At 47.8% G+C, this 72,089-nt stretch overlaps 1 protein-coding gene across 1 annotated transcript; it reads left to right on the forward strand.

Moving 5' to 3' along the window:
- The first annotated feature begins 5,124 nt into the window (after positions 1 to 5,124).
- On the forward strand, positions 5,125 to 51,365 carry CACNG4 (calcium voltage-gated channel auxiliary subunit gamma 4). Its single transcript, XM_040330498.1, has 4 exons — positions 5,125 to 5,605; positions 36,944 to 37,027; positions 47,246 to 47,386; positions 48,673 to 51,365. The coding sequence occupies exons 1-4, from the start codon at positions 5,383 to 5,385 to the stop codon at positions 49,206 to 49,208; spliced, it is 984 nt and encodes a 327-aa protein (XP_040186432.1). The 5' UTR covers positions 5,125 to 5,382; the 3' UTR covers positions 49,209 to 51,365.
- Positions 51,366 to 72,089: the final 20,724 nt, after the last annotated feature.

The raw sequence follows: 72,089 nt of genomic DNA on the forward strand, positions 1-72,089 counted from the left end.
CTGGTGTCAGTCCCTGTACTGGTGTCACAGACCTGTCCCTGTACTGGTGTCAGTCCCTGTACTGGTGTCACAGACCTGTCCCTGTACTGGTGTCAGTCCCTGTACTGGTGTCACGGACCCCTCCCTGTACTGGTGTCAGTCCCTGTACTGGTGTCAGTCCCTGTACTGGTGTCAGAAACCAGTCCCTGTACTGGTGTCACAGACCTGTCCCTGTACTGGTGTCAGTCCCTGTACTGGTGTCACGGACCCGTCCCTGTACTGGCGTCAGTCCCTGTACTGGTGTCAGTCCCTGTACTGGTGTCACAGACCCGTCCCTGTACTGGTGTCAGTCCCTGTACTGGTGTCAGTCCCTGTACTGGTGTCACAGACCCTGTACTGGTGTCACAGACCCGTCCCTGTACTGGTGTCAGTCCCTGTACTGGTGTCAGTAGGTGTCAGTCCCTGTACTGGTGTCAGTCCCTGTACTGGTGTCAGTAGGTGTCAGTCCCTGTACTGGTGTCAGTCCCTGTACTGGTGTCACAGACCCTGTACTGGTGTCACAGACCCGTCCCTGTACTGGTGTCAGTCCCTGTACTGGTGTCAGTAGGTGTCAGTCCCTGTACTGGTGTCAGTAGGTGTCAGTCCCTGTACTGGTGTCAGTCCCTGTACTGGTGTCAGTAGGTGTCAGTCCCTGTACTGGTGTCAGTCCCTGTACTGGTGTCAGTAGGTGTCAGTCCCTGTACTGGTGTCATTCCCTGTACTGGCGTCAGTCCCTGTACTGGTGTCGGTCCCTGTACTGGTGTCGGTCCCTGTACTGGTGTCAGTCCCTGTACTGGTGTCGGTCCCTGTACTGGTGTCAGTCCCTGTACTGGTGTCGGTCCCTGTACTGGTGTCGGTCCCTGTACTGGTGTCAGTCCCTGTACTGGTGTCAGTCCCTGTACTGGTGTCAGTCCCTGTACTGGTGTCACAGATCAGTCCCTGTACTGGTGTCAGTCCCTGTACTGGTGTCAGTCCCTGTACTGGTGTCACAGATCAGTCCCTGTACTGGTGTCAGTCCCTGTACTGGTGTCGGTCCCTGTACTGGTGTCAGTCCCTGTACTGGTGTCGGTCCCTGTACTGGTGTCAGTCCCTGTACTGGTGTCGGTCCCTGTACTGGTGTCAGTCCCTGTACTGGTGTCAGTCCCTGTACTGGTGTCGGTCCCTGTACTGGTGTCAGTCCCTGTATTGGTGTCACAGATCAGTCCCTGTACTGGTGTCAGTCCCTGTACTGGTGTCACAGATCAGTCCCTGTACTGGTGTCAGTCCCTGTACTGGTGTCGGTCCCTGTACTGGTGTCGGTCCCTGTACTGGTGTCGGTCCCTGTACTGGTGTCAGTCCCTGTACTGGTGTCACAGATCGGTTAGGAGGTGATTCCTGGTTCCATTGATGATCTCATTGGTCCTCCTCGCTCTGCCCAGACTACAGAGAACGGCAAGCAGACAGTTAACCCTTCCACAGCCGGCAATCTTCATAATAATCAGACTAATTCTCAGCTTACCTCTAAATCAGCCCCTCCCTTATGGTATCTGTAAATGCCCCTCCCCCTTATGGTATCTGTAAATGCCCCTCCCCCTCCCGGGGTCTGCCATGAGTTCTCCTCCCAGCTGAGTGATAAGGGGGGTAATAAAGGGGCGAGGATCCAGGAAGAATAGTATTGTGTACACGTGTGACATGTATCTATTGTATGTTGGCCTCACATGTGTCATGAGATGTGAAGTGATGGTGCTGGGCTTACATGTGACATGTATGTGAAGTGATGGTGCTGGGCTTACATGTGACATGTATGTGAGGTGATGGTGCTGGGCTTACATGTATGTGAAGTGATGGTGCTGGGCTTACATGTGACATGTATGTGAAGTGATGGTGCTGGACTTACATGTATGTGAAGTGATGGTGCTGGGCTTACATGTATGTGAAGTGATGGTGCTGGGCTTACATGTATGTGAAGTGATGGTGCTGGGCTTACATGTGACATGTATGTGAAGTGATGGTGCTGGACTTACATGTATGTGAAGTGATGGTGCTGGACTTACATGTATGTGAAGTGATGGTGCTGGGCTTACATGTATGTGAAGTGATGGTGCTGGGCTTACATGTGACATGTATGTGAGGTGATGGTGCTGGGCTTACATGTGACATGTATGTGAGGTGATGGTGCTGGGCTTACATGTGACATGTATGTGAGGTGATGGTGCTGGGCTTACATGTGACATGTATGTGAAGTGATGGTGCTGGGCTTACATGTATGTGAGGTGATGGTGCTGGGCTTACATGTGACATGTATGTGAAGTGATGGTGCTGGGCTTACATGTATGTGAGGTGATGGTGCTTGGCTCACATGTGACATGTATGTGAGGTGATGGTGCTGGGCTTACATGTGACATGTATGTGAAGTGATGGTGCTGGGCTTACATGTGACATGTATGTGAAGTGATGGTGCTGGGCTTACATGTATGTGAGGTGATGGTGCTGGGCTCACATGTGACATGTATGTGAAGTGATGGTGCTTGGCTCACATGTGACATGTATGTGAGGTGATGGTGCTGGGCTTACATGTGACATGTATGTGAAGTGATGGTGCTGGGCTTACATGTATGTGAGGTGATGGTGCTGGGCTTACATGTGACATGTATGTGAAGTGATGGTGCTGGGCTTACATGTATGTGAGGTGATGGTGCTGGGCTTACATGTGACATGTATGTGAGGTGATGGGCTTACATGTATGTGAAGTGATGGTGCTGGGCTCACATGTGACATGTATGTGAGGTGATGGTGCTGGGCTTACATGTATGTGAAGTGATGGTGATGGGCTTACATGTGACATGTATGTGAAGTGAAGCTGCTGGGCTTACATGCATGTGAGGTGATGGTGCTGGGCTTACATGTGATATATATGTGAAGTGATGGTGCTGGGCTTACATGTGACATGTATGTGAGGTGATGGTGCTGGGCTTACATGTCACATGTATGTGAGGTGATGGTGCTGGGCTTACATGTGACATGTATGTGAAGTGCTGGGCTTACATGTGACATGTATGTGAAGTGATGGTCCTGGGCTTACATGTGACATGTATGTGAAGTGATGGTGCTGGGCTTACATGTGACATGTATGTGAGGTGATGGTGCTGGGCTCACATGATGACATGTATGTGAAGTGATGGTGCTGGACTTACATGTGACATGTATGTGAAGTGATGGTGCTGGGCTTACATGTCACATGTATGTGAGGTGATGGTGCTGGGCTCACATGTGACATGTATGTAAAGTGATGGTGCTGGACTTACATGTGACATGTATGTGAAGTGATGGTGTTGGGCTTACATGTGACATGTATGTGAGGTGATGGTGCTTGGCTCACATGTGACATGTATGTGAAGTGATGGTGCTGGACTTACATGTGACATGTATGTGAAGTGATGGTGATGGGCTTACATGTATGTGAAGTGATGGTGCTGGACTTACATGTATGTGAAGTGATGGTGCTAGACTTACATATGACATGTATGTGAGGTGATGGTGCTTGGCTCACATGTGACATGTATGTAAAGTGATGGTGCTGGACTTACATGTGACATGTATGTGAAGTGATGGTGCTGGGCTTACATATGACATGTATGGGAGGTGATGGTGCTGGGCTCACATGATGACATGTATGTGAAGTGATGGTGCTAGACTTACATATGACATGTATGTGAAGTGATGGTGCTGGGCTTACATGTGACATGTATGTGAGGTGATGGTGCTGGGCTTACATGTGACATGTATGTGAAGTGATGGTGATGGGCTTACATGTATGTGAAGTGATGGTGCTGGACTTACATGTATGTGAAGTGATGGCGCTAGACTTACATGTGACATGTATGTGAAGTGATGGTGCTGGACTTACATGTGACATGTATGTGAAGTGATGGTGCTGGGCTTACATGTGACATGGATGTAAGGTGATGGTGCTGGGCTTACATGTGACATGTATGTGAAGTGATGGTGCTGGGCTTATATGTGACATGTATGTGAGGTGATGGTGCTGGGCTTATATGTGACATGTATGTGAAGTGATGGTGCTGGGCTTACATGTGACATGTATGTGAAGTGAAGGTGCTGGGCTTACATGTATGTGAAGTGATGGTGCTGGGCTTACATGTGACATGTATGTGAAGTGATGGTGCTGGGCTTACATGTGACATGTATGTGAAGTGATGGTGCTGGGCTCACATGTGACATGTATGTGAAGTGATGATGCTGGGCTTACATGTGACATATATGTGAAGTTAAGGTGCTGGGCTTACATGTATGTGAAGTGATGATGCTGGGCTTACATGTGACATGTATGTGAAATTATGGTACTGGGATTACATGTGACATGTATGTGAAGTGAAGGTGCTGGGCTTACATGTGACATGTATGTGAAGTGAAGGTGCTGGGCTTACATGTATGTGAAGTGATGATGCTGGGCTTACATGTGACATGTATGTGAAGTGATGGTGCTGGGCTTACATGTGACATGTATGTGAAGTGAAGGTGCTGGGCTTACATGTATGTGAAGTGATGATGCTGGGCTTACATGTGACATGTATGTGAGGTGATGGTGCTGGGCTTACATGTGACATGTATGTGAAGTGATGGTGCTGGGCTTACATGTGACATGTATGTGAAGTGATGGTGCTGGGCTTACATGTCACATGTATGTGAGGTGATGGTGCTGGGCTTACATGTGACATGTATGTGAAGTGATGGTGCTGGGCTTACATGTGACATGTATGTGAAGTGATGGTGCTGGGCTTACATGTCACATGTATGTGAAGTGCTGGGCTTACATGTGACATGTATGTGAAGTGATGGTGCTGGGCTTACATGTCACATGTATGTGAAGTGATGGACTTACATGTGACATGTATGTGACATGTAAGTCCTGTGTGCAGGCTCTCTCCTGATACTGGAAGAAAAGGGGGCCGTGTTGTTTTCTTCTATGTAGACTTCCCTGGGGGTCTCATCCAGCCAGAACCCCACATGCCTATTTGCATATCTCTCGGCTGATTGGAGCAGAGGGGAGAAGGGGAGTGTCTGAGGTGGAGGGCTTCTACCCCAATGAGTTAGGAGAGGCTCTGATTAGCAGACACTTTTTTTTTCTTCTCCCTTTGTGGTCCCCATAGAGGAAGGGTAGCTCTTTAACCCTTTCTTGGGAAGAGGAGGAGAGGAAGGGGCACCCATGCCCAGCTGCTTCCCTTTGTCTGAGGCTGCTGTGGATGGAAGCATTGTTCTGTGGCTGGGCTTCCCAGGGGGGTCTCGCAGCGCTCTCTCCGCTCTTCTCCTGTTGCTCCTGTCTCGCTCCACCTCCAAGCCTGGGCTTCTGGAATATGAGGCACCATGGGCTGGTGTGATCGTGGGGTCCAGATGCTGCTGACCACCGTGGGGGCTTTCGCAGCCTTCAGCCTGATGACCATCGCCATTGGCACCGACTACTGGCTCTACTCCCGGGCTCACATCTGCAACGGGACCAACTTCACCATGGACGACCCCCAGAGCCAACCCAAGAAGACCAAGGGGGACCTCACCCACTCAGGACTCTGGAGGATCTGTTGCATTGAGGGTGAGTGAGGGGGAGGGGGGCTCTGCATCCCTAGAAATGATATCATTGCAGCTCTCTAAAGGGCCCCCTGTTGGCTCTAAGCTGATCTTGACCAGGTGGTACCTCAGTCTCTTTTTTTTTTTATTGTGTTTTTGATGTGGTTGCTTAGTAACCAGCATCTGGAGATCCGGCAGTGATAGATAGCAAGACATTACCAGGATCTTTACACATCTTTGTGTGCCCTGCTGTGAGAATCCTCCCTTCCACCCTCTACTTAGCTATAGAAAGTAATAATACATCAGCGTGCCTTACATTGTAACAGAATAAAATAATAATAATACTATGGGGGGGGGGGGGTATCAGTCCTTCAGGTCTCTTCGTGGCTCAGAGAGATATTCTGATATATAATAGGACGTCTTATCTAATAGACAATAAGTTTTATGTGGGAAAGACTTTCACATGGTAATGGGAATGATGGAAAAAGGGGGGTTCATTTAGCTTCGATCCTGAGAACAAGGCAGCCGGTGTTACATTTATGGGATGAAATCTTAATGGGAAGCTTGTTTAGGTGAGTTTTGGATGGAGGAGCTGCCCAACGGGCTCTGGTGCTGAAAAAGCCCAGATGTTACGTGATGGAGATGCAAATTGACCGTGGTGCTGAAGCTGACGAATTGTTAGGCAATGGAGATCCCCATTGGCTGGGGTGCTGAAGCTGACCAGCTGTTAGGTGATGGAGCTGTCCATTGGCTTTGGTGTTGAAGCTGACGAGTTGTTTGGTGATGGAGATCCCCATTGGCCGTGGTGCTGAAGCTGACCAGCTGTTAGGTGATGGAGGTGTCCATTGGCTGTGGTGCTGAAGCTGACCAGCTGTTAGGCAATGGAGCTGTCCATTGACCGTGGTGCTGAAGCTGACCAGCTGTTAGGTGATGGAGCTGTCCATTGGCTGTGGTGCTGAAGCTGACGAGTTGTTTGGTGATGGAGCTGTCCATTGACTGTGGTGCTGAAGTTGACCAGCTGTTAGATAATGGAGATGTCCACTCACTGTGGTGCTGCTGCTGCTGCCTACATATAAGGTGTTAAGAGATTTGTCATTGGCTCTGGCGCTGAAGCTGACCAACTGTTAGGTGACGGAGCCATTTATTGATTGTTGTGCTGATGCTGCCCAGATATCAGGTGATAGAGATTGTCCATGGGCTCTGGCGCTGAAGGTGACCAACTGTTAGGTGATGGAGCTGTCCCATCAGGTCTGGTGCTAAAACCATCCAGCTGTTAGGCAATGGAGCTATCCACTGATTGTGGTGCTGAAGCTGACCAGCTGTTAGGTGATGGAGATGTCCATTGGCTGTGGCGCTGAAGCTGACCAACTGTTAGGTGATGGAGCTGTTCATTGATTGTTGTGCTGATGCTGCCCAGATATCAGGTGATAGAGATTGCCCATGGGCTCTGGCGCTGAAGGTGACTACCTGTTAGGTGATGGAGCCGTTCATTGATTGTTGTGCTGATGCTGCCCAGATATCAGGTGATAGAGATTGCCCATGGGCTCTGGCGCTGAAGATGACTACCTGTTAGGTGATGGAGCCGTTCATTGATTGTTGTGCTGATGCTGCCCAGATATCAGGTGATAGAGATTTCCATGGGCTCTGGCGCTGAAGGTGACCAACTGTTAGGTGATGGAGCTGTCCATCAGGTCTGGTGCTAAAACCATCCAGCTGTTAGGCAATGGAGCTATCCACTGATTGTGGTGCTGAAGCTGACCAGCTGTTAGGTGATGGAGATGTCCATTGACTGCGGTGCTGAAGCTGCCCACATATAAGGTGATAGGAGATTGTCCATCGTCTCTGGCCCTGAAGCTGACCAGTTGTTAGGTGATGGAGCTGTCCACTGACTGTGGTGCTGAGGCTGCCCAGATATTAGGTGATAGAGTTTGTCCATCGGCTCTGGCGCTGAAGCTAAATAGTAGTTTGGTGATGGAGCTGTCCATCAGGCCTGGTGCTGAAGCTGTCAATTGCCTCTGGCGCTGAAGGTGACTGAGCTATCCATCGGTTCTGGTGCTGAAGCTAAACAGCTATGAAGTGATTGAGCTGCCCATTGGGCCTGCTGCTAAAACTGTCCAGGTGTTGGGTGATGAAGATGTACATTGATTGTGGCGCTGAAGCTGACGAGTTGTTAGGTGATGGAGATGTCCATTGGCACTGGCGCTGAAGATGACCACCTGTTAGGTGACGGAGCTGTTCATTGATTGTTGTGCTGATGCTGCCCAGATATCAGGTGATAGAGATTGTCCATGGGCTCTGGCGCTGAAGCTGACCAACTGTTAGGTGATGGAGCTGTCCATCAGGTCTGGTGCTAAAACCGTCCAGCTGTTAGGTGATGGAGATGTCCACTGACTGTGGTGCTAAAACCGTCCAGCTGTTAGGCAATGGAGATGTCCACTGACTGCAGTGCTGAAGCTGACTAGCTGTTAGGTGATGGAGCTGTCCACTGACGGCGGTGCTAAAACCGCCCAGCTGTTAGGTGATAGAGATGTCCATTGGCTGTGGTGCTGAAGCTGACCAGCTGTTAGGTGATGGAGCTGTCCACTGACTGCGGTGCTGAAGCTGACCAGCTGTTAGGTGATTGAGATGTCCACTGACTGCGGTGCTGAAGCTGACCAGCTGTTAGGTGATGGAGCTGTCCACTGACTGCGGTGCTGAAGCTGACCAGCTGTTAGGTGATGGAGATGTCCACTGACGGCGGTGCTAAAACCGCCCAGCTGTTAGGTGATAGAGATGTCCATTGGCTGTGGTGCTGAAGCTGACCAGCTGTTAGGTGATGGAGCTGTCCACTGACTGCGGTGCTGAAGCTGACCAGCTGTTAGGTGATTGAGATGTCCACTGACTGCGGTGCTGAAGCTGACCAGCTGTTAGGTGATGGAGCTGTCCACTGACTGCGGTGCTGAAGCTGACCAGCTGTTAGGTGATGGAGATGTCCACTGACGGCGGTGCTAAAACCGCCCAGCTGTTAGGTGATAGAGATGTCCACTGACTGCGGTGCTGAAGCTGACCAGCTGTTAGGTGATGGAGCTGTTCACTGACTGCGGTGCTGAAGCTGACCAGCTGTTAGGTGATTGAGCTATTAAAGTGTATGTAAGCCCCCGCCTTGTAAAACAACCCCTTCAGTAATAAAAATAAAAGGCCAAACATTGGTGTATAGATATATATATAAAAAAAGTGATGACATTCCTCTGTTCTCAGCTGCATAAGAGCTGGGGGAGGAGAAACAGCAGCACACTGAGCTTCCCAGTGATAGGCTGAGAGAAAGGGGGCGGGGCATAATGTGGTCAGTTTTCCATAGGAAAGCACAAGGACTGGCAGTGATGGTGCTTGTCCATGGGGTCTGGTGGTGAAGCTGGTCGGCGGTTGTGGTGCCAATGCCGGTCTGTGATTGGGGGGGGGGGGTAATGTGGTCAGTTCTTCATAGGAAAGCACAAGGACTGGCAGTGATGGCGCTTGTCCATGGGGTCTGGTGGTGAAGCTGGTCGGCGGTTGTGGTGCCAATGCCGGTCTGTGATTGGGGGGGGGGGGCATAATGTGGTCAGTTCTTCATAGGAAAGCACAAGGACTGGCAGTGATAGTGCTTGTCCATGGGGTCTGGTGGTGAAGCTGGTCGGCGGTTGTGGTGCCAATGCCGGTCTGTGATGGGGGGGGGGGCATAATGTGGTCAGTTCTTCATAGGAAAGCACAAGGACTGGCAGTGATAGTGCTTGTCCATGGGGTCTGGTGGTGAAGCTGGTCGGCGGTTGTGGTGCCAATGCTGGTCTGTGATTGGGGGGGGGGGGGGGGGACACATCTCTTCACACAAAACCTGTTGTGCTGATTTAAGGGACACAGCGAGAAAGGAAGGTGAGGATTATTGATAGTCACCCCCCATGCTGCCCCCTCTCCCTATGAACATGCGTGGGGAGGAGACGGGGAGGAGACTTGTATGGATTTCCACCTCTCATCCATAGATTTCCCTTTACTTTCCTAATTAGCAGCCAAGCTCTGCCGGTAATGATCTCCTCCGGGGGTCCATGTTCTGAGCGGATGGATTCTACTTCTTAGATGTTGCAGCAGCTCAGGCCGGCCAGCTTGGTGGTCTTGCTGGTGGCACAGTGACTTTAATGAAAAGGTTTTATGCCCACCTGATCTGGGGGTGCAGGAAAAAGTCAGGGGGCCCGGGGGTCAACGCTGTGTGTGGTCACTGACGGTGTGGTAGAGAACCCGCATTCCCTGTTCACCCGTCGCACTTCTCTGCCATGTGCATTTCGTTTCGTTCCGAATTGATATTACCGTATATACTCGAGTATAAGCCAACTTTTTCAGCACATTTTTGATGATGAAAAAGCCCCCACTCCTGGCTTATACTCGAGTCTCCCGCTGTGTCATGCTGTCTTAACTGCCGTTGCTGGGTGTACTGCACATGGGCGAGTGCGTCCACGAGAACATCTTTCCTGGCGTGTGATAGGGGATTATTGTGCGGAAGGATTATTGTGCGGAAGGCTAGTGAACTTGGTGTATTTGATGGACTGACGACGTGCAGCAGAAAGACCTTCTCGTGGACACGCTCGCGCATGCGCAGCACACCCGGTTGGAGAATTTGACAGAATACCGCCAACTGCAGTTGGGCACTGATGAGACATGTGAGGCTGCAGATGGGCACTGATGAGACAGATGGGCACAGTGAGGCTGCAAATTGGCACAGTGAGGTGGCAGATTTGTACTGATGAGACAGGTGGGCACAGTGAGGCTGCAGATGGGCACAGTGAGGCTGCAAATGGGCACAGTGAGGCTGCAGATGGGCACAGGGAGACTGTAGATGGGCACTGATGAGACAGGTGGGCACAGTGAGGCTGAAGATGGGCACAGTGATGCTGCAGATGGGCACAGTGAGGTGGCAGATTTGCACTGATGTGACAGATGGGCACAGCGAGGCTGCAAATGGGCACAGTGAGGCTGCAAATGGGCACTGATGAGACACGTGGCCACAGTGAGGCTGCAGATGGGCACAGTGAGGCTGTAGATGGGCACTGATGAGACAGGTGGGCACAGTGAGGCTGTAGATGGGCACTGAGACAGGTGGGCACAGTGAGGCTGTAGATGGGCACAGTGAGGTGGCAGATTTGCACTGATGAGACAGATGGGCACAGTGAGGATGCAAATGGGCATAGTGAGGCTGAAAATGGGCACTGATGAGACAGGTGGCCACAGTGAGGCTGCAGATGGGCACAGAGAAGCTGTAGATGGGCACTCATGAGACAGGTGGGCACAGTGAGGCCAAAAAATGGCACAGTGAGGCTGCAGATTTGCACTGATGAGACAGGTGGGCACAGTGAGGCTGACAATGGGCACAGGGAGGCTGCAGATGGGCACAGTGAGGGTCCAGATGAGCACTGATGAGAGAGGTGAGCACAGTGAGGCTGCAGACCGGCACTGATGAGAGAGGTGAGCACAGTGAGGCTGCAGACCGGCACTGATGAGACAGATGGGCACAGTGAGGCTGCAGATGGGCATTGTTGACCCTCTTTTCCACTTACAGTAGCTGCTGCATTTCCCACCCTAGCAGAGGCGTCTCTAGGGGGGGGCCAGAGGGGGCCCTGACCCCCCCAACATTATGCTGTGCCCCACCATGTGCCCCCCCAAAAAAAAATTTTTTTTTTTTTTTTTTGCTTTTTTTTTTTTTCCGGGCCGCCGCTGGAGTAACAGTCTCTCCTGAGAGGGAGAGCGTCCCCAGTCAGCTCTGCGGGGCATTCCTCCCCCCTCCCTCTGCTCGCTGACACTGCATAATGCAAGCGTTCACACAACCACAGCAGCCCGATCTGCTCCTTCCCCTGCATCCTCATTGGCACGGAGAAGAGCGAGTTGCAGAAAGGACTCCATGAGCACTGTGGGGGAGGGGGGCCCAAGCCTTCATCTCAGTTACTGAAAAAACAGACTGATTTCTCCCGTCCTTAGGACAGGAGAACCAGCCTGTAAATTCCGAGAGTGGTGACTGCAAGCTGAGCCAAGTGTCAGTCTATGACACTCTTTTACAGCCCAGCGAGTCTAGCCACCCCCCCCCACTCTCCTCACATACGAGCAGGGAGGAATAAAGCTCCTCCTCCTTCTCCTTTCAGTCCCGCCCACACTATCTCGGTGTGCTGTATCTGAAGAGAAGGGATGTGTGTTCAGGAAATATGAAAATCAGCAGCATGTGTGTGAATGATGCCTGAGATTCTAGCCTGGACCGTGGGTATGTGTGTGCACTGCAGACTGCAGTACACTGTAATCACTGAACTGCATTATCTCCATCCCTTCTGCCCCCCCCATCTGTCTCCCTCCCCCTCTCCTGTTCTTTCAAGACATTCACAATTTACTTTCTGTAACGGTCACCACCGTTTACGATATTCCAATCCATCGCCCCACGACAGGTTATCCGACAGTCCGACAGACATCAGACACGACCCATTTCATTTCCCAGAATAAACGAGACAAAACAAGCTCTGGTACTGGCTCCAAAATGAATGAATGAATCCTTTAATGGTAACTTAGCTTTGTTATATACTGTACAGTACAAGCATGTTACAGTTAATCACAGGGACAAAGACACACTCCACCCACACATCACACAATGGGGGGCTTCATACACATTCTTTTAGATAATAACATTCCGATGAGTTAATTACTACTTATTACCCAGACGGTCTGGCTCCGCATTTAGAGGGGTTAATTACTACAGCTTGACAAGTCACATTCCACATCTTAACAGTGTCATTAGCATACACAATGAACAGGTCTTAGGAGAAGACCTAATTAGCACAATGGACACAAAACAGTATTAGCATCACACAAAGGAATGTCTAGGAGCAGACTCAATTAACACCTCAAAAGCATGTGTCCCCCCCATTGAATGAAAACACTCTATTGACCTGTCGGAGTCAGACTTTAACAACTTGTAATATTTCAAGATATCCTGCAATACATGAATTATCAGTAATGTCCCATCTCATGTAATTTATAATTATCATTTCTCAGTCACCCTATGCCCAAAAGGGCATAGTGACGCTGGCACAGGAGTAAACCCCATCCTTCAAAAGTCTCTGGGTGTCACGGGCCATTCTGTTACACTTTCACTTTCAGTTAGGCAGGTAATATACAATGCAATTTTTTTTCCTACATCCACAGATTGCAGGAAAGAAACGTGCATGATTCCCCCATCAACACAAACAGTGCTGAAGGGAATATCCCTCCTGCCCAGCAATTGTATTCTATACAGCAACCACTGGTGATAATCATAAGAGAATCTGCTCATTAATGGTTCAAATCTCAGCCAGTTCCTGCTGAACCAGCTGAGATTTAAACTGTCTATGGCTGGTCTTAGCTCTTAGGCAGCCCATACATTGATAACTTTTTTTCATTCAACTATTAGGTTGAATTAAAAAAAAAAAAAGAAATGATCCAATTCCCCCATCTACACATTATAGGTGGATGGGGGAATCGTCCCAGTGTGGACCAGTGCTGGAACAACCAGAGTTACTGTCCTGTCCCGGCTATTCACATCGCTGGTCTCTGTCTCCATGGCAGCGGCGGCAGGACATTGGAACCCAGAGCTGGTTACTTTATGGGGCTGATGTACAGGAGGGCCAGCACAATTTGTTGTTAGAGATGGGCTGGGCATGTTCAAAATTCCACATGCCAGAGCCTGCCAGGAAGCCCACACTGCACAGCGCTAATCACAGGCAGTGAGACATTTCCCGGTCCGCAGCTGCACAGATCAGGAAAGGTCTCACTGCCTGTGATTAGCACTGTGGAGTGTCGGCTTCCTGGCGGGATCGGGCATGTGGGATTTCAAACACACCCGAGCCCATCTCTATTGGTTGTAGACAGTTGAGCTCCCTGCAGGTTGCCTAGCAGCAGTGGACCCTTCTCTGACATGCTGATCAGGATGCAATCCAGGTGATGCTCTTAGTCAAATCCTAGTGTTAAATATCAGAGATTTTATTGATCAAAGCCCACACTTTACAGGCATAGAGCCCACATGGCTGCTGATCATACGGTTGATTATATTTATGTGGTTGTACTCTTGATGCTAATAAATACTGTGTTTATTAGATCTGACTGGGAGCATCACCTGGATCACATCCCGATCAGCATGTCAACAGAGAAGGTTATACAGCATTACTGCTGCTAGGTAAACAGCTAGGGGCTCAGCTCTCTATAACCAATAGTGCCAGCCTTCCCCTGCATGCACCCATAATGTCACCAGCACTAGGTCCTAATAGACTGCCGCCCCTGCCAAGGAGACAGACGGCAGACCAGCGCTGTCAATAGCAGGGACAGGACAGCTGGGGAACCCCACGGTGGCAGAACACCAGGCCCCGGTGGCAAGACAACCTTTGCAACCCTGAAAGTTCTCCCACTGCTTTGGACCCTTATATTTTCTTAGTGTGCTGGTGACATATATCTCTTGTTTTCTGCCACCCTGGGGGGCCCCAGTATAGTAGGAAGGGAGCTCACGACAGAACATGTAAAAGGGCCCGTTGTGGGATCGTAGTAAAGGGCCCCAGGAGATTTTATATATATATACTGTATATATATAAAATTGCATTTTATAGTTGGCCCCCCTACTTTTTTCCCTGTCCCCCCATGTGCCCCCCCTAAATATGAAAGCTGGAGACGCCACTGCACCCTAGGCTTATACTCGAGTCAATACGTTTTCCCTTTTTGTTTGTGGTAAAATTAGGTGCCTCGGCTTATATTCGGATCGGCTTATACTCGAGTATATACGGTATGTTTTTGGTTATTCGGAGATTCAGCTATGTCCGAATACCCGAATTACAATGTAAGCAAATTTACCGAATTGCACCGAATAACGTAACGAAATTCAGACTGAAATTCGGATTGAAATGGTGTCGCTATCAGAGTTCCCCCATATCAGTGTCCCCATCAAAGTCCGCCCCTTACATCAGGTGTCGCCATCAGAGTTCCCCCATATCAGGGTCCCCATCAAAGTCCGCCCCTTACATCAGGTGTCGCCATCAGAGTTCCCCCATATCAGGGTCCCCATCAAAGTCCGCCCCTTACATCAGGTGTCGCTATCAGAGTTCCCCCATATCAGTGTCGCCATCAAAGTCCGCCCCTTACATCAGGTGTCGCTATCAGAGTTCCCCCATATCAGTGTCCCCTATCAAAGTCCGCCCCTTACATCAGGCGTCGCCATCAGAGTTCCCTCATATCAGGGTCCCCATCAAAGTCCGCCCCTTACATCAGGTGTCGCCATCAGAGTTCCCTCATATCAGTGTCCCCATCAAAGTCCGCCCCTTACATCAGGCGTCGCTATCAGAGTTCCCCCATATCAGAGTCCCCATCAAAGTCCGCCCCTTACATCAGGTGTCGCTATCAGAGTTCCCCCATATCAGTGTCCCCTATCAAAGTCCGCCCCTTACATCAGGTGTCGCTATCAGAGTTCCCTCATATCAGTGTCCCCATCAAAGTCCGCCCCTTACATCAGGCGTCGCTATCAGAGTTCCCCCATATCAGGGTCCCCATCAAAGTCCGCCCCTTACATCAGGTGTCGCCATCAGAGTTCCCCCATATCAGGGTCCCCCATCAGAGTCCGCCCCTTACATCAGGTGTCGCCATCAGAGTTCCCCCATATCAGGGTCCCCCATCAGAGTCCGCCCCTTACATCAGGTGTCGCCATCAGAGTTCCCCCATATCAGGGTCCCCATCAAAGTCCGCCCCTTACATCAGGTGTCGCTATCAGAGTTCCCCCATATCAGTGTCCCCATCAAAGCCCGCCCCTTACATCAGGTGTCGCTATCAGAGTTCCCCCATATCAGTGTCCCCATCAAAGTCTGCCCCTTACATCAGGCGTCGCCATCAGAGTTCCCTCATATCAGGGTCCCCATCAGAGTCCGCCCCTTACATCAGGTGTCGCTATCAGAGTTCCCCCATATCAGTGTCCCCATCAAAGTCCGCCCCTTACATCAGGCGTCGCCATCAGAGTTCCCTCATATCAGGGTCCCCATCAAAGTCTGCCCCTTACATCAGGTGTCGCCATCAGAGTTCCCCCATATCAGTGTCCCCATCAAAGTCCGCCCCTTACATCAGGTGTCGCCATCAGAGTTCCCCCATATCAGTGTCCCTATCAAAGTCCGCCCCTTACATCAGGTGTCGCCATCAGAGTTCCCCCATATCAGTGTCCCCATCAAAGTCCGCCCCTTACATCAGGTGTCGCCATCAGAGTTCCCTCATATCAGTGTCCCCATCAAAGTCCGCCCCTTACATCAGGTGTCGCCATCAGAGTTCCCTCATATCAGGGTCCCCATCAAAGTCCGCCCCTTACATCAGGTGTCGCCATCAGAGTTCCCTCATATCAGGGTCCCCATCAAAGTCCGCCCCTTACATCAGGTGTCGCTATCAGAGTTCCCCCATATTAGGGTCCCCATCAAAGTCCGCCCCTTACATCAGGTGTCGCTATCAGAGTTCCCCCATATCAGTGTCCCTATCAAAGTCCGCCCCTTACATCAGGTGTCGCCATCAGAGTTCCCCCATATCAGGGTCCCCATCAAAGTCCGCCCCTTACATCAGGTGTCGCTATCAGAGTTCCCTCATATCACTGTCCCTATCAAAGTCCGCCCCTTACATCAGGCGTCGCTATCAGAGTTCCCTCATATCACTGTCCCCATCAAAGTCCGCCCCTTACATCAGGCGTCGCTATCAGAGTTCCCCCATATCAGTGTCCCCATCAAAGTCCGCCCCTTACATCAGGCGTCGCCATCAGAGTTCCCTCATATCAGGGTCCCCATCAAAGTCCGCCCCTTACATCAGGTGTCGCCATCAGAGTTCCCCCATATCAGTGTCCCCATCAAAGTCCGCCCCTTACATCAGGTGTCGCCATCAGAGTTCCCCCATATCAGGGTCCCCATCAAAGTCTGCCCCTTACATCAGGTGTCGCCATCAGAGTTCCCCCATATCAGTGTCCCCATCAAAGTCCGCCCCTTACATCAGGTGTCGCCATCAGAGTTCCCCCATATCAGTGTCCCCATCAAAGTCCGCCCCTTACATCAGGTGTCGCTATCAGAGTTCCCTCATATCAGTGTCCCCATCAAAGTCCGCCCCTTACATCAGGTGTCGCCATCAGAGTTCCCCCATATCAGTGTCCCCATCAAAGTCCGCCCCTTACATCAGGCGTCGCCATCAGAGTTCCCCCATATCAGGGTCCCCATCAAAGTCCGCCCCTTACATCAGGTGTCGCCATCAGAGTTCCCTCATATCAGTGTCCCCATCAAAGTCCGCCCCTTACATCAGGTGTCGCTATCAGAGTTCCCTCATATCAGGGTCCCTATCAAAGTCCGCCCCTTACATCAGGCGTCGCCATCAGAGTTCCCTCATATCAGGGTCCCCATCAAAGTCCGCCCCTTACATCAGGTGTCGCCATCAGAGTTCCCTCATATCAGTGTCCCCATCAAAGTCCGCCCCTTACATCAGGTGTCGCCATCAGAGTTCCCCCATATCAGTGTCCCCATCAAAGTCCGCCCCTTACATCAGGTGTCGCCATCAGAGTTCCCCCATATCAGGGTCCCCATCAAAGCCTCACCTTATGTCAGTGTCCCCATCAGAGTGCTACTTTCATCAGAGTCCCACCCCACATCAGGCCCCCCCCCCCTGCTTACATCAAAGTCCCTATGAGAGTCCCTTTTACATCAGGTGTCGGGGGGGGGGGGGGAACAACTAAAATCTGGGAGGGGCACAGCCCACCCCAGCACCCCCCTCGATCTGGGCCTGTTTTTTTATAGGGACTGTATATAGTCTGGAGTGGAGATGAAGGTTGTATTTTATCCTTCACCTGGATTTTGTAACTTAACACCCCCCCCCCCCTCATCTGGAGCTCCACAGATACAACACAGCAAACCACAATGTAAAAAAATGAATACAATGTAAGAGTCTGAAATCACAACTGTCTGTGTTCCCTACGGCAACCATCCCACTCCCTCCATCCTCCGCTACTGTAGATTGGGGAACCGAGATCTCGACATGACTGAGGCCCATCATAGCTGGAAGCAGGAAGTGTCTGGTGCAACAATGTATCATTCATGAAGGAAGGAAGACCCAGAGACACAAAGTACACTCTTCTCTTCTCTTTTTCTCTTTCTGTATCTCTCCTCTTCTCCCTTGTCTCTCCTTTTCCTTCTATTTTCTCATTCTTCCTCTCTTCTCTTTTTCTTCATCTTTTTTTACTCTCTTCTCTTTTTCTTCATCTTTTTTTCCTCTAGCTCTCTTTTTCTCATTCCCCCCCCCCCCCCCATTGTTTTCTCTCTCGCCGTCATCCTGACTCTTTTTTCTCTTCTCTCTCATATTCTCCAGTTTACTCCTCCCTTTCTCTATTACCCCCCCCCCCTTTCTTCTTGTTCCATCTCTTTTTCCTCTTCTCTCTTTCCTTTATCTCTTTTCACCTTTCACTTTATTTCTGTTCCCTCTCCCTCGCTTTTTTTCCCCCCTCTTTTACTCTGTTCTTCTCCTGCTCACTTCTCCATTTCTAGTTCTATTATCGCCCCCCCCCCCCCCCACAAAACCCCCTCACTCTCTCTACATTCCTCTCTCATTCCCCCCTCTCTTTGCCCACCATCTTTTCTTTCCCTCTCTATCCCTCTCTTTCTTACTTTGTTTCTCACTTCTCTTTCCACCTCTCCCCCCCCCCTTCTTCTTTCTCCTCTTCTCTCTCTGCTCTTCTATTTCTCTCATATTCTCCTTCTCCCCTTTTTCTTTCTATTACCCCCCCCCCCCCCACCCCTCCCAAACCCGCTCACCTTCCAGGTTCCTCCTCTCTTATTACCCCTTTTCTTTCCCCACCATCTTCTCTTCCTCTGTCTACCCCTCTCGTTCTTACTCTCTTTCTCACTTCACTTTCCCCCTCTGCCCCCCACCCTGCCTCTTTCATCTTTCTCTCTTTTCTTTTTTTTTCATTCTCCCCCACCCAAATCTCTCCATGTTCCTCTCTCATTCTCTTTTTCCCCTTCCTTTTTTTCCTCTCTACAGTATCTCTTTTTATGCCCCCCCCCTCTGCCCCCCACCCTTCTTCTTTCTCCTCTTCATCCCTGTGCTGAGTTCCCGGGTCTGTACACCCGCTGTGCCCATTATGAGGGGTTCCCACCATCCCTGTGCTGAGTTCCCGGGTCTGTACACCCGCTGTGCCCATTATGAGGGGTTCCCACCATCCCTGTGCTGAGTTCCCGGGTCTGTACACCCGCTGTGCCCATTATGAGGGGTTCCCACCATCCCTGTGCTGAGTTCCCGGGTCTGTACCCCCGCTGTGCCCATTATGAGGGGTTCCCACCATCCCTGTGCTGAGTTCCCGGGTCTGTACACCCGCTGTGCCCATTATGAGGGTTCCCACCATCCCTGTGCTGAGTTCCCGGGTCTGTACACCCGCTGTGCCCATTATGAGGGGTTCCCACCATCCCTGTGCTGAGTTCCCGGGTCTGTACACCCGCTGTGCCCATTATGAGGGGTTCCCACCATCCCTGTGCTGAGTTCCCGGGTCTGTACACCTGCTGTGCCCATTATGAGGGGTTCCCACCATCCCTGTGCTGAGTTCCCGGGTCTGTACACCCGCTGTGCCCATTATGAGGGGTTCCCACCATCCCTGTGCTGAGTTCCTGGGTCTGTACCACCGCTGTGCCCATTATGAGGGGTTCCCACCATCCCTGTGCTGAGTCCCGGGTCTGTACACCCGCTGTGCCCATTATGAGGGGTTCCCACCATCCCTGTGCTGAGTTCCCGGGTCTGTACACCCGCTGTGCCCATTATGAGGGGTTCCCACCATCCCTGTGCTGAGTTCCTGGGTCTGTACAAACGCTGTGCCCATTATGAGGGGTTCCCACCATCCCTGTGCTGAGTCCCCGGGTCTGTACACCCGCTGTGCCCCATTATGAGGGGTTCCCACCATCCCTGTGCTGAGTCCCCGGGTCTGTACACCCGCTGTGCCCCATTATGAGGAGTTCCCACCATCCCTGTGCTGAGTTCCCGGGTCTGTACACCCCCTGTGCCCATTATGAGGAGTTCCCACCATCCCTGTGCTGAGTTCCCGGGTCTGTACACCCCCTGTGCCCATTATGAGGGGTTCCCACCATCCCTGTGCTGAGTTCCCGGGTCTGTACCTCCCGCTGTGCCCCATTATGAGGGGTTCCCACCATCCCTGTGCTGAGTTCCTGGGTCTGTACACCCCCTGTGCCCATTATGAGGAGTTCCCACCATCCCTGTGCTGAGTTCCCGGGTCTGTACACCCGCTGTGCCCCATTATGGGGGGTTCCCACCATCCCTGTGCTGAGTCCCCGGGTCTGTACACCCGCTGTGCCCATTATGAGGAGTTCCCACCATCCCTGTGCTGAGTTCCCGGGTCTGTACACCCGCTGTGCCCCATTATGAGGGGTTCCCACCATCCCTGTGCTGGCCCTATAGCAAGTGCATGTGGATAAGAAGTGTCTGAAAGAGGCCTCAGGGGATCAACAGCACTGAGATAGAAAAAAAAAAAAGAAGGTGAAAATAATACTTTAAATCAGGCCAATTGTTAATAATTCTGTGCACAGAGGGCCATATTCTGATACATTTCAGGCGGCGGAACGTATGTACTTTACGTTACGCCGCCGCAAGTTTAAGTGGCAAGTGCCGGATTCCCAAACCACTTACCTGTGAACTTGCGGCGGCATCGCGTAAAGTCCACCCGTGTAAGCCATCCTAATTCAAATGATCCAGGCAGGGGGCGTGGATCATTTAAATTAGGCGCGCTCCCGCGCCGATCGTAATGCGCATGCTCCGTCGGGTAAATTACCCGACTTGCATTGCGCTAAATGACGTCTCACGGACGTCATTTGTTTTGACTGTAACGTAAATGGCGTCCAGCGCCATTCACGGACGACTTACGTAAACGACGTTCAATTTTGAAATTTCGACGCGGGATCGACGGCCATACTTAACATTGAGTACGCCACCTAGGGGGCATCTTTATCTTTACGCCGCGTATCGCTTACGGAAACGACGTTAAAACACTACGGCGGGCAAGCGTACGTTCGAGAATCGGCGTGAGTAGTCATTTGCATATTCTACGCTGACCGCCACCTAGCGGTCAGCGTAAATATTGCAGCCTAAGATACAACGGCGCAGGCTGGTGTATCTTAGGCATGTTTAAGTGTATCTCAGTTTGAGAATACACTTAAACATAGGAAAGGGACTTACGTAGGCGTATCTGTTGATACGCCTACGTAACTTGTTTAAGAATATGGCCCAGAAGAAGCTAAATGTCGCAGATTTCTCATTTACATCTACTGGCTTGTTTTAGTGTTAGGTCTGGCGGGTTTGTGAGGGGGAGGGGGAGGGGGGGGGATAGTTGTTGGGGGGGGAGGGGGGCGGTAAGAATAAGGACACGTTTTAGCTCAGGGACACTTTGGGGAGATTTCCACTTGATTTCAGCACTGAAAGCCAAATACAGCGAAAACTAACAAGCAGCAATTAATGCAGCTCTGTGTTCATTAAAAGATAATGAAATGTATTTTTTATTGTGTGAGGAGCAGAATTGTACTTTGTATCCGATTCTTGTATTCTCAGATACAGCAGCACCCTGAGAGGGGAAGGCTGCACCACCAGGGCCTGGACAAGGGGGGTTGGGGGCAGGAGGGGAATCTTTGTATTTTTATGGATTCACAGACTCTTCCCCCTCTTGCCTTCTCACCTCAGGATGGTGGAATGTTAGGTGGAACGTTGGGTGGAACGTTGGGTGGAACGTTGGGTGGAACGTTGGGAGGAACGTTGGGTGGAACGTTGGGTGGAACGTTATTTGGAACGTTGGGAGGAACGTTGGGTGGAACGTTGGGAGGACGTTGGGAGGACGTTGGGTGGAACGTTGGGAGAAACGTTGGGTGGAACGTTGGGTGGAACGTTGGGTGGAACGTTGGGTGGAACGTTGGGAGGACGTTGGGTGGAACGTTGGGTGGAACGTTGGGTGGAACGTTGGGTGGAACGTTGGGAGGACGTTGGGTGGAACGTTGGGTGGAACGTTGGGTGGAACGTTGGGTGGAACGCTGGGTGAAACGTTGGGTGGAACGTTGGGTGGAACGTTGGGTGAAACGTTGGGTGGAAGAGCCGGTATATTTTGTTTCAATGTTTTTATTAGCGTGTTCCCATCAGATATAACAAAAGCAAACCATGCAGACGTTACAGCAGAGTACCTGATGTTTGTTTATACAAGTGAGAACACTGGGTACCTCTGTCTTGGCACTCAGATAGTACTTGTCAAACTCCTTATGAAACCAAGAGGATATAAAATAGAGAGAAAATAAAAGAGGGAGGGGGGAAGGGGAGGGGAAGGCCCTGAGCTCCGATCCCCGCCTTTCAAAGGCTCCTCAACTCGTACTGGGATCTCCGGTCAAGTATCTGATCCACGGCCTCCAGACTTTTTCGAAGACTAATATTTTGTCATTCAAGACTGCCGAGAGCCTTTCATTTATCACGAGCCAGGAGAGCTTGTGCTTAGGCTGGTCTGACCTCCAATTCCTGGCTATAGTTATTCTGGCAGAGGTAAATATGAAAGTGAGAAGCCTTCTCTGTTTTTTTGAGGCCGCGTCAATTTTAAGCCCCAGCAGTGTGCGCGTTTAGGGGATTTAATGGGGTTGACTCGGGTATGGGTATAAATAAAGTTGTACACCCTTATCCAGAATCTTCGCACCGTGGGGCATTGCCACCATATGTGGTAAACCATTCAATCTTTTCGCAAACCTCTAAAGCATTTTGGAGATGCTCCTGGGACATACAGTATGTGGCCAACCTGGTCGGCACCATGTACCACCTTAGAAGGAACTTATAGTTTGCCTCTATGATAGAGGTGTTAAGAAGTGATTTGGAAGCTGCTTGGGCAATCGAATGCCATTACTCTAATTCAAGGTTTTCTTGGAGGTCTTGCTCCCACTTGACCATGTAAGCTTGTTAAACCGGAGTATGTGTTAGGATGGTGTACAATTCAGAAATAGGACCTTTGATTTTATCGTATTTATCGTATCGACATAAGTAATTCCATGGTCGTCAGATCACTCTTGCGAGATTCTTGGGTAGATTCACACACAATGGCCTAAAATTAGGACGGCCTAGCCTACTTTTTTTAGGCTACACCGCCGAAAATTATTTAGGTTATAAGTGATTCTCAAACCACTTACCTTCAAATTTTCGGCGGCGTAGCCTAAAACGAGCGGGCGTAAGCGCGCCTAATTCAAATGACTGGGGGGGGGGGGCGTGTATTATTGAAATGAGGCTTGACCTCACGTTTTTTGAAGTTTTTTTACACTGCGCATGCGCTGGGCGACTACATTTCCCAGTGCGCATTGCGGCTAAGTAGGCCGTACGGGCCGATTGATTTCAACGCGTACGTAAACGACGTAAATCCCGATTCGCGGACGACTTGCGCAAGCGACGTAAAAAAATCGAACCTCGCGGTGGGAACAGCGGCCATACTTAACATTGTTATTCCACCTCATAGGTGGAATAACTTTAGGCGACCCATCGTGTACGGAAACGACGTAACTCGACGGTGTAGGCCCGGCGTACGCTCGTAAATCGTCGGGAATCAGCGTATCCCCTCATTTACATAATCTAGGCCGGCCGCAATGGAAGCGCCATCTAGCGGCCAAAAAAAACATTGCAACCTAAGATAGAATGGCGCAAGCCAGCCTATCTTAGGTATGTTTAAGTGTATCTCTGTTTGAGAATACACTTAAACATAGGCCGGCTTAGATTCAGAGTTAGGTCGGCTTATCTGTAGATAAGCCGGCCTAACTCTTTGTGAATCTGGCTGCATTCACATCTAGGCGGACGAAATCGCGGCGTTTTGTCGCCGCAAATCGCGGTAAAAATAGCGGTGTTTTGTACCACGATTTGCGGCGACAAAACGCCGGTATTGTCCGCCTAGATGTGTCCCAAGATGACCCCCTCTATGGAGATGATTCCCATCTCCTAGCCGAACGCTCGAAGACGCCTGAAAAAAAGGTCCGGGACCTTTTTTCACGCGGCAGGCGACAGGCGTCCGGCGTTCGGCGTGGAGATGTGAACCATCTCCATAGAGGGACATCTGTTTTCAGCCCTCTGGCGGCAGCGGCGTAGCGCTACAGGCGTAAAAACGCCTAGATGTGAATGCAGCCTAAATGTGTTTAGGTAATGTTTCAATTGAACAAATGGGACAATACCGGCTATACTCAAATAGTAGAGAGAAGGTGACACTCCGTATGACAGGAACTGCCAGAATCCAGGACACTGACAATGTTCAATGAGGATCTATCAGGCATTCCATGATGGGAAAGCGAGGAAGATGATGAGGAGCACTAGAGTGGACAGAACGGTCAGTGCCGGAGCAGAATCCCAACAGCTTCAGGAAACTGAATACAATCAGCGCCATATTCAGGAAAATGATGTATGACAACCTTGCCTAGAGTCTAGAAGCTCCTCTTGGAAGAGGCAGGTTTTAGGGGAGAGACACACCACAAGGAGAGCGATGATCCTAATATCAATTGGCTCCAATGTAAAAAAGGGGATGGGAGTATATAAAAAAAAGAAAGAGTCAGTATGCTCCTAGATACACTCCAGGCAATAACGGAGAACATAAGTCCTAGGATGTGGGGAGCCCAAATAATTATGGAATATGTACAGTGGGGTACAGAAAATCCAAATGATTCCAATACTTGGAGTCCAAACAAGAAGCTACGGGTTGGAGCCTGAGGTTGGACACTGAAAGAAAGAAATTTCAAGTTCTGAGAGTCCAAAAAGCTTGAGAAAACCATAACCCTCAAAAAGTTGGGGTATACAGTACCTCTAAACTGAGAATTTATGGCTATGACATCTGCATTTCATGTAGGACACGGACTTGATGGCCAATAAGATATTACAGCTGTACTAGCTGAAGACCGGGGTAGCTGGCCCCCCGAAGAGAGAGAAATGAGAGGTTTGGGCAACTGTAATTTTTTGGGCCCCTTACACCACTTTAGGCCTGGGCCCAACCCCCCCTCGAGCCTGACAACCAACATTCCCCAGGGCTTGCGCATGGGCCATCCTACCAAATCCACACACTCAGCTCCTCCTCAATTATTGTATATATGTCAGCCCCCTTCACACACATATATATATATATATATATATATATATATATATATCAGCGCCCCGCCCCCCACACACCTGTACGTCACCCCTACATGTATATATCAGCCCCCCCACACCTGTGTATATGTCAGCCCCCCCACACCTGTATGTCACCCTCACCTGTATATATCAGCCCCTCTCACATCTGTATATATGTCAGCCCCACCCGCCACACACCTGTACGTCACCCCTACCTGTATATATCAGCCCCCCCCCACACCTGTGTATATGTCAGCCCCCCCCCATACCTGTATATATGTCAGCCCCCCACCACACACCTGTATATATGTCAGCCCCCCTCACACCTGTCTATATGTCAGCCCCCCCCACACACACCTGTATGTCACCCTCACCTGTATATATTAGCACCTCTCACACCTGTATATATGTCAGCCCCCCCCCACCACACACCTGTATATATGTCAGCCCTCCCCCCCACACACACCTGTATGTCACCCTCACCTGTATATATCAGCCCCTCTCACACCTGTATGTACATTAGCCCCCCCACACCTGTATATATGTCAGCCCCACACCACACACTTGTATATATGTCAGCCCCCCACACATCTGTAACGAGCGCCATCATTCAGAAGTTGCGGTTTCCAGGTACCTAGCGACACGTCGGCATGACTGAACGCACCGCCGTCCCTACATGCACTTTCCAGCGATTGTTTCCTTCCTCGTTCAGGATTATCAAATTCCCAGAGGAGTCATCGGCGGTAAGGCGGCTGCAGCCCATTACGGCAAATGAGAGGCGTGGCGCGGCAAAGCTATAGATTCTGATCCCCCCCCGCCGCCGCCGCCTGTAATGTAAATTGTGTGCAGATTGGCCCTGATATTCACGGACTGGAATAATGTCATAGAAATGACGGGGTTCCTCTATGCGGCCAGAGAAGCTCGGCACCCAGCGGCAAATATAATATGGAGCCGCCACTCGCCACTCTAGAAACCCGCCATCCATATATGGAAAGTGCGCTCCCCTCAATAAGAGGATCCTCTATACAGAGAGCGGGTACTTATTTCCAAATACATTTTTTAACTAATTTAGACAAATTCATTCATTCTAAATATCCGAATTTCCACATTTTTCCAAGTATCTGAATTTCTTTAAATATGCAAATTTCCGATCTTTTTCCAATATCCAAACTTTTCCAAATATCCGAATTTACAAATTTCAGAATTTTCAAATTTTTCCAAATATCCAAATTTTTTCGAAGATCTGAATTTCCAAATTTTTGAATTTTCAAATCTTTCCAAATATTAGGAAATTAGAAAATTTGAAAATTCGGAAATGTGAAATTCGAAAAATTCAAAATCCGAAAATTCAAAATTTCGGAAATTCGGAATTTAAAAAATTTAGAAATTCAAAATTAGAAAATTCGTAAATTTGGAGATTCGCAAATCCAAAAATAAGAATGAAAACCCCGAAAATTATTTTGGATAATTCGTAACAGTTAGTTATTATTTAGAATTTTTGGATGTTCATTCTTTCAAATGTTTTGATTTTCCGTTATTTTCAGATTTTTGAATTTCTGAATATTCAAATTCCAAATGATCGAATGATTCAAATTCTGAAATTTCCAATTTACAGATTCCGAATTTAAAAATTTACGAATTTTCTAATTTACGAATTTCGGGGGAAAAAACGAATGTAACGAAAACTAACACATTTTTCGGCAGTGCGCATGTCCATTATTCACATATCTGCTCAATGTGCAGCACATTATTCTACACAGCCCCCCCCCCCCCCAGTTATCAGACTGTAGAGAGCGCAGTGTACTGGGGGAAGGGAAGGGGAGTGGGAGGAACAGAGAAAAGTGTGTGCTGGGGGGCTAGGCAGTGAGAGGGAAATCTGTTTGGGGGGAAATAGGGCGTGAGGGGAGCTATGCTCTGGGTGAGGGGGGACTCTGTGTACTAGGGGGTAGGAGGAGTTATGTGTATTGGGGGCTAGGGGGTGAGGGGATCTCTGTACTGGGGGTGTAGGAGGAGGGGGAGCTCTGTGTATTGGGGGGGCTGGGTGAATTCTGGGGGACAAGGGGAGCTCTGCACTTGGTGGGGGAACTGTAAGTACCAGGGGGTGGGAGGAAAGGGAAGCTCTGTGTACTAGGGGGGCAATGGGGTGAGGGGAGTTCTGTACTGTGGTGCACTTTCCAATTTTTGCCCTGGGCACCAGTTGATTTTTATCCCACCACTGGCGGTAGTTACAGTTTTTTAATCAAGGCAACAGTATATTAGAGGGATAAGGCACCGGTATATTAGAGGGATAAGGCACCGGTGTATTAGAGGGATAAGGCACCGGTATATTAGAGGGATAGGGCACCGGTATATTAGAGGGATAGGGCACCGGTATATTAGAGGGATAAGGCACCGGTATATTAGAGGGATAGGGCATCGGTATATTAGAGGGATAAGGCACCGGTATATTAGAGGGATAAGGCACCGGTATATTAGAGGGATAAGGCACCGGTATATTAGAGGGATAGGGCGCCGGTATATTAGAGGGATAGGGCGCCGGTATATTAGAGGGATAGGGCACTGGTATATTAGAGGGATAAGGCGCCGGTGTATTAGAGGGATAAGGCACCGGTATATTAGAGGGATAAGGCACCGGTATATTAGAGGGATAAGGCACCGGTATATTAGAGGGATAGGGCACCAGTGTATTAGAGGGATAAGGCACCGGTATATTAGAGGGATAAGGCACCGGTATATTAGAGGGATAAGGCACCGGTATATTAGAGGGATAGGGCGCCGGTATATTAGAGGGATAGGGCGCCGGTATATTAGAGGGATAGGGCGCCGGTGTATTAGAGGGATAGGGCACCAGTGTATTAGAGGGATAAGGCACCGGTATATTAGAGGGATAAGGCACCGGTATATTAGAGGGATAAGGCACCGGTATATTAGAGGGATAAGGCACCGGTATATTAGAGGGATAAGGCACCGGTATATTAGAGGGATAAGGCACCGGTATATAAGAGGGATAAGGCACCGGTATATTAGAGGGATAGGGCACCAGTGTGTTAGAGGGATAAGGCACCGGTATATTAGAGGGATAAGGCACCGGTATATTAGAGGGATAAGGCACCGGTATATTAGAGGGATAAGGCACCGGTGTATTAGAGGGATAAGGCACCGGTATATTAGAGGGATAGGGCACCGGTATATTAGAGGGATAGGGCATCGGTATATTAGAGGGATAAGGCACCGGTATATTAGAGGGATAAGGCACCGGTATATTAGAGGGATAGGGCATCGGTATATTAGAGGGATAGGGTGCCGGTATATTAGAGGGATAGGGCACCGGTATATTAGAGGGATAAGGCACCGGTATATTAGAGGGATAGGGCACCAGTGTATTAGAGGGATAAGGCACCGGTATATTAGAGGGATAAGGCACCGGTATATTAGAGGGATAGGGCACCGGTATATTAGAGGGATAAGGCACCGGTATATTAGAGGGATAGGGCACCAGTGTATTAGAGGGATAAGGCACCGGTATATTAGAGGGATAGGGCACCGGTGTATTAGAGGGATAAGGCACCGGTATATTAGAGGGATAAGGCACCGGTGTATTAGAGGGATAAGGCACCGGTATATTAGAGGGATAAGGCACCAGTGTATTAGAGGGATAAGGCACCGGTGTATTAGAGGGATAAGGCACCGGTGTATTAGAGGGATAAGGCGCTGGTATATTAGAGGGATAAGGCACCGGTATATTAGAGGGATAAGGCACCGGTATATTAGAGGGATAGGGCACCGGTATATTAGAGGGATAAGGCACCGGTATATTAGAGGGATAGGGCACCGGTATATTAGAGGGATAAGGCACCGGTGTATTAGAGGGATAAGGCACCGGTATATTAGAGGGATAGGGCACCGGTGTATTAGAGGGATAGGGCACCGGTGTATTAGAGGGATAAGGCACCGGTGTATTAGAGGGATAAGGCACCGGTATATTAGAGGGATAGGGCACCGGTGTATTAGAGGGATAGGGCACCGGTGTATTAGAGGGATAAGGCACCAGTGTATTAGAGGGATAAGGCACCGGTATATTAGAGGGATAAGGCACCGGTGTATTAGAGGGATAAGGCACCGGTATATTAGAGGGATAAGGCACCGGTGTATTAGAGGGATAAGGCACCGGTATATTAGAGGGATAGGGCACCGGTGTATTAGAGGGATAGGGCACCGGTATATTAGCGGGATAGGGCACCGGTGTATTAGAGGGATAAGGCACCGGTGTATTAGAGGGATAAGGCACCGGTGTATTAGAGGGATAAGGCACCGGTATATTAGAGGGATAAGGCACCGGTGTATTAGAGGGATAAGGCACCGGTGTATTAGAGGGATAAGGCACCGGTATATTAGAGGGATAAGGCACCGGTATATTAGAGGGATAGGGCACCGGTATATTAGAGGGATAAGGCACCGGTATATTAGAGGGATAGGGCACCGGTGTATTAGAGGGATAGGGCCACATGACCATTTTCTTGTTGTGTAGAAGAGTTCTTCTTTAAGGCGGGGGAACGTGTCAGAAGAAATAAGTGTAAAAGTCGGCGTTTTGGGATTGGCGTAGTGGAGGGATGTGGTGATCGGCACGGAATGAGGGACGAGCGGGGGGGGGGGGGGGGGGGGCAGCGGTAACGGCTCCCAGCTTTGCCTCCCCTCACATCATTAGAAGCGTCTTGTTAACACGGCTGTCTCCCGGAGCTGTGCAGTGAAACGTGCGCACATCTGCGCCCCCCGTCGCTCCGCGGCGTCCGTCTCTGAAAACATCTTTCTCTTCACTAGAAAAATTATCTTTTTTTTTTTCATGGGCCCAAACCGGTCTTTAGCTTCCGTGATTCCCTGAAGTTGATGGCGCTTTGCGGCGGCGGCGTCCTACTTTTACACAAAAACGATAGCGGGTCGCACTGGGCGCAATGTTTTTTTTTTTTTTACAAGCGAAGAACCACTTTAAAATGCAGTAAGATCTCACTTCCGTGACGGTGCCGGCGGCGGCTGTCACAATCTACACAGAAGCGTCACCGCACCAGATTTCTGCTAGTAATCGGGGGAGGGGAGGGCGGCCTTCAGGGGGGGGGGAAGACTACAAGAACACAAGTCTTTATAGCTGAACATAAATGGAGGAGGGCGGTTTCAGAAGGGAGGAGCTATGTACAAATGCGCGGTGTCCCAAATTTTCGAACAAATCTTCCTGCGGATGAACTGGGAAGCCGCCGCCGCGGACTTTACTGCCGGGAAACCGGCGCTGTAAAAGGTGATTTTGGAGCACTGGCTCCCGGCACAGAATAGGGGGTCATTAGTGTTAGGACTAAGGGGGGGCTTAGTATGGGGTGTGAGGGTTAAATCAGCTTTATTTTTTGTGAGGCATAACTCCTTTCACTGACACCAATGATGGGACACTATTCCTCCCACTGACACCAATGATGGGACACTATTCCTCCCACTGACACCAATGATGGGACACTATTCCTCCCACTGACACCAATGATGGGACACTATTCCACCCACTGACACCAATGATGGGACACTATTCCTCCCACTGATACCAATGATGGGGCACTGTTCCTCCCACTGACACCATTGATGGGACACTATTCCTCCCACTGACACCAATGATGGGACACTATTCCCCCCACTGACACCAATGATGGGACACTATTCCCCCCACTGACACCATTGATGGGACACTATCCCTTCCACCAATCCCAATGATGGGGCTCTTTTCCTTCCACCAATACCAATGATGGAGCTCTATCCCTTCCACCAATGCCAATGATAGGGCACTATTCCTTCTATCAGTACCAGTGATGGGCCACTATTCCTTCCACCAATACCAATGATAGGGCTTTATTCCTTCTACCAATACCAAAGATGGGGCACTGTTCATCTGACACCAAAGATGGGGACCAGATGCCACAAAATCTGGTCCCCTTGGGTAGAATGTGAACGCTCGGCTCTATAACACCTGAAGGGTGAGGAAGCTTCTGATCTTGTTACGTTTCACCATGTATGTTATGAATGTGTACTTCAGTGGTTCTCAACTCCTGTCCTCAGGACCCACTAACAGGCCAGGTTTTATGTATTACCTTGGGGAGATGCAATCACTGAGCAGCAAATGATATCACCTGGGATGTATTTCAGTTATCTTGCAAACCTGCCCTGTTAGCAGAAACCTAATTAACCACTTCAGCCCCGGACCTTTAGGCAGCTAAAGGACCCGGCCAGTTTTTGCGATTCGGCACTGCGTCGCTTTAACTGACAATTGCGCGGTCGTGCGACGTGGCTCCCAAACAAAATTGGCGTCCTTTTTTCCCCACAAATAGAGCTTTCTTTTGGTGGTATTTGATCACCTCTGCGGTTTTTATTTTTTGCGCTATAAACAAAAATAGAGCGATGGTTTTGAAAAAAATTCAATATTTTTTACTTTTTGCTATAATAAATATCCCCCAAAAATATATAAAAACGTTTTTTTTCCCTCAGTTTAGGCCGATACGTATTCTTCTACTTATTTTTGGTAAAAAAAAATCGCAATAAACGTTTATCGATTGGTTTGCGCAAAATTTATAGCGTTTACAAAATTGGGGATAGTTTTATTGCATTTTTATAAAAAAAAATTTTTTTACTACTAATGGCGGCGATCAGCGATTTTTTTCGTGACTGCGACATTATGGCGGACACTTCGGACAATTTTGACACGTTTTTGGGACCATTGTCATTTTCACAGCAAAATGCATCGATTACTGTGAAAATGACAATTGCAGTTTGGGAGTTAACCACAAGGGGGCGCCGAAGGGGTTAAGTGTGACCTCATCTGTGTTTCTAATTGTAGGGGGGTGTGGCTGTAGGTGTGATGTCAGTGATTGTGATTCCCTATATAAGGGAACACACGATTGATGACAGCGCCACAGTGAAGAATGGGGAAGCCGTGTTTACACACAGCTCTCCCCGATCTTCAGCTCCGGGGACCGATCGCGGGACTCCAGCGGTGATCGGGTCCGCGGGTCCCACGGTCACGGTCACAGAGCTTTGGACCGGGTCGCGGGCGCGCTCCGCGACCCACGGCTGGGCACTAAAGAGGACGTACCTGTACGTGCTTGTGCCCAGCCGTGCCATTCTGCCAACGTATATGTGCAGGAGGCGGTCCTTAAGTGGTTAACAAGAGCTAATTAACTAAGCCCTTAGAGCAGCCGATGTGACTCCGTGCCCTCCTGGTCATTGTTATGATTAATCAGGATTTCACTACAGGTCAGACTTGTTGTCACCGAGCTTCACACAGTAGATTATACATTATCATAAGTATAAACACAGGACACCTTCTCACAACAGCAGGAGCTCCAGCAGGAGTCGGCCCGTCTCCTACATTGTACATAGGCCAATGTGATCGGCTCTCTCAATTAACATTTTTAGCCAGATTCACGTAGAGTTACGCCGGCGTATCAGTATATACGCAGTCGTAACTCCAAATTTGCGCCGTCCTATATTTAAGTGTATTCTCAAATTGAGATACACTTAAATCTAGCTAAGATACGACCGCCTGCGCCGGCGTATCTTAGCTGTCTATTTACGCCGGCCGCTAGGGGCGTGTACGCTGATTTACGCCTAGAATGTGTAAATCAGCGAGATAAGCCTATTCACGAACGTACACTTGCCTGTCGCAGTAAAGATACGCCATTTACGTAAGGCGTTTTCAGGCCTAAAGATATTCCACCAAAAAGAGGGCGCAGCCAATGTTAAGTATGGACGTCGGAACCGCGTCGATTTTTCTTAAATTTTTACGTCGTTTGCGTAAGTCGTCCGTGAATGGGGCTGGGCGTAATTTACGTTCACGTCGAAACCAATGAGTCTTTGCGGCGTAATTTGGAGCATGCTCACTGGGTTACGTCCACGGACGTCGCATGCGCCGTTCGTTCAAAACGTCAATCACGTCGGGTCACGAGTCATTAGCATAAAACTCATCACAACCTCATCACAATTTTAATTTGGCGCGCTTACGCCGGCACATTTACGCTACGCCGCCGTAACTTAGGACGCAAAGGCTTTGTGAATACAGCACTTGCCTCTCTAACTTACGGCGGTGTAGCCTACATGAGATACGCTACGCCTGCCTAACGTTAGGCACGTCTTTATGAATCCAGCTATTTGAGTTCAGAATCAAACAAACCAAGAATAGTCTTTACATCTATCCCGGGAGATAATGTGGAGAAATATTACTGTCCCATTTTAAGCAATCCAAGACATATTTGCCCCTAATGGACACGGGGTGACTTAGACATACGAGGTGCATCGGGGGGCTGAAACAAGGGTTTCCCATCCTTTCCAAGGGATTCTGGGTTCCACGGGCCCTCCCGTCACAGGCGCGGGCCCATGAAAAGCTTTGGCTGACTGTGGCCGGGAGTTCTTTTCACACATTGGGGTCCCACACCCATAGTGTTACTAAGGGCTCCCCTATAGGGCGACCACTCCCAGGGGACACAGACACCACGGGTCATCTGCCTTCCCAGCCCATGACCAGACAGGGTAGACCGCTCAAACCAGGAGGTAATGAACCCTTCCTCGGTGAGAACCTTCTCCCGGACCCCAATTCAGGCGCTCCGGTTTCGGCTCCCACCGATTCTAACCTTCCAGGTCCCCATCACACCAGCGGATTTGCTTAGCTACCACCCCAACCCCCGGTCAGGTCAGGATAGTAGCACAGCGCCCCCACTGGATCACTGATAGGAACAGATACTACACTTGGTCTTAGCCAGGAGGAGAACCTGTTATGTGTGGTCATCTGGCTGTTCAGCTGCCATGCACTGATTAGGAATTAATTAATGGCTCCGTCTGTAAGCCTTCTCCACCTGTCTATGAAGGCGGCGGAGATCCGACAATGGCGCTGTCAGGGGGATACTCCCAGAGGCATTATGGGAATGTAATTCAAGGAAAGACCATTGTGTTGTCATGAAGGAAGCATGTAGCAGTCAGAAGGGCCTCGGGGAGTAAAGGTGGAGGGGGGGGGAGGGGGGGGGGGCTTCTATGGAGAGAAAATCCTTTCTTACCAGTCGTTTCTGCCAGCCCTGATCCATGTGATTACCCCACCTATCTTCTCTCATATGTATGTATCTATGTATACACATATCTATCCAAGTATGCATGTATCTGTATCCATCTATGTATGCTTGTATCTATTTATGGAACTATGTATGTACAACTGTACAGCCGTGGCCAGTCGGGTGTCAGTCGGGCATCAGTCAAGCATCAGTTGGGTGTCAGTCAGGCGTCAGTCGGGTGTCAGTCTGGTCTCAGTCGGGTGTCAGTCTGGTGTCAGTCTGGTGTCAGTCTGGTGTCAGTCTGGTGTCAGTCGGGTGTCAGAAAGGCATTAGTCTGGTGTCAGTCTGGTGGGTGTCAGTCGGGTGTCAGTCTGGTGGGTGTCAGTCGGGTGGGTGTCAGTCGGGTGTCAGTCTGGTGGGTGTCAGTTGGGTGTCAGTCTGGTGTCAGTCTGGTGGGTGTCAGTCTGGTGTCAGTCTGGTGTCAGTCTGGTGGGTGTCAGTCGGGTGTCAGTCTGGTGTCAGTCTGGTGGGTGTCAGTCGGGTGTCAGTCTGGTGTCAGAAAGGCATTAGTCTGGTGTCAGTCGGGTGTCAGTCTGGTGTCAGTCTGGTGTCAGTCTGGTGTCAGTCGGGTGTCAGTCGGGTGTCAGTCGGGTGTCAGTTGGGTGTCAGTCGGGTGTCAGTTTCGTGTCAGTCTGGTGTCAGAAAGGCATTAGTCTGGTGTCAGTCTGGTGGGTGTCAGTCGGGTGTCAGTCTGGTGTCAGTCTGGTGGATGTCAGTCGGGTGTCAGTCTGGTGTCAGAAAGGCATTAGTCTGGTGTCAGTCTGGTGGGTGTCAGTCTGGTGTCAGTCGGGTGTCAGAAAGGCATTAGTCTGGTGTCAGTCTGGTGGGTGTCAGTCTGGTGTCAGTCTGGTGTCAGTCGGGTGTCAGAAAGGCATTAGTCTGGTGTCAGTCTGGTGGGTGTCAGTCGGGTGTCAGAAAGGCATTAGTCTGGTGTCAGTCTGGTGGGTGTCAGTCTGGTGTCAGTCTGGTGTCAGTCGGGTGTCAGAAAGGCATTAGTCTGGTGTCAGTCTGGTGGGTGTCAGTCTGGTGTCAGTCGGGTGTCAGAAAGGCATTAGTCTGGTGTCAGTCTGGTGGGTGTCAGTCTGGTGTCAGTCTGGTGTCAGTCGGGTGTCAGAAAGGCATTAGTCTGGTGTCAGTCTGGTGGGTGTCAGTCTGGTGTCAGTCGGTGTCAGAAAGGCATTAGTCTGGTGTCAGTCGGGTGTCAGAAAGGCATTAGTCTGGTGTCAGTCGGGTGTCAGAAAGGCATTAGTCTGGTGTCAGTCGGGTGTCAGAAAGGCATTAGTCTGGTGTCAGTCGGGTGTCAGAAAGGCATTAGTCTGGTGTCAGTCTGGTGGGTGTCAGTCTGGTGTCAGTCGGGTGTCAGAAAGGCATTAGTCTGGTGTCAGTCTGGTGGGTGTCAGTCTGGTGTCAGTCGGGTGTCAGAAAGGCATTAGTCTGGTGTCAGTGACTGAGAGTAGGGTTGCCACCTTTTCCAATCCCGAATATTCCTGTACCCATAAAATATGCTTAGAATGCTGTGCCACAGTTTGGACTCTCACAGACATGCATAAACCTCAGCACAAGAATGAATAAAACCCTTCCAATACATATGATTTGTGGACCGAATAAAAAAATTGGATTCCTCTATCCACACAAACTAAATGGAGGGGGCCTGAGGACCTGGTCCTTTTCTGATTAATGTTCTATGTGGCAAATCAACAGACCGCCCAACTCTGCTATGGAGGGGAGGGGGGCAGAGATCCCGCTGACTGGGGGGGGGGGAGTGGTAGTAGAGTGTTCCTCCTGCGGGGGGGGGGGGGGGAGTGGTAGTAGAGTGTTCCTCCTGCGGGGGGGGGGGGAGTGGTAGTAGAGTGTTCCTCCTGCGGGGGGGGGGGGGAGTGGTAGTAGAGTGTTCCTCCTGCGGGGGGGGGGGGAGTGGTAGTAGAGTGTTCCTCCTGCGGGGGGGGGGGAGTGGTAGTAGAGTGTTCCTCCTGCCCGGGACAGTTAGCCACAGTTCAGTATGAATAAATGTGTCCATGCAGTCTGAAACCCGGGCACACGATTCAAAACTCAGATAGCCAGATTCAGGTACAGTTACGACGGCGTATCAGTAGATATGCCGTCGTAACTCTGAATCCGTGCCGTCGTATATTTAAGCGTATGCTCAAACTGACAGTAGATACTCCGTCGTATCTTAGCTGCCTATTTAGGCCGGCCGCTAGGGGCGTGTACGCTGATTTACGCCTAGAATATGTAAATCAGCAAGATACGCCTATTCACAAACGTATGCTCGCCCGTCGCAGTAAAGATACGCCGTTTACGTAAGGCGTTTTCAGGCGTAAAGATAAACCACCAAAAAGATGGCGCAGCCAAGGTTAAGTATGGACGTCGGACAGTCTTCGAATTTTTCACGTTTTACGTCGTTTGCGTAACTCGTCCGTGAATGGGGCTGGGCGTAAGTTACGTTCACGTCGAAAGCATTGACTTTTTGCGACGTGATTTGGAGCATGCGCACTGGGATACGTCCACGGCCGGCGCATGCGCTGTTCGTTCGAAGCGTCATTTACGTGAGGTCATGAATAATTTCCATAAAACACGCCCACCTCTTCCACATTTGAATTAGGCGGGCTTACGCCGGCCAATTTACGCTACGCTGCCGCAACTTACGGAGCAAGTGCTTTGTTAATACTGCACTTGCCTCTCTAACTTGCGGCGTAACGTAAATAACATACGTTATGTCCGCACAAAGTTAAGCCGCCGTACGTGAATCTACCTAAGACTGTCCGGGTGAATCCTGGACAGGTGGCAACCCTAACTGAGAGGGCAGACAAGGATCTCCAGGGGAAAGGGGGCCATAGAAAGCCGGATCGGCGGCATAAAGAAGTGGAATTGCGTTATTCAAGATGGGGGTATGCAAGCGCCTGTCACGACGGGAAGTGGGTGAACTACTACTGAGCGATGGTAGTACGAAGGAGATAGGGCTGACACCACTGGAGTCTGATGCGAGTTGTAGTTCCACACTGACAGGAGAGGTCACATTGGAGGGGTATGAGCGTTCCGTGGACCACATGATGACGTCTCCGCCATGTTTTATTCTCTTTCTTCAGGTCTCTACAAAGGAAACTGCTTCCGGATTAATCACTTTCCCGAAGACAATGACTACGACCACGACAGCTCCGAGTACCTCCTACGTGAGTACGCAACTTTCTTATCATCACACAGCCAATGAGAGTGCATCGGTGGGGTATGGGCGGGATCAGGAACAGGGGATTGTGGGAAGGAGTGCAGAGGTATAGCCAGGATACTGCATGGCTGGGGATCGATCAATCTATCGATCGATCTAGAAGATTTATATAAACTGAGACAATTTAGTTACAATACAATCATCTAAAAATCTATGAAGTGGTTGAAATAAAAAAAATGAGCAAAGCATATCCTTCTGGAGGAGAGGACACCGGAGCCGCTGCCCGCAGCCTGCCACCTAGATAAGGTCCACCGTGCTGCGCCCTGAGCCCACCCAGTTGTGTAATAGCGAATTAACATTCACTATCATTTTCCTGCATCTCCTCCTGGCTGATCTGGAAGCGGTTCTCAAGACCCGATTGGCCGAGAGGAGAAGCGACCATATTGTCAGCCAAGGAGGAGACACTGGGGGGAGCCACCAAAGCTGCCCATGATAGGGTAAGTGCGGTACTGATGGGCGGACGGGCAAGCAACTGGGAGGGGTTGGGGGGTTTGACTGAGGGCCCAACTAACCGACCAAATGGGGTGGTCTGTAGGACGCCCCTGCCAAAAAAAATTAAGCACCAGCCGCCACTGTTGCCTCACGGCATGTCCCGGTGACAACCACTGCCAGCATTTTGTCATAGAGGTGTCACAGGGACAGGAAGTGTCCTAGAATCACCCGAGGTAATGGAAGCACGCCGTTTTCCCCAGGCGCAGAGCGTCGTTTCTATAACCCGTCCGCACGCCAGTGAAACATAAAACATTAAAAACCATCCCCTCCACAAGAAAGACTTTCCCCGGATTGTCTCTAAGATGTGATAAAAGCGCTTTCACCTTAAACGTTTCATCTTTAATATTTGCGCCCCCCCCCCATTTCCAGTCGTCTCACGGCGCGGATTGTCAGGGAGGTGCGTGCTTTGATGTCTGAGAAGATTACAGCCATTACCGCTGCGATTCTTAAATTACAATTCCGGCTCCTGTCAGCAAAAAGATGGCGGTGCGCCGACTGCGCTCTCTTAAAGGGGAACACACACATTTCTTCATGAAGAAAACATGTGAATGGTGACAGTGACAACCTCGGGGACAGGAAATCTCATATACCGACAGTAGAGTGATCTGTGCGTTGTCTAGGGGGGGGGGGTTGTGCGCCCTGAAAGTCGCTTGATTTTTCCGCAACTTTAAGCAATGCCTGTGTATCTTACAGACATGGTATGACCACGTCATGGTGTGGAGGAACTGGAGTGTCCTGCACAGAGCCCTGACCTCAACCCTACTGAACACGTTTGGGTTGAACTGGAACATCAATTGTGATCCAGCTTCTCATCCAATATCTGACCCAACGATGGGCGCAGATTTTCCACAGACGCCCTCCAACATCTTGTGGCCTTCCTTTCTGGATGTGTGGAGGCTGGTAAAGATGCAAAAGGGCAACTCCATATTAAAGGGTCAAGAGATGTGAGGGCAACTCAATATCCATAGCCATGGGAGGTGGGGGCAACTCAATATCCATAGCCATGGGAAGTGGGGGCAACTCAATATCCATAGCCATGGGAGGTGGGGGCAGGTCCCTATTAATGACCATGGGAGGTGGGGGCAACTCAATATCCAAAGCCATGGGAGGTGGGGGCAGCTCCCTATTAATGACCATGGGAGGTGGGGGCAACTCAATATCCATAGCCATGGGAAGTGGGGGCAGGTCCCTATTAATGACCATGGGAGGTGGGGGCAACTCAATATCCATAGCCATGGGAGGTGGGGGCAGCTCCCTATTAATGACCATGGGAGGTGGGGGCAGCTCCCTATTAATGACCATGGGAGGTGAGGGCAACTCAATATTCATGACTATGGGAGGTGGGGGCAACTCCATATTTAATGGCCATGACAGGTGGGGAAAATCCATATTAATGACCATGTGAGGTGGAGGCAGCTCTATAATAATGACCATAGGGGGTGGTGGCAACTCCATATTCATGACCATGGGAGGTGGGGGAAGTTTCATAATAATGGCCATGGGAGGTGGGGCAACTCCATATTAATGACCATGGGAGGTGAGGGCAACTCCATATTAATGACCGTGGGAGGTGGGGCAACTCCATATTAATGACCATGGGAGGTGAGGGCAACTCCATATTATTGATCATGGGAGGTGGGGGCAACTCCATATTAATGACCATGGGAGGTGGAGGCAGCTTCATAATAATGACCATGGGAGGTTCAGGAAGCTCCATAATAATGGCCATGAGAGGTGAGGGCAACTCAATATTCATGACTATGGGAGGTGGGGGCAACTCCATATTTAATGGCCATGACAGGTGAGGAAAATCCATATTATTGACCATGGGAGGTGAGGGCAACTCAATATTAATGACCATGTGAGGTGGAGGCAGCTCTATAATAATGGCCATGGGAGGTGGGGCAACTCCATGTTAATGGCCATAGGGGGTGGTGGCAACTCCATATTCATGACCATGGGAGGTGAGGGCAACTCCATATTAATGACCATGGGAGGTGGGGGCAACTCCATATTCAATGACCTTGGGAGGTGGGTCAACTCCATATTAATGACCTTGGGAGGTGGGGGCAACTCCATATTAATGACCTTGGGAGGTGGGGGCAACTCCATATTAATGACCTTGGGAGGTGGGGGCAACTCCATATTAATGACCTTGGAAGGTGCGGCAAGTCCATATTAATGACCGTGGGAGGTGGGGCAACTCCATATTAATGACCATGGGAGGTGGGGGCAACTCCATATTAATGACCGTGGGAGGTGGGGCAACTCCATATTAATGACCATGGGAGGTGGGGGCAACTCCATATTAATGACCGTGGGAGGTGGGGCAACTCCATATTAATGACCGTGGGAGGTGGGGCAACTCCATATTCATGACCATGGAAGATGGGGCAAGTTCCGTATCAATGGCCATGGTGTTGAAATGAACTATAGATGTGGTGGTCATGTTACCATAGAGTATATCTACCTGTAGACCCCGGGGTCCGTTTATATATGTATCTCAGCTGTGTATTTAGCTCTATGGTAGAGACCCCCCATTTCTCGTGTCTATGGGGGAGGGGGGGAGCGTGAAGAAAGGGTTCCGCCCCCTCTAACAGAATGTCTTTGCACATCGGAGACGCTCAATTATAAAGACAGGCGATCTTCTTCTCCCTTCACCGGCAGCCGGGAACGGCGCAATCTGGGTCTCGGAAATCAATATCGGCACCAAGCTGACGTCTCTCCGCGTTTCCGCTCGGTTTGGCGACTTCTGAAGACGAGAAGTGCGCACTTCTTATAAATAGGCCAGGCCCTGGGTGTTTTCACTGACTGGCAGAACGTCTGGGAGAGGGGGGGAGGGGGTGACCCCATCGCAATTATACACGCGGCCGATCTGTGATAAAATGTCATTTACTGCGGGCGAATGTCACATGACGCATCCCAACCGTGAAAAGGATTCGTTCCAGCAAAGTAACCCCGCCCCCCCCCTGCCGACACCAACCAAAGGTCAGTTCTATGAAACCGCCGCTTGCAACCATCGCGAGCGGGTCTGTCGCACCTCTACAGAACGTCAATATCGGGGCCCAGCAGAACCCCAGATCATTTGTACCCCTGTTCTGCAGATCCCCTGCTCATTTGTACCCTTGTTCAGCAGATCCCTAGCTTCTTAGTACCCTTGTTCAGCAGATCCCCAGCTTCTTAGTACCCTCGCTCAGCAGATCCCCAGCTTCTTAGTACCCTTGTTCAGCAGATCCCCAGCTTCTTAGTACCCTCACTCAGCAGATGCTCATCCCCTTAGTACCCTCACTCAGGCGATCTCCAGCTTCTTAGTACCCTCACTCAGCAGATGCTCATCCCCTTAGTACCCTCACTCAGGCGATCTCCAGCTTCTTAGGACCCTCGCTCAGCAGATCCATAGCTTATTAGTACTCTTGTTCTGCAGATCCCATGCTCATTAGTACGCTCACTCAGCAGATCCTCAGCTTATTAGTACCCTTGTTCCGCAGATCCCCTGCTCATTAGTACCCTCACTCAGCAGATCCACTTCTCATTAGTATGCTCACTCAGCAGATCCCTCAGCTTCTTAGTACCCTCGCTTAGCAGATCTCCAGCTCCTTAGTACCCTTGCTCAGCAGATCCCCAGCTTCTTAGTACCCTCACTCAGCAGATCCCCTTCTCATTAGTACGCTCACTCAGCAGATCCATAGCTTATTAGTACTCTTGTTCTGCAGATCCCATGCTCATTAGTACCCTCGCTCAGGCGATGTCCAGCTTCTTAGTACCCTCACTCAGCAGATCCCTAGCTTCTTAGTACCCTCACTCAGCAGATCCCTAGCTTCTTAGTACCCTCACTCAGCATATCTCCAGCTTCTTAGTACCCTCGCTCAGGCGATCTCCAGCGTCTTAGTACCCTCGGTCAGCAGATCCCCAACTTCTCAGCACCCTCACTCAGCAGATCCCCAGCTTCTTAGTACCCTCACTCAGCAGATCCCCAGCTTATTAGTACCCTTGTTCCACAGATCCCCTGCTCGTTAGTACCCTCACTCAGCAGATCCCCTTCTCATTACTACGCTCACTCAGGAGATCACCAGCTTCTTAGTACCCTCGCTCAGCAGATCCCTCAGCTTCTTAGTACCCTCGCTCAGCAGATCCCTCAGCTTCTTAGTACCCTCGCTTAGCAGATCTCCAGCTTCTTAGTACCCTTGCTCAGCAGATCCCCAGCTTCTTAGTACCCTTGTTCTGCAGATTCCCTGATCATTAGTACCCTCGCTCAGCAGATCCCCAGCTTATTAGTACCCTTGTTCTGCAGATCCCCTGCTCATTAGTACCCTCGCTCAGCAGATCCCCAGCTTATTAGTACCCTCGTTCTGCAGATCCCCAGCTTATTAGTACCCTCTTTCTGCAGATCCCCAGCTTATTAGTACCCTCGTTCCGCAGATCCCCAGCTTATTAGTACCCTCGTTCCGCAGATCCCCAGCTTATTAGTATCCTCGTTCCGCAGATCCCCAGCTTATTAGTACCCTCGTTTCGCAGATCCCCAGCTTATTAGTACCCTCGTTACGCAGATCCCCAGCTTATTAGTACCCTCGCTTAGCAGATCCCGAGCTAGACATGTGTCCTGTTCGAAAATTATCCGAATGATCCGAAATAACGAATGCCGCATCTAAACAATGGAATGGAACTAATTAGTAATAGATAAATAATTTCAGAGGGGGGGGGGGGGTGTCAGGGTGCATCTTCACCTGTGTGGACGGGAATCCCTGCACCGGCTCTGGGTGGCTGCCTGCCTGAACCCAGAAGAGGTAGCTGGGCTCCCAATGACACCAGAGAAGAAGTTGGTACTTGGGTGTGTCACAGCAGGACAAGTAACCCCCTCCCAGTAGTAACCCCCAGCTCTGCTGATCCCCCCCACTCAGTAGTAACCCCCAGCTCTGCTGATCCCACCCATTCAGTAGTAACCCCCAGCTCTGCTGATCCCCCCACTCAGTAGTAACCCCCAGCTCTGCTGATCCCCCACTCAATAGTAACCCCCAGCTCTGCTGATCCCCCACTCAATAGTAACCCCCAGCTCTGCTGATCCCCCACTCAGTAGTGACCCCCAGCTCTGCTGATCCCCCACTCAGTAGTGTTGACACCAGAGAAGAAGTTGGTGGACCCAGGCTATGGTATACGGGTGGGTCACAGCAGGACAACGCTGGATTTGCTGGAACTGCTGAAGATGTGAATGGAGGTAAAGTGGAGGGGGCGGGGCATGGTGTTGAACCTCCACTTTAGCCCCTTGAATTTAGAAACGCTTCTGCTTTTTGGTGCTACTTAGCGGCAGACGCTCAGATAACCCCGCAACGCGGCCACGTCTTTCCCACCAGCTGCTGAGCTTTTTGGACAGAAGAGGATGTTCCTTGGTGGCCCCCGATGTGACCCTGGAGTCGCAGAACACCGCGAGCTCCACCCGTCAATCACCCCCTTTTCCCAGCCCAGCTTTCATTACACATAAATGTCACCCGACCGCGACGCCAGACTCCGAGAGACAAAATGCCACGCGGCTCGGGTCTTAATGGCTCAGAACTGGTGAAGAGTAATTACCCGGAGGTCATTAAATACCAGCAGAAGCCAGTGAAGGGGGCTTGAAAATCTGCTGCGCGTGCTTCTGGGAAAAAATATCCTAATTACTTCTTACCCTCAATGAAACACCTCGGAAGAATCGCACTCTTCTTATTAATATAGAAACGCAGCTTGATGTACTCTCTGATCAATTATAACACCGCCATAAAACAGCGCCCCCTAGAGGATGTAAAGAAAATGGGGCTGCACAGAGCAGTAAGGTCTGTACAAAGGATTGGGGGGCGGGGGGGGCTTCAACCATGTAGCAAACTGTATATATCATTAATGTTATCATCCCTCAAAATAATGTCTAGGGTAATAATAGTAATAATAATAATAATAATAATAATAATAATAGTAATAATAAATAATACAATAATAATAATAATAAAATAATGTCTGCTTACCAGCAGAAGAATTAAGATATATTTCTATTATCAAAGATGTAGCAAACTGTATATATCATTGATGTTATTATCCCTCAAAAAATAACGCCTAGGATAATAAGAGTAATAATAAAATAAGAATTATAAAATAATGTCCAAAAAATAATGTCTAGGATAATAATAGTAATAATAAATAATATTTATAATAATAATAATAAAATAATGTCCAAATAAGAATGTCTAGGATAATAATATTTATAATAATAATAATAATAATAATAATAATAATAATAATAATAATAATAAATAATTATAATAAAATAATGTCCAAAAAATAATGTCTAGCATAATAATAGTAATAATAAATAATACAATAATAATAATAATACTAAAATAATGTCCAAAACATAATGTCTAGGATAATAATAATAATAATAATAATATAATGTGCAAAAAATAATGTCTGCTTACCAGCAGAAGAATAAAGATATATTTCTATTATCAACCATGTAGCAAACTGTATATATCATTAATGTTATTATGCCTCAAAAAACAATGTATAGGATAATAATAATAGTAATAATAAATTATAATAATAATAATAATAATAATAATAATAAAATAATGTCTAAAAAAATAATGTCTAGGATAATAATAGTAATAATAAATAATAAAATAATGTCCAAAAAAATGATGTCTAGGATAATAATAGTAATAATAAATAATAAAATAATAATAAAATAATGTCCAAAAAATAATGTCTAGGATAATAATAGTAATGATAATAAAAAAATGATATCCAAAAAAATAATGTCTAGGATAATAATAGTAATAATAAATAATATTTATAATAATAAAATAATGTCCAAAAAAGAATGTCTAGAATAATAATAATAATAATAATAATAATAATAATAAAATAATGTCCAAAAAATAATGTCTGCTTACCAGCAGAAGAATAAAGATATATTTCTATTATCAACCATGTAGCCTCAAAAAAAACAATGTATAGGATAATAATAGTAATAATAAATAATAATAATAATAATAATAATAATAATAATAATAATAATAATAAATAATAAAATAATGTCCAAAAAAATAATGTCTAGGATAATAATAGTAATAATAAATAATAAAATAATGTCCAAAAAAATAATGTCTAGGATAATAATAGTAATAATAAATAATAAAATAATGTCCAAAAAAATTATGTCTAGGATAATAATAGTAATAATAAATAATAAAATAATAATAAAATAATGTCCAAGAAATAATGTCTAGGATAATAATAGTAATGATAATAAAAAAATGATATCCAAAAAAAATAATGTCTAGGATAAAAATAGTAATAATAAATAATATTTATAATAATAAAAATAATAATAAAATAATGTCCAAAAAATAATGTCTAGGATAATAATATTTATAATAATAATAATAATAATAATAAAGAATTATAATAAAATAATGTCCAAAAAATAATGTCTAGGATAATAATAGTAATAATAATAATAATAATAATAATAATAATAATAATAAAAAAATAATGTCCAAAAAAATAATTTCTAGGATAATAATAGTAATATTAAATAATACAATAATAATAATACTAAAATAATGTCCAAAACATAATGTTTAAGATAATAATAATAATAATAATAAAATAATGTCCAAAAAATAATGTCTGCTTACCAGCAGAAGAATAATTATATATTTCTATTATCAACCATGTAGCAAACTGTATATATCATTAAGGTCATTATGCCTCAAAAAAACAATGTCTAGGATAATAATAGTAATAATAGTAATAATATTTCTAATAATAATAATAATAATAAAATACGGTAATGTCCAAAAAATAATGTCTAGGATAATAATAGTAATAATAAATAATAAAATAATAATAATAAATAATAAAATAATGTCCAAAACATAATGTCTGCTTACCAGCAGAAGAATAAAGATATATTTCTATTATAAACCATGTAGCAAACTGTATATATCTGTATATATCATTAATGGTATTATCCCTCAAAAAACAATGTTTAGGATAATAATAATAATAATAATAATAATAATAATAATAATAATAATAATAATAATAATAATAATAATAAAATAATGTCCAAAAAAATAATGTCTAGGATAATATTAGTAATAATAAATAATAAAATAATAATAAAATAATGTCCAAAAAATAATGTCTAGGATAATATTAGTAATAATAAATAATAAAATAATAATAAAATAATGTCCAAAAAATAATGTCTAGGATAATAATAGAAATAATAAATATTAAATAATAATAAATAATAAAATAATGTCCAAAAAATAATGTCTGCTTACCAGACATATTTTCACATAAAGCTCACCCTGGAAGGGTTTAGATATATAAAGGTCACTCTTTTATGGAAGGAAAAGTACCTTTCAGCTGCAGTTTGTCTCTGAGCGGCGGTCAGCTCTCCAGCGCGCCGTTCTTGCATCACATTCCCACCTGTGCAGGGAAAAGAAAACAAGAAGATGATGAATATACTAAAAAAAAAAAAAAAAAACACGAGAATAAATTCGAACAATGAAATGTAACGGATTTAATTAAAAATGGATTGTCACTTGTTAAAAATGATTTCTCAGATTGAGGTCTGGCGCCGCCCTTGTGTCCCCTCCAGTTCTTGTCACCCAACCTGTGAACACAGGAAAGCTGTGAAAGCTGGCTAAAGCGCCAGTCATTTTTGCGGCGTTTTTTATAAGGTCACGTGACAACCTGACTTTAACCATTTAAGGACCGAGCCTTTTTTTGAGATTTGGTGTTTACAAATCAGTTTTTTGGGGTTTTTTTTGCTAGAAAATAAATAAAATGAATTAATTAATAAAAATTCCATCACTATATCCCTATATATATATATGAAGGTAAATCTTCCGAGGTAAGGTGGTAAAAAAAAACAACTGGAAGCTGATTGGTCGGTTTCTATGCACGGCTACACCAGATTTTGCACTCTCCAGTTTTTGTAAATCACCTCCTTCGTTTGCTTTCCTTTTCTCTTTCAATATTGTTTTTCTCTCAGCTTTAACAAGTAGCCAACATGCTATAGTCCCGCCCACGCGAGGGCCAGCACTGGCTGGCATTGACAATGGTAACAAGAGTCAGCTTACAAAGGTAGACAAAAAAAACAAAAAACGAGAACTGATATACAGCGGAACCTCGGATTACGAGGATAATCCATTCCAGGATAATGCTTGTAATCCAAAGCACTCGCATATCAAAGCGCGTTTCCCCATAGAAGTCAATGGAAATGAAGATAATTTGTTCCGCATTGACTTCTACGGCATGCAATACCGCATGTTGCCAGAGGTGGGAGGGGGGCGCTGGAGAGCCTCGGCATTACTCGGGGGACAGCTCCTATTTCCGAGGGATTCCGAGTATTTCCGAACAGAAAGTTAATAACTCACCCCAATAGGGACACGGATGATAATAAAAAACCTGACAGAGGCTCTGACCCTCGCCTGGTCTATTCAAAAAGCAAAATAATTAATTGGATTTGGGCTTTTAGGATAAAAAGATTAATTATTGCAGATTTTTTATATTTCATGAACCAATCAGAATGTTGTTTTTTTGCCAGCAATGGGGAAATGTTGTATCCTTGGAAGGATCTGAGGAAATGGCCCCCCCCCCCCGTCACTAATCATTGTATTGTCGTCCCCAGGGATTGTCCGCGCCTCCAGCGTCTTCCCCATCCTCAGCACCATCCTGCTGTTACTGGGCGGCCTGTGTGTCGGCGCCGGGCGGATTTATAATCGGAGGAACAACATCATCCTCAGCGCCGGGATACTCTTCGTGGCAGCCGGTAAGCATCCAATTTTACCAAAAATAAAATGATATTTACTGACAATGAACTTCTCCCACGTCCACTGTACAAACACATGCAGGTGTATCCCAGTCCTTTGCCCTACTGACCCCTGTACACTGCCGTACTGACCCCTGTACACTGCCCTACTAACCCCCTGTACTCTGCCCTACTAACCCCCTGTACACTGCCCTACTGACCCCCTGTACTCTGCCCTACTAACCCCCTGTACTCTGCCCTACTAACCCCCTGTACTCTGCCCTACTAACCCCCTGTACACTGCCCTACTGACCCCTGTACACTGCCCTACTAACCCCTGTACTCTGCCCTACTAACCCCCTGTACTCTGCCCTACTAACCCCCTGTACTCTGCCCTACTAACCCCCTGTACTCTGCCCTACTAACCCCCTGTACTCTGCCCTACTAACCCCCTGTACTCTGCCCTACTGACCCCTGTACACTGCCCTACTAACCCCTGTACACTGCCCTACTAACCCCCTGTACTCTGCCCTGCTGACCCCCTGTACACTGCCCTGCTGACCCCCTGTACTCTGCCCTGCTGACCCCCTGTACACTGCCCTGCTGACCCCCTGTACACTGCCCTGCTGACCCCCTGTACACTGCCCTGCTGACCCCCTGTACACTGCCCTGCTGACCCCCTGTACTCTGCCCTGCTGACCCCCTGTACTCTGCCCTGCTGACCCCCTGTACTCTGCCCTGCTGACCCCCTGTACACTGCCCTGCTGACCCCCTGTACTCTGCCCTGCTGACCCCCTGTACTCTGCCCTGCTGACCCCCTGTACTCTGCCCTGCTGACCCCCTGTACACTGCCCTGCTGACCCTCTGTACACTGCCCTGCTGACCCCCTGTACACTGCCCTGCTGACCCTCTGTACACTGCCCTGCTGACCCCCTGTACTCTGCCCTGCTGACCCCCTGTACTCTGCCCTGCTGACCCCCTGTACTCTGCCCTGCTGACCCCCTGTACTCTGCCCTGCTGACCCCCTGTACACTGCCCTGCTGACCCTCTGTACACTGCCCTGCTGACCCCCTGTACACTGCTCTGTCGACCCCCCCCCCACCCAATCCTCTGCCTCCTGACATATTTTTTATAGATAAAGATGGATCCTTCTTCTCTCCTAGTAGACATTAGCACGTTTTTTCCTCTACAGCCAACCACTGTCATTCTTAGGTTTGAATTTCATAACTAGCGATAGCATCCATAAAGCAATGCCTTATATAATCTTGGAGTTGTATCAATGTAACAATGTTCTGTACCTCTTGTAGGGCTCAGCAACATCATTGGCATCATCGTCTACATCTCCAGCAATGCAGGGGACCCCAGCGACAAGAAAGACGAGGACAAAAAGAATCACTACAACTATGGCTGGTCGTTTTATTTCGGGGCCTTGTCCTTCATCGTGGCGGAGACCATAGGAGTACTGGCCGTCAACATTTACATTGAAAGGAACAAAGAGATCAGGTTTAAGTTGAGGAGGGAATTTCTTAAGACCTACTCTTCTCCGTACGCCAGGATGCCAAGCTACAGGTACCGTAGAAGAAGGTCGAGGTCCAGCTCTCGCTCCACGGAAGCGTCTCCTTCTCGGGAGGTTTCCCCCCTTGGAATTAAATATGCCACCACCATTCCGATGGGCGAGATTTCTATGTACACACTTTCTAGAGAACCTTTGAAAATCACCACAGCGGCCAGCTTTAACCCGGACCCAGACGGCAATTTCATGCAAGTCCACAACTGTTTCCAGAAAGAACTGAAGGAAGGCTTTAACATCAGTGTGGTTAATCGAAGGACAACCCCGGTTTGATCGCGGATCCTTGGTGCAGTGAGGATTTTATATACAAAAAGGAAAGCTATAAGTGGACATTCATGGATAAATAACCACAATGGTGCCACTAAACTATAAAAAACAGTATTACATGAAAGTGCCGTAAAGTACAAAAGAACGGGCAGTTCTTCCCCTACCCAGAAGACAGTTTCAGTGGATACGTGTACTCCTAACCAAATGTTTGTAGACTGTTCATTGTTAATTTCTTCTTTTACAAAGTAAAAAAAAATCTGTGCACTTTTTGGTTTCCTATGTCGTGAAGAACACAGGAGATTCCATGTAAGAAGACGTATTGGTGACCAACACTTGGTTTCTGCTGGACACTGAAACATTTGGTTAAAAGAAGCAAGGGTGGAATTGCCCTCAAACTCCTTTTGCCAGAATAAGCCATGTTGAATTTATATTGCCAACCCTGTTTTATTGTATTAGAAGCTCCAAAGCAAAACTACCACTATGGCCTCCACTTAACACTTAGTGGTTGATATAATGGAAATAACCATTGAGATTGTTTGATAGAATGGAAATAACCATCGAGAGTGTTTGATAGAATGGAAATAACCCTCAAGAATGGAAATAACCATCAAGAGTGGTTGAGAGAATGGAAATAACCATCAAAATTATTTGATAGAATGGAAATAACCATCGAGAGTGGTTGATAGAATGGAAATAACCATCAAAAGTGGTTGAGAGAATGGAAATAACCCTCAAGAATGGAAATAACCATCAAGAGTGGTTGAGAGAATGGAAATAACCATCAAAATTATTTGATAGAATGGAAATAACCATCAAGAGTGGTTGATAGAATGGAAATAACCATCAAGAGTGGTTGATAGAATGGAAATAACCATCAAAATTATTTGATAGAATGGAAATAACCATCAAGAGTGGTTGATAGAATGGAAATAACCATCAAGAGTGGTTGATAGAATGGAAATAACCCTCAAGAGTGATTGATAGAATGGAAATAACCATCGAGAGTGGTTGATAGAATGGGAGTAACCCTCAAGAATGGAAGTAACCATCAAGAGTGGTTAGGAGAATGGAAATAACCCTCAAGAATGGAAGTAACCATCAAGAGTGGTTGATAGAATGGAAATAACCCTCAAGAATGGAAATAACCATCAAGAGTGTTTGATAGAATGGAAATAACCATCAAGAGTGGTTGATAGAATGGAAATAACCATCAAGAATGGAAGTAACCATCAAGAGTGTTTGATAGAATGGAAATAACCATCGAGAGTGGTTGATAGAATGGAAATAACCCTCAAAAATGGAAATAACCATCAAGAGTGGTTGATAAAATGGAAATAACCATTGAGATTGTGTGATAGAATGGAAATAACCATCGAGAGTGGTTGTTAGAATGGAAATAACCCTCAAAAATGGAAATAACCATCAAGAGTGGTTGATAAAATGGAAATAACCATTGAGATTGTGTGATAGAATGGAAATAACCATCAGGAGTGGTTGATAGAATGGAAATAAACATCAGGAGTGGTTAGGAGAATGGAAGTAACCATCAAGAGTGGTTGATAGAATGGAAGTAACCATCAAGAGTGGTTGATAGAATGGAAGTAACCATCAAGAGTGCCTCGGAGTCGGTACGCTCTGTATGCTTCACCCATTCTTGTTGGATGACCCCGCGGTACATTTACAGCGTGATGCGCCGGGAAAAGGTTTTGCTGTCAATATATTAGCACTCTTGAGCCCCAAAATGTTCCCTCCATGGTGGAGCGTGTATATATCTGGGTTGCCCCAAGGCACACACTGTGGATTTTTTCGATTTCCTCCTTCTCTTCCCTGGTCTTGGTAGAAATGGCACAGACTGAACCGCGGGCCTTTTGTATCAATGTTTTGGATTCTGACCTGACTGTTTGGAACTTTGACTGTTACGTAAACATTGTTAAAAAAAAAAAACGAAATATGGGCCAATCTCATTCATAATCTGCAAAATCAAAAATACTAAAACAATCTAAGGCCAAAAACCCCAACAACAATGGATTCTAAATAATATTAGAAAAAAAAGTAATGCAATTAAAGTTTTGATTTTATGTATTTCTTTGTTTTACGAAAAACAAAGGAAATCCAAGTAACCCAATTGTCACAGATCATATTCTAGGTGAGATTTGCCCCTATTTGGCTCGTATTTACTGTGCAGAGGAAAGAAAGAAAAGCAGAGACAAAATAAACTAGTAAAAAAAAAAATACAAACAAACAGCTTTTTAATATAAGGAGAGTAAGGGCTCATTTACACTTGCTTCGACCCCCACTCAGCAGATCCCCAGCTTATTAGTACCCTCGTTCAGCAGATCCCCTGCTCAGTAGTACCCTCAGCTCTGCTGATGCCTCACTCAATAGCACCCCCAGCTTTGCTGATCCCCCTCTCAGAAGAAACCCCCAGCTTTGCGGATTCCCCGCTCAGTATTTAGCAGTATTTAGCCCCCGCTCTGCCGATCCCCCGCTCAGAAGAAACCCCCAGCATTGCGGATTCCCCGTTCAGTATTTAGCCCCCGCTCTGCAGAACCCCCACTCAGAAGAAACCCCCAGCTTTGCGGATTCCCCGCTCAGTATTTAGCCCCCGCTCTGCCGAACCCCCACTCAGAAGAAACCCCCAGCTTTGCGGATTCCCCGCTCAGTATTTAGCCCCCGCTCTGCCGATCCCCCACTCAGAAGAAACCCCCAGCTTTGCGGATCCCCCTCTCAGTAGTAACCCCCAGCTTTGCGGATTCCCCGCTCAGTATTTAGCCCCCGCACTGCCGATCCCCCACTCAGAAGAAATCCTCAGCTTTGCTGATCCCCCCCACACAGGAGTAACCCCCAGCTCTGCTGATCCCTTTCTCAGAGGTACCCCCTAGATTTTCTGAACCCCCTCTCAGTAAAACCCCCACTCTGCTAATCTTCTGATCCTCCTCTCTCTCTCCAGTCCCCGCTCACCTCCCGTTATATTGCTCCCATGCTTCACACCATGTGTGACATCTGCAAGTTTCTACTGCTCGGGTCCCCCAGCTCAGCTGATCCTCTGCCGCTCAGTCCTCACTCCCCAGGCCCCCTCACCTTCCGTTATAGCGTTCCCATGTTGCACACCACATGTGCTGTCTGCTAGTTGCCCCACTCCAGGCCGGACCCCACTCACCTCCCTGCTGCTCCACACTGCACTCCAGATGTTATGTCTGCACCAGACACTCCCAGACTATATACACATGAACTGGAAGTGACTGCTGATGACATCCTGATGACGTCGCCTGCTGTGGTCCCCCAGCTCTGCTGATCCTCTGCCACTCAGTCCTCTTTCCCTGGTCCCTGCTCACCTTCCACTATAGCGGTCCCATGTTGCACACGGCATGCGTCACCTGCTAGGTGCTCTGCTCCAATCCGGACCCAAATCCTGCTGCTGACGTCTGCACCAGACACTCCTAGAATATATACGCATAAACCAGAGGCGGCTCTTTAATTAGGCGGTCGCCTAAGGCCTTGCACTCACAGGGGCCTCGCGGCTGCCTAATTTGCCTGTGATTAACCACCAGGATGGCGTGCCACCACCTCCAGCGCAGCCCTGCTGTCACCTCGCTGGGTCCCAGATGTTATATTGGCTGCATATGTCTGATGGGTGAGGAGGGTGCCCTAGAAGTGGTGCTGATCACCTGTGTGCTAGATCCGTGCATCTTTTTCCCGCCATTTTTCTTGCTTGAATCTTTTTCCCATTTTGGAGATGTGAGTGGGGGGGCCACATGTCAAAATTTTGCCTAAGGCCATACAAAGCCTAGAGCTGCCTCTGGCATAAAGACATCTTTCCGGTCCGCTTGCTGGTTTCCCACCCTGGGACATTGCATTCCTGCAATACCTCCAAAACAAAGCTAAACTTGTAAAGTGCTGCACAAACTGTTGGCGCTATATAAATCCTGTATAATAATAATAATAACAACAAACGAACGCTGAAAAAAGCTCCACAAAAGCTCCACAAAAGCTCCAGGTGCTATAAACGAGCGTTGTCAGACTTCTATGGAGGCTTTGGAGTCGCTTCAAAGCACCAAGAAAGTGAAATTTTTGGAGCAAAGCAAACACAATGGGGCAGATCCACGTACATCGGCGCATTTTTGCGTCGGGCGTAGCGTATCTAAGATACACTACGCCGCCGTAACTTACTTACTTGGCGGCGTAAGGGCGCGCAATTCAAATCTCTGTGATGGGGGTGTGTTTTATGTAAATACGTTGTGACTCGACGTAAACACATTTTTTTTTTAACGGCGCATGCGCCGTCCGTGGGGGTATCCCAGTGCGCATGCTCGAAATTAAACCGGAACAAGCCAATGTTTACGACAGTGACGTCATTCTACGCAAATTCCTATTCGCAAACTACATAAAAAATTCTAAATTCGACGCGGGAACGACGGCCATACTTAACATTGAGTACGCCTCATAATAGCAGGGGTAACTATACGCCGGAAAAAGCCGAACGCAAATGACGTAAAAAAAATGCGCCGGCCGGACGTACGTTTGTGGATCGCCGTAACTAGCTAATTTGCATACTCGACGCGGAATTCGACGGAAACGCCACCTAGCGGCCGGCGGAAAAATGCACCTAAGATCCGACGGCGTACTCAGACGTACGCCTGTCGGATCGATCCCAGATGCAGTCGTATCTTGTTTTGTAGATACAAAATAAAGATACAAACGCGGGAACTTTGAAATTACGCGGCGTATCAATAGATACGCCGGCGTAATTCTTTTGTGGATCTGCCCCAATGTGTGACCAGGACTGTAAAGTAACCATTTTATTTAGTAGCAGGGGCCCAAAAAAAAAAAAAAAGCACGTCCAATGACACTTTTTGAAGCAAGTGTAAACAAGTCCTTATAACCTTAAATTAGAGGCAATAGTAAGCCTAAAAAAAATACAGTGGAACCTCGGATTGCGAGTAACGCAGTTAACGAATGTTTCGCAGTACGAGCGCTGTATTTGAAAAAATCCTAACTCAGTTTGCGAGTGTTGTCTCACAACACGAGCAGGATTCAGGCCAAAGCGGTGTGCAGTACCGCGTTTGGCCTGAGGTTGGGGGGGGGGGCGATCGGCGCCGATCAGAAATGCTCCGAAAGGCATAGAAGTACTCCGTTTCCGAGCCTTTTTTGCAGAGGTCAGCCGAGGTGTCCGTTTCTGAGGCTCTCCAGCGCCCCCCCCCCCCCCAACCCGTGGCGGAATGCAGTATTGAATGCCATTGAAGTCAACGCGGAACAAATTATTTTTGTTTCCATTGACTTCAATGGGGAAACTCGCTTTGATATGCGAGTCCCTTGGATTACGAGCATTCTCCTGGAAGGGATTATCCTCGTAATCCGAGGTTCCACTGTATAGGCAAATCTTAAAATTTAAATCTTACGTATCCAACTCCGATTCACGCAATGTTTACCAATTTTGTACTACGACTTTTTTTCAAGACTGTTCTTTTTAAATAACCTTATTACTTCAAAACTGTGCCCACGGTTCCAAGTTTTTTTATTGTAAGTTACCTATTGCAACAAAGTCCGTCCTCTACAACTATGAATCATTTGTGTCAAGTGAGAGAATATGATAAATAATACGATATTATGGTTTCCAAGAAAGCTACGGATCGCCATTCATACCAGATCTGTAGTGTGTGTCCTCTACAGGCAACTACCAAAACACACGTTCTCCAATATGTCCTTCCAATATGGTGAGACCAGGGGCGGACTGACAACTCATGGGGCCCCCGGGCAATAGAAGATTATGGGGCCCCTGGGTTTACAGATGGCCACCACGCCAGGTGGTAGTGCAGAGGCTTGGCAGCTAAAATCTCGGGATTTTCACATCAAAAGCATGTCGGTTTCGGACATATCAGGGACAGATCTAAAAAAAACACAGGCCCAGATTCTCAAAGGGCTTACGACGGCGCAGCGCCATGTACGCCGTCGTAAGTCCTAATCTGGGCGGTCGTATCTATGCGTCTGATTCTTAGAATCAGTTACGCATAGATATTCATTAGATCCGACAGGCGTAAGGCTCTTACGCCGTCGGATCTTAAATGCTATTTTTTTTTTGTCCGCTAGGTGTCGCTTACGTCGTTTTCCCCGTTGAGTATGCAAATTAGCTAGATACGCGAATTCCCAAACGTACGCGCGGTCGACGCAGTGAAGTTACAACGTTTACGTTAGGTTTGCCCAGCGTAAAGTTGCCCCTGCTATATGAGGGGCAACCAATGTTATGTATGGCCGTCGTTCCCGCGTCGAAATTTAAAAATGTACTTTGTTTGCGTAAGTCGTCCGTGAATGGGGCTGGACGCCATTTGCGTTCACGTCGAAACCAATGACGTCCTAGCGACGTCATTTGGAGCAATGCACCCTGGGATATTTTACGAACGGCGCATACGCGCTTAATTTAAATGCTCCACGCCCCCTACCCGGCTAATTTGAATTAGGCAGGCCTGTGCCGGGTGATTTACGTTACGCCGCCGCAACTTTACAGGCAAGTTCTTTGAGAATAAAGCACTTGCCTGTAAAACTTGCGGCGGCGTAACGTAAATCAAATACGTTACGCCCGCCCAGTTTTGCACAATTGTACGAGAATCTGGGCCATAGATTTTTACATACTGTCCCTGGTTTTACTGAGCCTGGCAACCCTGATGGGGCCCCCTAGTGGCATGGGGCCCTCGGGCAGTGCCCGAGTGACTCAATGGTCAGTCCGCCCCTGGGTGAGACCTCTACACCCAAGTGTCAAAAACACGAACAGTACCCGTCTCTTGGGTTTCTTGGTTAAGTGTTCAATTGTAGCGCATTAGAACATGTTTGGGACATCACTGTGCATGCAGGATTTTATGTCTACAGTCATGTCTCTGGAAGTCACCAAACTTTCCTCCATGATGGCCATTACCCACATTTACTCAGGAACGCCAACGTTCTTGTTCCATCAATCCATTAAGTCCTTTGTTTTGGTAGTTGCTTGTGTTCCACTGTGAATCTTCGACTGTTAGAACCGACAAGCCCAACCCTGGTTGTATAAAGACTGTCAACTCCAAATGCCAAGTTTTGTTTTTGGTGTTGTGAAGAAGTAATGGCCCCCGCAGTGGACACCACCCAACCATTTCCCTCAACATTCCATTAATCTGTGCAATACTTTTTAACAAGAAACCTAATAAGCTTGACCTATAGAAAACCAGCACCTGAGGCCTCGTACGCACGACCGAGTTTCTCGGCAAAAACCAGCAAGAAACTTGCTGGGTTTTTTTTTTTGCCGAGGAAACCGGTCGTGTGTACACTTTTCGACGAGGAAACAGTCGAGGATCTCGTCGAGCCAAAAAGAGAGCATGTCTTCTTTTTCCTCAACAGCAATGGAGAAATTTGGCTCGGCGAGATCCTCGACAGCCTAACAAGGAACTCGACGAGCAAAACGATGTGTCGAGTTTCTCGGTCGTGTGTACGAGGCTTGACCGGTGGTTTACGAGGCGGTTTGTTTTGCCTTATTGTAGGGCAGCATTCTAGTATTTAAGGATCTAAAGCATATCATAAATGGCTAAAATCCCAAATTTCATGACAAAAAAAAATATATACGCAAAAGTCTTTTGTAACGTTTTACAGCTATTATTCAGCCGCTATATAGAATTCTTTTTCTGAGACGCAAAATTTTGAATATTCTGCTTAGTAAGGAGCCTAGATTTTTTTCTTGATCTTAATGCTTTTGTAGGAATTTTACAGTATTTGTATACAATAATACTCTCACATGAATGCCTGATGAGATGATATGACCTGATGATTGAATGTTCTCATTCACTCGGTTTGCACCAGATTATCTGAATACTTGGACTGATTATTGGACAGATATCTGGTAATACATGTGTATCACCAAAGCTCAAAAATCTGGCTGAACATCTGAATGACATTGGATAACTGCTTACAAAATTGTTGTCCATCCCTGCTTTCCATCTATAGGTTATCCAATGGGATGAAAAGGACATTGGATGTTGAAGGGGATGAAAAGGACATTGGATGTCCAAGGGGATGAAAAGGACCTTGGATATCCAATGGGTTGGAAAGGACATTGGATATCCAATAGGTTGGAAAGGACATTGGATGTCCAATGGGTTGGAAAGGACATTGGATGTCTAATAGGTTGAAAAGGACATTGGATATCCAATGGGTTGGAAAGGAGGAGGACATTGGATATCCAATGGGTTGGAAAGGACATTGGATGTCCAATGGGTTGGAAAGGACATTGGATATCCAAGGGGATGAAAAGGACATTGGATATCCAATGGGTTGGAAAGGACATTGGATGTCCAATGGGTTGGAAAGGACATTGGATGTCCAATGGGTTGGAAAGGACATTGGATGTCCAATGGGTTGGAAAGGACATTGGATGTCCAATGGGTTGGAAAGGACATTGGATGTCCAATGGGTTGGAAAGGACATTGGATATCCAAGGGGATGAAAAGGACATTGGATATCCAATGGGTTGGAAAGGACATTGGATGTGCAATGGGTTGGAAAGGACATTGGATGTCCAATGGGTTGGAAAGGACATTGGACGTCCAATGGGTTGGAAAGGACATTGGAAAAGGACATTGGATATCCAATGGGATGAAAAGGAGATAGGCTATACAATTTGGATCCCTGCTTGCATCGGGAACTGTTTGTTCTACACCTCTGAGGTGATATTTGCCCAACTAAGGACAAAGGAGCGGAAAAGATTTAGAATTATGTGACCCACTAAAAGTGGTCCTCGACCTTTTTGTCCTACCTACCCTATCATTGGTCATCCCAGAGCTCAGGTACCCTAAGAATTTATAAGTTCATTGTCTATTAAAAAAAATGTAAAATCCCCTTTTTTTATTCAAATAAATGTAAAGAAATATCCTTTATTACAGAAATAAAATAAAGGGGTTGAAAAGGACATTGGATATCCAATGAAATAAATTAGACCTTCTAGTTAATGAAATACACGTTGCTGCTTGTTTTCTGCAATTGTTTCTGTAATCTGGTGCCAGAGATGACGGCTGTGCCAGTTAACCAATGTCACCAATGTAAAGGGACATTCTTCTCACTGATCACCAATGTAAGGAACATTCTCCCCATTGATCACCAATGTAAGGAACATTCTTCCCACTGATCACCAATGTAAGGGACATTCTTCTCACTGATCACCAATGTAAGGGACATTCTTCTCACTGATCACCAATGTAAGGGACATTCTTCTCACTGATCACCAATGTAAGGGACATTCTTCTCACTGATCACCAATGTAAGGAACATTCTTCCCACTGATCACCAATGTAAGGGACATTCTTCCCACTGATCACCAATGTAAGGGACATTCTTCTCACTGATCACCAATGTAAGGGACATTCTTCCCACTGATCACCAATGTAAGGGACATTCTTCTCACTGATCACCAATGTAAGGGACATTCTTCTCACTGATCACCAATGTAAGGAACATTCTTCTCACTGATCACCAATGTAAGGGACATTCTTCCCACTGATCACCAATGTAAGGGACATTCTTCTCACTGATCACCAATGTAAGGGACATTCTTCTCACTGATCACCAATGTAAGGAACATTCTTCTCACTGATCAACAATGTGAGGTATGTAGGGACAGAGACGTGAGCTGTGAGGTATAGTGGGGGGGGGGGGGCATAGATGTGAGCTGGTGAGTTATGGGGGGGGGGCAGAGACATGAGCTGGTGAGGTATGAGGGGGGCAGAGACGTGAGCTGGTGAGGTATGGAGGGGGGCAGAGACATGAGCTGGTGAGGTATGAGGGGGGCACAGACATGAGCTGGTCACTGCTGGTGAGGTATGGGGGGGCAACGACGTGAGCTTTGAGGGCCGGCGGTTGCTGTCAGGTCTACATCCTTGTTGTACCTTTGTTTCTATACTCATACAGAAGACTGTTGGAGAACGTTGTAGACACCATTCATGCAAATTTGGCAATATGTTTACACTCTAATATACCTGGGATTTCCTAAGGAACTGTGTTTTTTCCTTTTTTTTAAACAAAAATTGTCCAATCTCTGTGTTTGAATGGATGTTGATATTTTCTGTCAGCCAATCAAATTTGATCTCTTCTAATACAGAAAATAAAAAGTGTTCTGCTATCTGGATTTTGTTACTTTTAAAACATCATCCCTTCTGTATATCAAATCTACGCCATCTACAAGCCTCATCACAAGTGAAGTCAGCCACATACACACATTAAATACTAACTGGATTACTGATTTAGCTGCTAAAAGAGAAATATTCTGTTCAGCTAGTCTTATAATTTACACAAAATAAATTGATGAAATAGATAAGTTGGGGGATAGGAAATAGTCTAAGAAAAGACTGTAGAGTTTAGATAAGAGGGTTACTATTGGTAGCAGTAATTGACCAAGAGACTTGATTAGAAATATATCAAAAATGGAGTTTATTTAGCACAAGTTCGTGCGATTTAAAAGGTAATCAGATATAAAATCTAATTAATATTGAAAGTTCCTGGACACATATAACAAGACTGACAAGACTCACTAAGACTACAAATAACGGCGCCCGTCTACGCGCGCTGAAAGTTCACACATCAGTGACATGCATCATATGAGTATGACGATTTTAAATAGCCCGATCGTGGATCATAGGGACTATGTGTTGGGTGGTCATGTGTGGGAAACCTGAAGTCTCACCACGTTTGTAACACTGTGATGTCGAATTGATGCATTACCTGGTGGGTGAACCGGTGACTAGGGAGATGGGGAGAGGGGGGAGGTGTGGAGTGTACCGTGTGTTGTCAATACCCAAAATTGTTTAGAAGAATTTGAAAAGTAAAAAATAATATTTACAAATTTGATGGAAGTCCATGAATAATTTTAAGCCAAAATTGATGAGTTTGATACTGGATAGCTGTTGGAGATTCTGACTGTATTAGTATCATGTGAATCAAAAATAGTAATGATACTTTGTTAGTACAATTGATATAAAGTATATAAATAATGTCAATATTGATTGATCAAACAAGGAAGTCTTATAAATATTGCTCGGAGTATCCGTTAGAATCAATTTGTAGATTGATTTCTGGTAATACAATAGTATTTGTAGTATGGTTTAATGACAAACAGAAAAACAGGCACCGTAGGGAACTGCTGTCCATAACGTGTGTTAAGGTTCCAGAACAATTATGCTGCTTGCTTTTATATTTCCATTTGTTACCTTGGCATAAATACAATTGGGTCTTTGATCATCCGATCTTATATAGGTAAAATTACCGACCTGTATTTGTTGTTCGTCTAGTTGGTAACGGCATCTATGGCTATGTAGTAGCAAGTTTACCAGCAAGGTTCAGTTGGTCCGGGTGGTCATTGAAGACCTTGATGCGCTGGTTGCGGTGATTCCCCAAGATGGTTTTTTCTCTCAATAGGTTGTTAAAGAGGCTGCACGATAGGCGCTGGGTGGCGTGTGTGCTTTGGTGCAAACTTGCAGGTAGTCTGTCTGTCGCAAGGCGCCTCCTCGGCTTGTATGCTGTTGTTCAAGGAAGCCGGTCCTTCGTTCTCCCGTCAGCCGGCTTAACGCCGGTGTAGGCGTAGCGGGCGTCGGGTTGTGACGTCGACGCGTTTCGCCGTGCTTAGTGGCGTAGCTTCTTCCTGGACGTGCTGCACAATTAGTCAGTGGGTGTTTTATGTTAATGTCTTGATTGGTGTCAAGCAAAAATAGCGATCGTTCTTGAATTTGTATCAGTAATTAGCGCAATGCGATACACCAGTGTGAAGGAACTTGTGATTTTGGATAGAACAGACTATAGTATCGTTTTGTACTACTTGATCGGAGTTGTGAATGCCCTATGTATGGCCATCAGGGCCGGCTGGGTTATCAGCCTGGGATATCAACCTTGGGTGGTAGTTTTCAAAATAGTAGTTTGCGCCTTAAATATCGTGCCGAGGCAAAAGTTTAAAGATATAATATCTTGACTCTTTATTGTAGTTTTTACTGGAGATGAAGCAAAAACGAAGGCAAAAATAGAAGATAAAAATGTTAATTGTAAGGCATAGGCAAGTACTATTGTGTTGCTAAAAGTGATTGTCTTGTAAATGTGTGTTAATATCGGAAGATACAATAGGAAATAAACACCAAGGACAGTGGACATAGAATGAAATAGTACAGTTGTTTGTACAATGTTTTAAAGAAGAAACTAAAAGAAACTATTGTTATGATATTTGTGAAGGAGTGTCAACTGGATCGTTAGATGACCAGTTGATTTAACCATTATTCAGGTTTCACGAGAGAGTAGTTGTAAATTAAATTTCATTAATTTAGTCATGTCATTTTAAGTATTGAGCTGGCTTATAGTGAATGGACTATGGATTCAAAAAAAACTGTAAATTTAATTCTGTGTTTAAACCGGCCGGCATGAGCGATTTTAAACGATAGATCCAGAGTTTTTCTTTTTGTAGCAATATTTTGTCAAAATCACCACGTCGGCTCGATAGCTTTAAGTGGTAAATGCCTTTTACTGTTAGTCCTCGCGAGTCTCGGTTATGAAATTGGGCGAAGTGTTTTGATAGGGGCTTTTCTGGGATTTTATCTTTCTCATTTATCTCCCTCAAATGCTCGCCAATTCGTACCTTCAGGGGACGTTTCGTTTTCCCAATGTAAATTTTATTACAAGGGCATGTGATCATATAGATCACACGTTCCGTAAGGCAATTAATTAGACCCTTAATCTCAAAAGATTTCTCTCCCGTATAATTTACACACCAGCCAATAAGATGCTTCTGTGTACACCTCAGCTTCCGGTGCGCTCACCTAGATAGGGGGTGGGGGGGGGATCATTCATGGGTCTTCCTTCTGGACCCTGAGAGGGTAGGGTTCCCAAATCCCATGAGAGTGTACCATGTACTGTGCTGGAGCGTTTTCCTGCAAGTGGTGATGACACTCCACAAAAAAGAAAGCTCTATCTGTCTCATAAAAACAATGATAAAAATGTCATTTGGGTACAGTGTAGCATGACCGCGCAATTGTCATTCAAAGATAAAAAGAGGGAAGGCTCATTGATGGAGGTGGGGAGGGAAGGCTCATTGATGGAGGTGGGGAGGGAAGGCTCATTGATGGAGATGGGGAGGGAAGGCTTATTGATGGAGATGGGGAGGGAAGGATCATTGATGGAGGTGGGGAGGGAAGGCTCATTGATGGAGGTGGGGAGGGAAGGCTCATTGATGGAGGTGGGGAGGGAAGGATCATTGATGGAGGTGGGGGAGGGAAGGCTCATTGATAGAGGTGAGGGGGGAAGGCTCATTGGTGGAGGTGGGGAGGGAAGGCTCATTGATGGAGGTGGGGAGGGAAGGATCATTGATGGAGGTGGGGGAGGGAAGGCTCATTGATGGAGGTGGGGAGGGAAGGCTCATTGATGGAGGTGGGGAGGGAAGGATCATTGATGGAGGTGGGAAGGGAAGGCTCATTGATAGAGGTGGGGGAGGGAAGGCTCATTGATGGAGGTGGGGAGGGAAGACTCATTGATGGAGGTGGGGAGGGAAGGATCATTGGTGGAGGTGGGAGGGGAAGACTCATTGATGGAGGTGGGGAGGGAAGACTCATTGATGGAGGGGGGAGGGAAGGTTCATTGATGGAGGTGGGGAGGGAAGGCTCATTGATGGAGGTGGGGAGGGAAGGCTTATTGATGGAGGTGGGGAGGGAAGGCTCATTGATGGAGGTGGGGAGGGAAGGATCATTGATGGAGGTGGGGAGGGAAGGCTCATTTATGGAGGTGGGGAGGGAAGGCTCACTGATGGAAGTGGGGGGGGGGGCTCATTAATCGAAGGGGGAGGAAAGGCTCATTGGATGGAGGTGGGGAGGGAAGGCTCATTTATGGAGGTGGGGAGGGAAGGCTCATTGGTGGAGGTGGGGAGAGGGAAGGCTCATTGGTGGAGGTGGGGAGAGGGAAGACTCATTGGTGGAGGTGGGGAGAGGGAAGGCTCATTGATGGAGGTGGGGAGGGGGAAGGCTCATTGATGGAGGTGGGGAGAGGGAAGGCTCATTGGTGGAGGTGGGGAGAGGGAAGGCTCATTGATGGAGGTGGGGAGGGGGAAGGCTCATTGATGGAGGTGGGGAGAGGGAAGGCTCATTGATGGAGGTGGGGAGAGGGAAGGCTCATTGACCCGTGTCCACAGCCAAAAGCACCTACAATGGGCATGTGACCATCAGAACTGGATCTCAGGGCAATGAAAGAATTTGGCCTGGTCTGAGGAATTCAAGAATGGTTTGAGGAACAACAAAACGAAGTTGAGGTGTTGACCCGGCCTCCAAATTCTCCAGATCTCAATCCAATCAAGCATCTGTGGGATGTGCTTGGAAAACAAGTCCGATCCATGGAGGCCCCACCTCACAACTTACAGGACCTAAAGGATCTGCTGCTGACGGCGAGGGTGCCACATACCACAGCGTACCTTCAGAGGTCTAGTGGTGGGGCCCATCCCTGGATGGGTTGTGGTGGGCGGTGGTGGCGATCATGTTATGTCTGATCGGTGTGTGTTTTTGTGTTTACTTAGCAGAAAACTTTTAATGGATATTTTATGATGTTCCATATAAATATTCTACAACGATAGAAGAAGAACATTGGAATGAGAGCGGAGGAGGAATTCCGCCATTGTCCTAATCCTGAGCGGACGGATATACAGCTCCTTATTGGTGTATTAACCTCAGTGACCGCGCCGTGCATCGTAATGGGGGGGGGTTACGTTCTAAATCATCCGCCATGCAGCGGAGGCGCACTGTCGTTGGGGGATGGGGGGGGACAACACGGCCGCGGCAATCTATATTTATAGGAGCCAAATGAGTCAATTTTCTGCCTAAAAATGGGAGCCGGAGCCGTCCGAGAAATCATTATTTCAGCTGCGAGGCAATCCGCTGCGTGTGCGTAACCTCAGAAGAGGTCGCTGCGCTCGCGATGATGCCAAGATGCGTTCGCCGTCGCTGCGTAAAACAAGAAGCTCACCAATTCCCGGACTGCTGGTTCGGATATATTACTCCGAATAATGATCCCATTACATCAGTCACAGATCCGCTCTTCACAGAGAAAATCACCGGCGGCTACGGAAAGGCGATCCGCACCGCGACAGACACTACTTAGGGCATGGAGGGGGGGGGTGAAGAAAGCAGCCCCCCCCCTCCCTGTGGCCCAAAAGCCAGCCAAGGCTATATTTGCTTTAATGGCCCTTTTAAGACAGTTCATAATGTAGAAGGGTCAGAGGGGGGCACCCCGTACCCCAAGAATTCACAAATTGGGATACATTTTTCCTTATTTTGTGTCCCTCTTCTGCACAATTGTACCCCAACTAGGAAAGGGGACTGTAGGGGGATGGGGGGGCATCCTGTGTGGGAGATGTTCAGAGGAGTCAGAAGACTCTCTACTGGTCAGAAGAACATGAAGCCATCTCCCATTTCTCCTGTTTGGTGGTCTTTAGACTTGAAAAGTCATAATATATGGAGTCCCTTGTTATAGCCAGAACCCCAGAACAGACCCCTGTTATAGCCAGAACCCCAGAGCAGTCCCCTTTTATAGCCAGAACCCCCAGAGCAGTCCCCTGTTATAGCCAGAACCCCAGAGCAGTCCCCTTTTATAGCCAGAACCCCCAGAGCAGTCCCCTGTTATAGCCAGAACCCCAGAACAGACCCGTGTTATAGCCAGAACCCCAGAACAGTCCCCTGTTATAGCCAGAACCCCAGAACAGTCCCCTGTTATAGCCAGAACCCCAGAACAGACCCCTGTTATAGCCAGAACCCCAGAACAGTCCCCTGTTATAGCCAGAACCCCAGAACAGTCCCCTTTTATAGCCAGAACCCCAGAACAGTCCCCTGTTATAGCCAGAACCCCAGAGCAGTCCCCTGTTATAGCCAGAACCCCAGAACAGACCCCTGTTATAGCCAGAACCCCAGAACAGTCCCCTGTTATAGCCAGAACCCCAGAGATGTTCCCTGCTATAGCCAGAACCCCAGAGCAGTCCCCTGTTATAGCCAGAACCCCAGAACAGTCCCCCGTTATAGCCAGAACCCCAGAACAGTCCCCTGTTATAGCCAGAACCCCAGAACAGACCCCAGTTATAGCCAGAATCCCAGAACAGACCCCAGTTATAGCCAGAACCCCAGAACAGTCCCCTGTTATAGCCAGAACTCCAGAACAGTCCCTAGTTGTAGCCAGAACAGCCCACATGGCACAGATGCATAGCACCCTCCTAGATAGGTGCTAGAAGAAATTATAGTTTTTGGATCTTTCCGCTTACCAGGAAGATGGTCGGGTAAAACGTGGAGTGCCCTCTGCCTACCAGGGAGCAGGATCTATTGGTTGGGTCTGCTCACCTGACATGCAGAGCACATGTGCTCGGGGTGAGTGAGTTTTCTTAGAAGAAAATCTGTTATGCCGCGTAACAAACGCGACCGGAAATTCCGACAGCAAAAGTCCGATGTGAGCTTTTCAATCGGAAATTCCGACCGTGTGTACGTTCCATAAGACTTCTGCTGTCGTGAATTTTTGCCAGCAAAAGTTTGAGAGCAGGTTCTCAATCTTTCCATCAAAAAAAATTCTGATCTTCTGCAGCAATTCCAACGCGCTAAATTCCGACGCATGCTCGGAAACAATAAACTTAATTGTCTCCGCTCGTCGCAGTGTTGTACGTCACCGTGTCCTTGACAGTCGAAAGTTCCGAGAACTTTCGTGTGATCGTGCGTATGCAAGCCAAGCTTGAGCGGAATTCCGTTGGAAAAAACATCCAAGTTTTTTTCCAATGGAAAATCCGATCGTGTGTTAGAGTCTGCAAAAGATGCAAAATGAAGGAAAAAACTTTCTGGACAGCCGCACTCCAAAAATAAATTGCTTTTATTGTAAAATCAAAAAACACACAAAAAGCATGCCACAGCAGACGGGGTAAAAAGCTGACGCGTTTCACACCAAACCTTAGTGGGGGGGTTCACCTTCCAGCAGGACAACGACCCTAAAGTACAGCCAGAGCTACAATGGAATGGTTTAGATCAAAGCCTATTCATGTGTTAGAATGGCCCAGTCACAGTCCGGACCTAAATCCCATTGAGAATCTGTGGCAAGACTTGAAAATTGCTGATCACAGACGCTCTCCATCCAATCTGACAGAGACAGAGATATTTTACAAAGAAGAAGAATTGAGGAGAAATGGCCCTCTCTAGATGTGCAAAGCTGGTAGAGACCCCCCAAAAAGACTTGTAGAGAAAGGGGGTTCTACAAAGTATTGACTCCGGGGGGCGCCATACAAATGCCCCCCCCACACTTTTCACAGATTTATTTGTATCATTTTCCTTCCACTTCACAATTATGTGACACTTTGTGTCTCTCACATAAAATCCATTTAGGTTTATTGGTTGTAACATGACAAAGTGTGAGAAATTTCAAGGGGTATGAATACTTTTTCCAGGCACTGTAGTAGGTTCAGTTGGAGAACAGCCAGCGGGGTCCAGGTGCAGTGCTGGCACAAGCCCAGCCAGAGCCCCTCAGCAGCCCACAGGTGTACCCCAAAGGTAGAAGCGGAAAGCATTGTGCTTCCATTTCCCATCCTCTCATCCATGTGATCCGTCACTCCATATTATCAGGCTGAGAACTCAACAGAGCAGAACATGGCCTACTTTACACATCTCACCGCCCATGAACCCCGCAGCTCCTGGCGAGACTTACCTGGGAGGTGAGGCCGCAGGATACCGTTACCTGGGAGGTGAAGCCACAGGATACCGTTACCTGGGAGGTGAGGCCGCAGGATACCGTTACCTGGGAGGTGAGGCCGCAGGATACCGTTACCTGGGAGGTGAAGCCGCAGGATACCGTTACCTGGGAGGTGAAGCCGCAGGATACCGTTACCTGGGAGGTGAAGCCGCAGGATATCGTTACCTGGGAGGTGAAGCCGCAGGATACCGTTACCTGGGAGGTGAGGCCGCAGGATACCGTTACCTGGGAGGTGAAGCCGCAGGATACCGTTACCTGGGAGGTGAGGCTGCAGGATACCGTTACCTGGGAGGTGAAGCCGCAGGATACCGTTACCTGGGAGGTGAAGCCGCAGGATACCGTTACCTGGGAGGTGAGGCCGCAGGATACCGTTACCTGGGAGGTGAAGCCGCAGGATACCGTTACCTGGGAGGTGAAGCCGCAGGATACCGTTACCTGGGAGGTGAACCTGCAGGATACCGTTACCTGGGAGGTGAGGCCGCAGGATACCGTTACCTGGGAGGTGAGGCCGCAGGATACCGTTACCTGGGAGGTGAAGCCGCAGGATACCGTTACCTGGGAGGTGAAGCCGCAGGATACCGTTACCTGGGAGGTGAAGCCGCAGGATACCGTTACCTGGGAGGTGAAGCCGCAGGATACCGTTACCTGGGAGGTGAAGCCGCAGGATACCGTTACCTGGGAGGTGAAGCCGCAGGATACCGTTACCTGGGAGGTGAAGCCGCAGGATACCGTTACCTGGGAGGTGAAGCCGCAGGATACCGTTACCTGGGAGGTGAAGCCGCAGGATACCGTTACCTGGGAGGCGAAGCCGCAGGATATCGTTACTTGGGCATGCGTGTTTGTGCTTTGGGATTTTTTTCTATACGGCCTTGCGTACAAACGATAGGTTAATCCGACGGCACACATTTGTTGTCGGACAATTTTACCACTTCAGCCCCCCGGAGGATTTGGCTGCCCAATGACCGGGCCATTTTTTGTGATTCGACACTGCGTCGCTTTAACTGACAATTGCGCGGTCGTGCGACATGGCTCCCAAACAAAATTGGCGTCCTTTTTCCCCCACAAATAGAGCTTTCTTTTGGTTTTTATTTGTTGCGCTATAAACAAAAGAAGAGCGACAATTTTGAAAAAACAAAAGCAATGTTTTGTTACTTTTTGCTATAATAAATATCACCAAAAATGTAATTAAAAAAACAAATTTCTTTCTCAGTTTAGGCCGATACGTATTCTTCTAGATATTTATGGTAAAAAAAAAAAAAAATCGAAGTAAGCGTATATTTATTGGTTTGCACAGAAGTTATAGCGTCTGCAAAATAGGGGATAGTTTTATGGCATTTTTATTATTATTTTTTTTGGCAGCGATCAGTGATTTTTATTGTGACTGCGATTTTGCATCAGACACTTTTGACGCCATTTTGCGACCATTGACATTTATACAGCGATCTGCGCCATAAAAATGCACTGATTACTGTGTAAATGACACTGGCAGGGAAGGGGTTAAACACTAGGGGGCGAGGAAGGGGTTAAGTGTGTCCTAGGGTGTGATTCTAACTGTGTAGGGGGCGTGGCTACATGTGACACAACACTGATCACCGCTCCCGATTACAGGAAGCAGTATATCAGTGTCCTGTCACTAGGCAAAACAGGGAAATGCCTTGTTTACATAGGCATCTCCCCGTTCGGCAGCTCCGTGACACGATCGCGGGACACCGGCAGTGAAGGGGTTAAACGCTAGGGGGCGAGGAGGGGTTCAGTGTGTCCTAGGGTGTGATTCTCACTGTGTGGGGGCGTGGCTTACTGTGACACGACACCGATCACTGCACAGTGTCCTGTCACTAGGCAGAACAGGGAAATGCCTTGTTTACGCTTGCCTCTGCCGCTCCGTAACACGATCGCGAGACACCGAGCCCGCGGGTCCCCTGCAGGCACGGTAACGGAAACCCGCAGCGCACTAGGTGGCAGATTCTAAGCAATGTACCTGTGCGTTGCTTTGCCTGCCTGCCGACGTATATGTAATTGGCAAGCGGTTAAAAAAGCATGCTATAAAACATTTGTTGTCGGAAAATCCGACAACAATTGTCCGAGTGAGCCCTGGTTCACACTGGGTACGATTTGGAACGATTTGAGATGCGATTTGACATGTCAAATCGCATCTCAAATCGGCGGCAATTGTCGGCAATGGCACTGTCCTAATCAGTGCGACGCCGCATCTACGATTTCAAAAAGTAGTTCCTGTACTACTTTTTGCAATTTCGGGCCGCGATTTACATTAAATTGCGGCCGAAATCGCGGCAAAATCGCGGTAAAATCGCGCATTTTACCGCGATTTTGAATTCGCAGCAGTGTGAACCTAGGCTCAGCGTACAAATGGTCGGATTTTCTGAAAAAAAAAAAAATTTCCATCACACATTTGTTGTCGGAAAATCCGTTCGCGTGTACGAGGTTTTCATGAGCTGGAAGAAAACCAACAAATAAAGTACTGAACCCGTCACCATTTTTCTAGGTAAGCAGGGGAGGGCTGGGCTGGGGGGCAGGGGGGAAATTGCCTAATCGCCCTAACTTCTGTTCAAAAAGGCCAGCAGCCGCTGCCCGCTACCATTTTCTTTTTTTATTCCGGTCTAGGAAGCCGGGGCCAGGGGCATGGCCACAGTGGCCGACCACTAGCTGTTGCATTGCGTGCCAGGGAGTCGGAACGCAGGGCTGGGCGCTGACTGCAACTTGACCCCAGGACCAGGAGCATTACCCCCCAGGAGGCCGTGGCGTGCAAGGACCTGCTGAGCCGAGATCACTGAGGTGAGATACACCCCTAGCTGACCCCCCTCCCCCCATACACCCCATGTAACCTGCCCCAGCTGCACTGATGGGCACTGGTGAGGCTGCATTGAAAAAAACAGGTGGGCCATGGATGGTGAGCTGATTTGGCGGTTCAATGGGCCACTTGCCCCTCAGGCCTCCCCTGTAGGTAAATCTATCGGTAGAAGTGATATTGAGATGAAATGTTCCCCCCCACATGTCGGTGACAACACGGGGGGGGGGGGGTCAGGCAGAGAAAAGAACGTTGGGGGGATGACGTGTGGATGAAACGATCGGTACAAGGCGGAGAAGAGGAACGGCGGAGCCCATTGTGGCCCCCCGGTGGAGGAAGTGGGGGTGGCGGCTCTGCCTGGCAGTGACAACACGTAATCTTCGCAGTTGTTTTCTCCATCGGGGTGAGTCAGATTTAGACCAGGCGAGGAGGACTGTGAGGAGGACTGTGACTCAGACGCTGCGCCTCCTCAGGAACGGGGCGATCGGATTACGCCAAGGAGCGTCTAGTAACATCCACGGCGAGTTTTCTTTTATTTGTAGAGATTCTCCAGATTCCTTGTGAAAAACACGAGATCTGGAAATTACATCCGTTGTTTATTTAATTGTCCTTTCCTTACACGAATTAGGTATAAATCATGGGGCACTATTCCCCCACTGACACCAATGATGGGACACTATTCTTCCCACTGACACCGATGATGGGACACTATTCCCCCCACTGACACCAATGATGGGACACTATTCCTCCCACTGACACCAATGATGGGACACTATTCCTCCCACTGACACCAATGATGGGACACTATTCCTCCCACTGACACCAATGATGGGACACTATTCCTCCCACGGACACCAATGATGGGACACTATTCCTCCCACTGACCCCAATGATGGGACACTATTCCTCCCACGGACACCAATGATGGGACACTATTCCTCCCACTGACACCAATGATGGGACACTATTCCTCCCACTGACACCAATGATGGGACACTATTCCTCCCACTGACACCAATGATGGGACACTATTCCTCCCACTGACACCAATGATGGGACACTATTCCTCCCACTGACACCAATGATGGGACACTATTCCTCCCACTGACACCAATGATGGGACACTATTCCTCCCACTGACACCAATGATGGGACACTATTCCTCCCACTGACACCAATGATGGGACACTATTCCTCCAACTGACACCAATGATGGGACACTATTCCTCCAACTGACACCAATGATGGGACACTATTCCTCCAACTGACACCAATGATGGGACACTATTCCTCCCACTGATACCAATGATGGGGCACTATTCCTCCCACTGACACCAATGATGGGGCACTATTCCTCCCACTGACACCAATGATGGGGCACTGTTCCTCCCACTGACACCAATGATGGGACACTATTCCTCCCACTGATACCAATGATGGGGCACTATTCCTCCCACTGACACCAATGATGGGACACTATTCCTCCCACTGATACCAATGATGGGGCACTGTTCCTCCCACTGACACCAATGATGGGACACTATTGATCTTTTATTGAAAAGAATCAAGCAACCAATTTTATACAAAAGTAAAAAACATAACTATAGTACAAAACTTCAAACATAAATCCAAGGAATACACATCCGGGTTCAGAATATATACAATATATACACTATACACCACCACCAAAACATTACTACAAAACTATTTACACAAAGCAGCAGAGAGGGCCTAAGAGGCACAACCCGTCACCTATGTACGCAGCCATTTATCAAAAATGTATGAAAAATAATAATCTAGGGTGATAAGAGACAGACAGCCACACCCGGGAAAGAGACTCCTGGCAGTCAGGGAGGCCTGAAACCCCTCCACGCCTTCAGCCAAGCCCCCTGACCCCGCTTGTCTCTCTCAAGCCCCCGAATCTTCCCCACCTCATGCACAATGTCATTCACCACCACCTCAACAGGAAGGATTTTTTGCCGAATGCTGACCTGACACCGTGCGTTCCAGGTGAAATAACGGACCACTAGGCTAACTAAAAAAAGTGTATCCAAACAAAAACCTCCACCGGTACTGAATGCTCCGTACACCCACTCGGCATAACCCAGCCTGGAGAGGAAAGGAACACCGAGCGCCCGCCCCACCTGTTTGTACACTTCTATGTTAAAAGGGCAACGAAGCAGAAAATGGTCCATAGTCTCCTCCTCACCTGCACACTCCTCCCGAGGACAGCTACGATCCACCCCACTGCGGAATTTCAAATTGCCCCGAACATAGAGCCTCCCATGGAAGCACAACCAGGCCAGATCCCTAAATTTAGGAGGTATTCTATCCAAATTAATTAG

This window comes from Rana temporaria, chromosome 12 (assembly GCF_905171775.1).
Source record: "Rana temporaria chromosome 12, aRanTem1.1, whole genome shotgun sequence".
NCBI lineage: Eukaryota > Metazoa > Chordata > Amphibia > Anura > Ranidae > Rana > Rana temporaria.

Coding starts and splice junctions, on each gene's coding strand:
- CACNG4 (XM_040330498.1), top strand. CDS start 5,383: ATGGGCTGGTGTGATCGTGGGGTCCAGATGCTGCTGACCACCGTGGGG. Junction 5,606..36,943: donor GAGGATCTGTTGCATTGAGG/GTGAGTGAGGGG, acceptor CTCTTTCTTCAG/GTCTCTACAAAGGAAACTGC. Junction 37,028..47,245: donor CAGCTCCGAGTACCTCCTAC/GTGAGTACGCAA, acceptor TGTCGTCCCCAG/GGATTGTCCGCGCCTCCAGC.